The 52,332-nt window shown below is 40.6% G+C and overlaps 2 protein-coding genes across 3 annotated transcripts; one reads left to right on the top strand and one right to left on the bottom strand.

Annotated features, from left to right (window-relative positions):
• Positions 1 to 23,311: 23,311 nt before the first annotated feature.
• On the top strand, positions 23,312 to 28,074 carry Egr2 (early growth response 2). Of its 2 annotated transcripts, XM_048814498.1 has the most exons (3): positions 23,312 to 23,804; positions 24,095 to 24,203; positions 25,591 to 28,074. In XM_048814498.1, exons 2-3 carry the CDS (start codon positions 24,185 to 24,187, stop codon positions 26,844 to 26,846), a joined length of 1,275 nt encoding a protein of 424 aa, XP_048670455.1. In that variant the 5' UTR covers positions 23,312 to 23,804; positions 24,095 to 24,184; the 3' UTR covers positions 26,847 to 28,074. The 2 variants fall into 2 exon arrangements, with proteins under 2 accessions (XP_048670455.1, XP_015360187.1); XM_015504701.2 differs by having other exon boundaries at positions 23,313 to 24,203.
• Positions 28,075 to 30,682: 2,608 nt separating this feature from the next.
• Ado (2-aminoethanethiol dioxygenase) lies at positions 30,683 to 34,986 on the bottom strand. Its single transcript, XM_015504700.2, is given in 2 exon segments — positions 30,683 to 34,533; positions 34,535 to 34,986. Coding segments are annotated over 2 exon segments (810 nt in total). The 5' UTR covers positions 34,633 to 34,986; the 3' UTR covers positions 30,683 to 33,821.
• Positions 34,987 to 52,332: the final 17,346 nt, after the last annotated feature.

The raw sequence follows: 52,332 nt of genomic DNA, 5'->3' as shown, positions 1-52,332 counted from the left end.
GTTATTTTAAGTTTATCTTTGGGGGATATAGCCCCCTCTCCAATTCCCTCCTTTTGTTTTAATAAGTACATTTTAATAGTTTGATGAGCTCTTTCAACTATGTCTTGTTCTTGTGGATTGTATGGAATTCCTGTTATGTGAGTAATGCCAAATGATGAGCAAAATTGTTTAAAAGAGGTAGACGCATAACCAGGACCATTATCTGTTTTTAACTGTTTTGGAACGCCCACAGTGGCAAAATTTTGTAAGCAATGAGCTATAACATCTTTAGTTTTTTCTCCAGCATGAAGGGAGCCCATCAAAAATCCGGAAGAAGTATCAACTGTAACATGCAAATATTTTAATTTTCCAAATTCTGGCAAGTGTGTGACGTCCATCTGCCAAATATGGTTAGGTATCAGTCCTCTAACGCCAAGGTCGCGGGTTCGTTCCCCGTACGGGCCACCAAATGCCGCAGTCTGGCTGGGCACAAAATCACGAGCCACTCAAGCAGGAACAAACTTTATTTTTTGAAACTGCCGCCAATGTTCTGTCCGCCCCCGGGAAGATCGCCGATCCACCCACGCCACGTTCTCCTGGCACCACCAGAGGAAGTTCCTCCCCCGGAACTCCCTCCTACTGTACTTCCCCAACCAATGGGAACTCTCCAGGAGTCCCGTAGCAGGCTGAGGTGAACAGCAGGAGTCCAATATCCACATGAATGTAAATCTTAACATAATCATTTCATCTCAATGGCTAGCTGGCATCACCTTTCAACCAAAAATGCCGTGCATCATATACTTGGCTCTTAGCAAAAATGTATTATATTTTTGTACATATATGTATGCATGTGTTGTATAGACATACCTACACACATAATATACATAATTCATAAATGTAAATAAGGGTTTAAAAGATGCATAACCAACTATTAATGAAAGTTCCTGCTATAAGAGTAGAAAGAGAAGAGTAAGAATAGAAAATTAATTTTTTTCTTTCTATATACTTTTGTGGTTTGGATTTTTTTTAGCAAGTATTCATTTATTACTTATATGATTTTTAAATGTTTTATAGAAAACAGGAAATAAACCCCAAACAAATATTAGGAAAGACAAAAAACTCAAAGATGGAGAAGGCATAGTCACCCTTTTCTGAAAAAGAAAAAATCCCATGATAAGAAATAATGCATGGCATGGATAACTATGCCATGGCACAATACAGGGTGCTTGGGAGTCTGGAAGAGAGAGAAGTTGACTCTTCCTGGAGAGAGGAGCATTCAGGAGGTGGATCCAGTGGATGGCAGGGTCTGACCAGGGATGGCAAAAGGGAAATTTTGCAGAAAGGCTGTATCTTTTCTGGGTAGTTCATTTGGTCTGTATAGGGTTTGTATAGAGAAATAATAAAAAGTCTAGAAGGGTAAGTTAGACCCAGAGCTCAAGTAGCCTTTGATTCCTTTGTCAGTTAATAGGAGGCATCTCTAGTAGGCACCTTGTGAGACAATAAGACTGGAGGCAGAGAGACCATTTATTGCTCTATGTTAGATTCTTGTAGATCCTATTTAGAGTTAAAAGTACTTCCCCCCACCAACCTCCTCAAGTGTATTCAGCAGCTAAATGACACTAGAAAACCCTTATATTAGATTTGTGGAGATTTACATCCCTCTCCAGCATAGTATAGGCTCTGAGAAGTCCTGAAATAAACATGTGTTTAATTTTTATCAAACCAGCATCTCTTAAATTTCTTTGAACCTGGAATATTTGGTTTGCAGCTGATGATTTTCCCAATGGCAGTCTGAACTGCAGCAAGCACTTTGGTAATCTGTCACAAGTAGAGTCATAGAAGTGTGGATGAGGATGGCAGCAGAACAATGGAAAGGAATGCTGGGTGTAACCACTCTGGAGAAGGAAATGTTGGAGGGCTTGGCAAGTTGTTCAGACGTGGGGTCCAGGAAAAGACATGTCAAGGACTGGTCTGAGATCTTCCAGATCTTCCACACCTGCTGTAGTGTCCCACCCCCCTCTTTAATCAAGGAACACCTATAGGAGATATATATATATATATATATATATATATATATATATATATAGAGAGAGAGAGAGAGAGAGAGAGAGAGAGAGAGATTAGTTGTAAATGGACACAATACCTTTATGTGTTTTTTTATTTTTATGCTGAGGCTCGAACCCAGTGCCTAACACATGCAAGCAAGTGCTCTACCACTGAGCCCCAGCCCCAGCCCCTTCTTTTCTCCATATTTTAATTGGTGTATTAAATTATACATAATAGTGGGATTCATTGCTACATATTCATACATGCACACAATATGACAATACAATTTAGTCAATAACATTCTCCGGCTACTGTAGTCTCTCATACCAAAAGCCACAAGCATTAGATTTAGACCTCCGAAGGCTGCTTATGTGTATTAGGGCTTTCTCAGCATAAACAGTGGGTCTAGAAAAAAATAACACTTCATGGAAATATCTAATTTAACATGGGATGTCACATAATCAATAAAATGATCTACAAGTTGTTGAATAGGGGAAAATACTTGGAAGTAATACTTCTGATAAGGGATTAATATCCAGAATATATAAAGAACTCCTACAACTCAACAGCAGTAAAATAAACAAATGGGCAAAAGACTTGAATAGACATTTCTCCAAGGCAGAGAAATAAATTGCCTGTTAAGTACATGAACATGTGCTCAAGATCACTAATCATTTGGGAAGTGCAAATCAAAGACACCAGGAGTTATTGTCCATACTCATTAGGATGAGCATTATCAGAAAAATAAAGAAAATAATGCTGGGGAGCTGTAGAGAAATTAAAACAATTGTACCACTTTGGGTAGGAATGCTAAATGGTACGGCTGCTATGGAAAAGAGAATGGAAATTTCTTAAAAATTTAAACATAGAATTACAATATAAGCCAAGAATCACACTTCTGGGAATATACTCAAAAGAACTCAAAGTGGAGACCCAAAGAGAAAATTGTACATGCATGTTCATAGGAAGATTATTTGCAATGGTTGAAAGGCAGGAGCAATTCATGTGTCCATCAACAGATGAATGGATGGATACAGAATGTATATATATGAGAATATTATTAAGTCTTAAGAAGGAAGAAAATTCTTTAAAAAAATTTTAATTTGTTCTAGTCAATTATTCATGACAGTAGAATGCATTTTGACACATTGTATACAAGTGGAGCATAACTTCTCATTCCTCTGGCTGTGCATGGTGAGAGTCACACTAATAGTGAAATCATACATGTACATAGGTAATAATGTCTGTCTTATTCTATGGTCCTTCCCGTCCCCATAGCCCCACCCCTCCCCTAGAAGGAAGAAAATTCTGACCTATGCTATAACACAATATTTGAATGTGTCCTCTCCCTCAATTCCTATGTTGAAATCTTAACTCGCAGTGTGGTGATATTAGGAAATGGGGTCTCTGGCTGGTGCTGAGGTCATAAGTATGGAGCTCTGATGGATGAGATTAGTGCCTTATGAAAGTGACCCTACCTACAGAGCTCTCTTGCTCCTTTTCCTACATATGAAGACAGAGCTCAAAGATGGCCATTCATAAACCATTTATGAGGGGAAAAGGCCCCTCACCAGACACCAAATCTGCTGACACCCTGATCTCTGACTTCCAGTCACCAGTGGGAAATAAATTCTTGTTTCTAGGCCATCCAGTTTACAGCATTCTGTTAGAACAGCCCAAGTGGACTAAGACAATGGATGGAACTTGAAGACATTATGCTCAGTGTAATAAGCAAGTCACAAAAGAACTGTATCAATCTACTAACATGAAGTACCTAGATTACTCACATTCATAGAGGTGTAAAGTAGAACAGAGGTTGCCAGGGGTTGGGGGTGGGGATGGGGAGCTATTGTTTAATGCTTATACAGTTTCAGTTTTGCAAGATTGAAAGAGTTCTGGAGATGGCTGGTGGTAATGATTGTGCAACAATGTGAATGTACTTAATATCACTGACTTGTACATTTAAAAACTATTGCAATGGTGAAATTTATGTTATGTGTATTTTACCATAATTAGCAAACAAACAAATGGACACAACATTTTGGTTCCAGCATTCAGAAATATTCTAAATCTCTGTAGGTGATACAAAACATGGTTCACTGTAGAAAAACGGAAAATACAAAGGAATAGAAAGAAAACAATATCCCCCAACTCCTTCCAGTTATCTGGAAGTAGCAATTTGGTGCATTTCCTTTATTATTATTATGTTTTCTGAAGCATCCCTTGTTGAGTCCTCAGCTTCTTCTTTCTTGCTTGCCGTCACTCAGAATACCAGAAGCATGACAATCATTGCATAAGATAGCTACCTTGGAAGGTTCCGGTCCAATCTGTGGCATAGGTAGCAAGTTATGACAGTTACTGGATAAGAAACAACTGGAAATTGCGTCTCTCACAAGGTGGATGTGCTGAATGTTCACTGGTCATTGAAACTATCTTGTGAAGTCAAATACACAAACATAACAGGATTTAGAAGGCATTTGTCATATCAGAAATTAATTAGAATACTGAATTCCTAGGCACTGAAGAACTTCCCTTGTCTTCATGATCATTAAACTTTATTGTAATGAGTAGTTTGATGTTTTTGTTTCCCAGCAGAGTAGACTACGAGAACTGAATCAGCTTGTTCACTTCCGTATCCAGATTATATATCTGGAGCGTATTAAATGCTCACTAAATATTGTTAGAATAAATGAATTAATAGATGCTCATAATTTACATTCCATTTTATATGCAAGTAAAAGGGAAGCTGCATGTTTAAGAGCATGTTTCTGGACTACTTGCATTTGAATAAAAGGCTCTGCAATATTGAAAAAATTAACTTCCAAAAGTTTTTTTCTTAACTATACAACAGGTTTGAAAATAGTACCATTTCAAAGTTAGTATGCTTATTAATTGAGATAACTCATTATAAACCATTTACAATCAAGCCTGAAACAGTAATCACTCAATAAATGTCACGTCATATTTAGCTTTTTGTTTGATATTTTCATGAACATTTCCTGTATCATTAAATTTTTCTGGAAAACTTGCTTTTAGTGGGTATGTACTAATCCAAAATGGAAATGTATCTTTATTTATGGGTTTTTAAGTTGTTTCTAAAATTTCTCTATTTTAAAACATTGTTGGATAAGCATCCTTGTAATAAGAGTAGTTAGGAGCTCAGGTTTTAGTACTGCGCTGCCTGGGTTCATATACTGACGCTCCTCTTAATAGTAGTACTACCTTGGAAACTTTACATTCTGTGCCTGAGAATCCTGTTGGTGAGGTAAGGGCAAAGATAGCAATTCATAGAAATGTTGGGGAAACTGAATGAGTTAATATATGTAGGCTACTTATGCTTGGCACAATTGCTGAATAAATGTTTATATTAATACATATTATTATTTTAATTATAATTATATATTATTTGTTATATTTAACATTATTATATTATTACTGCTAATATTTTACTGACTTCTTTAGGCAACTGAAGATTTTATTCAATTTGTTGGGGAAACAGATGTCTTTAGGATAAATATTTATTATAACTTTGATAGGAACCTCTAAGTCACATAGATGGTTTGATGTTGGAAACACCTGGGCATCATTAAGTATTTCAACTTGTGTTAATCATGACTATTTGATAGATAAATGTATTCAAATTAATTTAACATCTTAAAAGCACTTTTGGATACTTGTTGCTTAAAATTTGAAAAGAGTACCCAAATATTGATTCCTAAATATAATCCATTATTGTTTATAACCTTTTATCTTATGTAATAATTATCTTGTGTTCCCATACAAAGACTATTTGACAAATGCATTCACCTGAATATCATTAATAAGAATGCTTTCTGAAGTCTATTTTATGCCTGGGATGTCTTTGTAAATAAATAATATACTGTATTAATGACAAAAACTTATAAATATGTAAGTGTTAAGAGTGCTTAGTTGGGAGTGGGGTTGTGGCTCAGTGGTAGAGTACTTGCCTCACATGTGTGAGACACTGGGTTCAATTCTCAGCACCACATATAAATAAAAGAATAAAATAAAGGTCCATCAACATTAAAAAATTTAAAAAAGAGTGCTTAGTTAAAAAAAGATTAAAGGAGGCCTGGGGATATAGCTTAGTTGGTAGAGTGCTTGCCTTGCATGCATAAGGCCCTGGTTCAATCCCCAGTAACACACACACAAAAAAAAAAAAAAAAAAAAAAGAAGAAGAAGAAGAAGAAGAAGGGGCAGTGGGGGAGAGAGACTGAAGTCCATTGGTTTAAGGTTAAAATTCAAATCCTTTAATATGGAGTGAGTCTTCTCTCAACTCCCCTTCCAGGCTCTCCTGCATTCACTCAGCCCACCAGCCACACCAAACAACTTGTAGTTTCTTGGTCATGCTGAAATGTCTGTTGCTATTAATCTGATACATGGCATTCCGATATTCTGAATTGTACTTCTTTTCTCCTTTACCTGATGAACTTCTAGTTACAACCTAAGAATCAATGGTAATGATAATCCCTTCCTGAAGACAGTGCTGTTAGGACTGAGAGTTAAACAGAGTATGACAAGTGAGAATTCGAGGTCAGTTCTTTCCTTTCCCTCAGGGTTAACCATGACAGTAATAATAACAGCAATAGTAATATGAGCTCACATCTAGATAATCATGTGGGCCACACACTGTGCTGTTACCTCTGTTGCACAAATCATCCTACTTAATTTTTTACTCTACATACAATTCTAATAAATGGGCAACATTATTGTCCATGTTTTGTAAATAAGAAAACAGGCATGGAGGGTCATTTACTAAGTGGTCGAATCAGGATTCACCATAAATGAGTTAAGGCTGTTTTGGAAACTTATATAATTGGAACCATGCATACACTCGTATGTGTCTGTCTTCTTGCACTGGACATTATGACTGTGAGGTTTATTTGCTTTGTTGCAATTGTCTTTTTATTGCTATTTATTAATTGCTTGCACTATAATTTATTTATTTAGTCTTCTTTTGATGGGATTTCGATTGCTTCTAGTTTTGTGGCTAGAGAAAAAGTCTGTTGTGTTCATCCTAGTCCAGATCTTCTTGTATTTATATATATGTATTCAAAAATATGTTATACACACACACACACACACACACACACACACACACACGGTGGGGGGGGGCGGAGGGTAGAGTGCTTGCCTTGCATGCACAAGGCCCTGTTCAATCCCCAGCACCACAAGAAAGGAAAGAGAGAGGTAGTCACATCTTCTACTTTAGAAAATAACCACCAAGTAGTATTCCAAAGTGGTTTTACAACTTTAACCTCAAACCTAGAGTAAATAATATTTTCACTAATAGCTAGTGTCTTCAGTCTCTAAAATTTTTAGATATTTTCATGAACATTTCCTGTATCATTAAATTCTTCTGAAAAATGGTAGTTTTTCTGGTGGCTGTATAGTGGTATCTTATTGTGATTTTAATTACTATCTCTCTAATGATTACTGATACTATTTTTAAAAATTTTTATTGGCTAGAAACACAATTATTTTGTGAAGTATCTGATCAAGTATTTGCCCATTTTGAATCATGTTTCCTGCTCTCTAAACATTTGATTTGTAGATGTTTTAAAAATATGTATTTTTGGATAGAAGTCTTTTGTTGGATATGACAAATGTCTTCTTCCCTTCTATGGCCTCATTTTTCATTCTCTAAATATATATTTTGACAAACCTATTATTTAAAAGTATCTTTTGTACTTTTCAATGGAGTCGAAATCATCATTGTTTTCTGGTGTGCTTTGTGGTTTTAGGTGCTGTATAGATTCTGCACCCACCCTGAGATCATAAAAACATTTGCTCACATTACCTTTGTTTTGCCTTTCAAGATCAAATTTGAATTGATTTTTGTATATGGTGCGAGGTAAGATTAAGCTTCTGGGGCTGGGAATATAGCTTAGTTGGTAGAGTGCTTGCCTTGCATGCACAAAGGACCTGGGTTCAATCCTCAGCACCACACACACACACACACACACACACACACACACAAAGATTCTATTTTGAAGTGTAGCTAGCTAATTGCTAAAGCACCACTGACTGACTATTGTCATTTTCCCATAATATTGCAATGGAACCTCTGTTGTAATTCAGGTGACTATACTACATGACTATACGGAAGTCCTAATCTGTTCCATTAGTCTATTTGCCTATCCTTGCACCAATATCATTGTTAAACATAATGCAGCTTTACAATAAGTCTTGGTGTCCGAAAGTATCAATTCCCCAAATAAATGATTCTGTAAATTATTTTTCTTGACATACATCTTTTAATTAAGACATGTGGATGGTAAATAGTACATTGAGAATGGCTAATTTTGTCTTCTATAGTAATAATTTATTTATGTGTAAAATTGTAAGTTATTTGATTTTCCATCAGCATTTTTCAGATTTATCTCCACAGTTGTCTGGTTTCTATTATTGCTGATTAACATAAGTTCAACTATAACTCACAGTTTTAGATAATTTGTTTCTGCATTTTTTTTTTCACTCTTAGGATGTTCTTGTTATCCTTGATGTTCTCTAGTTTTGTTACAGTGAGTTTACTTAACCTATTCGGTCACTTTGCAGGCACTTTTTGAAAAATAAACTTTTAATTTTAGAACACGTCTAGATTCACAAAATTATTGCAAAATAGTTCAGAGAGAATTCTATTTATCTCATATCCCGGTGTCTCTATTTTTAACATCTTATATTAGTAGGGTACATTTGTCCCAGATAATGAACTGATATGAATACATAATTATTAACTGAAGTCCAAACTTTAGCCAGATTTTTTCAATTTTTCCCCTACCGTCATTCATTCTCTTCTGAGATCCCATCTGGGACACCATATGCCAGTTAGTCATCAGGTCTCCTTAGGTTTCTCTTGATTGTGACAGAAATCAATCTCTTTGATTTGAGATGACCTCAACAATTTTGAAGACTACTGGTCAGGTGTTTTGTAGACTATACCTCAGTAAGGATTTTCTGATGTTTTTCTCATGACTAGAGCAAGCTAATGTGTTTCATGGAGGACAATCACCCATGTGAAGTTCCATTCTCATCACATCAGGGGTATATACTATCACTGTTGACATTAACCATGATCAAATGACTTGAGGTAATGTTTGCCAGGGTTCTGTACTATGAAATTACTCCTAGTTTTTTTCCTTCTCTGTCCATATGGTAACTCTTTAGAAGAAAGTCACTACGCATTGTCCACAGTTAATGCCACACAAGGGCAATGTGGCTATATTAATTATCTGAAGTTTCTTCACAGAAGATATGTCTATTCTCCCTTGCTTCTGCATCTAGTCAATCATTTATTTATATGAATTATAGATATTTTTATACTTCGACTTATAATCTAATACTATTTTATTTTCTTGTTCATATGTTCTAGCTTTGGCCCTCACGAGCTTTTTTAGTTGGCTTCTACATCCTTTTGACATACCTCCATATTACGTTTTAAAAAATATATATTTTCTTACTTTCTGGGACTACAAAATACTCCAGGATCATCTGTGTACTTCCGGCCCCAATCCTAGAAACAGCTAGTTCTTTTTTTTTAATATTTATTTTTTAGTTGTAGTTGGACACAATACCTTTAATTAATTTATTTATTTTTATGTGGTGCTGAGGATCAAACCCAGGATCTCGCATGTGTGAGGTGAGTGCTCTACCACTGAGCCACAACCCCAGCCCCATAGAATCAGATATTTCTTGAAGGAGCCCTGGTTCTTCCTGCTGGGAATGGTATTGAAAACCAAGATATGGATGCTGGGGGTGCTCTGCAGTGCACTTTTGGTTAAGGTTGTCTTGCTAAACTTTGAAAATATATCTTTATATAATGCTTCTCCATCATTCTCTCTACTCTTTTCTTCTGGAACTCACAAAAGTTAGTTGAATCTCAACTTATCCATCATGCCTCATAAATGAGGTTCCTTTTTGCTTTTGTTCTTTCTTTCCTCCTTTTCTACTTCCTCTTCTTCATCTTTTTGTCTTTGCTGTGTTCTGGTGAATTCCTCATTGTTATATTCCCATTAAATAATATTCTCTCTATCTCAAACCAAGATTATTATTTTATTATGTTTCAAAACTTATTTTAATGAGTATATTTTTCATTTCAAGATTTGCAATCAGTTGTCTTTTCACCCTTTCTGTTGTTATTTCACACACAGATGAGATCAATTAGTCAGCTGGTGGCTTTGTCAAGGTCCTAGTCTTAAGGCTGGGTCTATTTTTGTACATTCCTGTAAACCATAAGCTCACACTACAGGTCAGCAACTGTTTTGTTTTATTTTTTTTCTCCCTCATACTTATTATATAAAGTGGTAGTGAAGAACCTTCCTGTGATCATAAGTAATAAGCCAGTTCCTGTTTTTCATATTTAATCCTTTTTATTTCCAGGAGCTGAACTTCAGCAGGCACTGTACTGTATTGAAAACTCCAAAATATGGTCTATTATTATGCTTTCCTTTCAGTTGCATCAAATGATAAGGTTTTCATTTCATGGTAGTAATATAAGTTTTTCTCTTATTTTTTTATTTATTAAAATAATTAAAGAAAGGTGCAAAGAAAACATTAATACAAATAAAATTAAAATGACTGAAGTTTGAGAGACCTAGCACTGAGCCACACTGAGGTTCCATAGTTTGAGTGTTTTGGGCAGAACACAGGCAGGACTAGAAGCTCGATCTCCTCCAGGTCCTTACACTGGTTCCTTTCTGCAGAGTAACCTGCACAGATTGTCCTGTGCAACTAATGAATCATTGTCATTGTTTGGCAATGAGACACATAGGTTTGGGACCTCATGTTTCTAGGGGTGCTGATGCAGGGTGAACAGGAAAGCTACTGGTTTGAGGGACATGAAGATTAGAGACCTTCTCAGGGGTCCACTTGTGAGGACTGCCACAGCTCAGGCTGACTGGCCAAGGACATCCATCTCAAATGGTAAGGAGGTCATGACACTGATGCTTGGTATCAAGGACGGGGAATCCTGGACCCTTTCCTGGTACAACATCTGACTCTGAGGTTTGGGGATAAATGACTACTCCAGATGTGACTCACTGCACTTTGGAAATTCTCAGCTGCAGCCTGCACTTTAAGAAAAATTATTATTATCATCTCTGACTAATAACTAGCAAACCTAAAGTGAAAAAATAACTCTGTGGGAGATGAAGAGAAAGTTTTTTTTTTTTTGTTAAAGCTTCATATTGAGCTGCAAAGCACAATAAGGCAAATGCAGTTAATAAATCTTAAAATAATAACTAGGTAATTGTGTCAATTAACATTTAATTCTATCTGTGCCCATCACATTTTATCTAGAAGAGCATCATAGGTAACAGTTATTGCTGCAGACCTCTGAAAATTAATTAAAACCACTGAGACAGAACCAACAAAAGTCCACTCTTTCTTTTTTTAAATATTCATTTATTTTTAAATAATCAATTTTCATTCTGAAAATTTACTTCAAATGGAGATTTCTGAGAGCCAGGGGCAGAAACAGATATTATCCCTGTCATCAGATTTCTATTGCTATCTATATCTGCCGTGAGCTAATTGAGACAGAGTCCGCACAAGAGGCAGAGCAGAGTGGGATGCTATGTCCCTGCATCTCCCAGGTTCCTGATTTTTCTGGTCCTTCAGCTTAAAGCAAAGGGCTGCCTTGTTATGAAAATGAATCCCCACCCTGCTGCCCCAGCTCCCTGGAGTCAGCAGCTGCAGCTCCAATGTGTTCTCAGTTCTTATTCCATCCAGGAGCCTTGTGAAGGTGAAAGATAGGTGCAAACCAAAGTGATCAGGTTGTTTGTTCTTCCATGGCTCATTTCTGCAGGGCTGGGACCCTAGGGGAGCTGTCTGCACAGAATCTGCAGACTGAAGCTGGTCATTCAATGGGGGGAACAATTGTGGAGAGACAAGTGACCAGGACTCCAGGTGCCTGAGGAAATCCTTCAGGGGCCTGCCACATCATGGGGTCTCCTCTTTACTGCCAGCCTGTGAACTTTTCAAGACTGAACTTTTATTTTCTGTCCATTCATTAGGTCAAACCAAGCTGGCACAATTCAGGGCCACTTGCTCCCCTCACAGAGCCATGTAGTCACTGTTGGGTAAGATGTCTGTGGAGTGATGCTCCAAACAATCCGATGGAAAAATAAAGTTAAGCTGCTGCTAGATGCAGCCTCCTTCATTGAGGAGACTGTACAAATGCACATGATCTCTTTCCTTGATTGGATTCAGTAATCTTTGCCCAGAAAACTAAAGATGAGAAATACATACAGAATGTATGATTTTTGGATCTGCAACAACAGTAGCTAATCTCTTGGTCAGTCTTCAAGTAAGTCCCCAGGATTCATTAACTCTACCAACTGGTTGCCATAACACATTTGGAATACATTCTCTGTGTCTTTTATTAAGTGTCAATCAATCAATTGATGGACTGGTCAATGTATATTGATCATCTCCCATAGTCATCCCACTGTGTCAGGTAGAGAGGTGTACTGAGCAATGGAAGACATGACCTTCAGGTACTTTGCCTTGCTTTATCCACTACATCCACCACACACCTGTTTCCCTTCCACAGGCCTGTAGTGTCACTGGGAAGGTGTCAGATAATACCTTGAAAGATATCCATGTCTTCCATGCGATCTTATTTGTGCATTTGCCTCTGTTGCAGAATTCATGTTCTGAGAGACAGGGGAATCTAATTCATCTTTCATTCCCTATGACCTCTGAGAGATCCTAGTATCCTATAGGGCTCAAAGTACTTTCTCAATTATTTTGCCAGCACTAGCCCACCAATTCTAACAGATGACATTCGTATAACTGTCAGTGACAGTTTATACCTGACAATTTGGATACCTTTTGGCCATGACAATAAAAATTTGACTCCTTTCTTTGCAAGCCTGTTTTCTCTTTACATCATTTATCGATTTGTATGTGTGTGTTTTAAGTAAATACATTCTAATTAAGCAAGCTATTCTTGATCAACTTATTCTTGACTTTCTAAAAATTATATAAATTGTTGTTTCTTTTCTATAGCTCAAATTAAAACATATCATTGAAGTTAAAGTAAGCCCACAGGAGTGCCATTAGCATGTTCAAAGCCAAATGTTGATAATAATGGCATTTACTTACTGAAATTTAGCAGTATTCATTCAAAACCAACATGTAGCCCTAACTGCCTTAGATGGAATAATACAAGTTACTTTGAGGTTCTGCACTCTAATTGGGTAGAAAAACCAATGGCTTTGCTTCTTATTAACTATCTCCTTTCCATTATTTTCTGTCACTTTAAGCAGAATATCCATTTGAAAGAATTAACAGATGCCTGGGACTTACCTGAAGATTGAAAAAAGGATAAATCACCTTTACTGATAAATGTAAAAAGAGGTCACAGTGGTTGCAGACTCAGTTAAGTCTTGCTTCTAAGCATAACTCATGCATGTATTTAAAATTGATTTGCTTCATCCATTGCAAAGCTTGGGCATGAGCAAGACAACGAATGGGAATCAAATCAAAAAGATTTTATCAAAATCAATTCGTATCAGGATCACATAAATACTTCCTAGGGAAAAGCATAGCCTGACTCCTCTGCAGAAAGGGGGTGGTCTCTTCCAAGGGCCTAACATGTTTGCCTTTATCAGGACTTGAGATGCTGCCTTACTTAGAATATTCCAGTCCGAGCGTGGTGAGCAGCAGGAAGAGAGGAAAGAAATGTGATTGGAGGGATAGGACAAGGCCAGTTCGTGTAAAGACTTTTAGGTCACGGTAAGAAGTATTGAGGGAAAAGTAATGGATAATTACTTCCATCATCAAAATTAGTTCTTACAAGGGCATTTTCTTTGTTGTTATTGTTCTAATGGAGATTATGGAGACTAGGATTCTGATAGAGTCAGAGATGGTCCAGCACAGATACCAGCTAGTTCCTGTGACAGCAAACCAGCTCCTTCTATTTATGAATGACTCTTCTGCAACCCTCTGGGCAAGAATGAAAAAGGTAGTGGCATTACCCATTCGACAAACAAGTTATGGTATGGCCAGATTTTAGCTACAAACACAAATGATTTCAATCAAAAATAATATTGTGATCATCTTTGAGCACACCATGACATAAGGTAACTAAGGGTGGTAAAAACAAAACCATTAAAACCTTCTGTTGATGAAGCTGATGAATTTGTCTCCTCTCCCTGGTCAGGCTGGTCACCCCAGTTGAGACCCAACCACACTTAAGCCACCCCACACAGATGAGAATCTCTTCTGATTGCACCATAGACTGATAACTCAGAGGGTGGCAATCAGTGAGTCAGTGCCAACCTCATAGAAATGGGGCAAGTGAAGGTTACAGGGGATGGACTTGGGGCTAATGGGACCCCAAATAACCTTCAATGACCTAGAATTCTAGGATCTGGCTGGCTGGTAGCTTCAGCTGCTGTACTTAAGCTACCAGCTCTTACGGGGGGGGGCGGGGGGGGCGGGTGTGCTGGTGGTAACATGACACAGGATGTAGAACAGGGTCAGCACACACCTGGAGAAGAAAACACATGACCTAAATGATAACCGGCCACCAGCCATCCAAGTGGCTCAGGCGTTGCATAAGCATTCACATGCTCAGGCCTTCCCAACCAGCACTTGAGGCTCCCACTAACAGAAAGAGAGCTCAAGTTCAGCACCCAGAGACCTGGCCCACAATGTGCCTATGCCTCCTCTCCAGCTGTATGACCTTAGGTAAGTCATTTGGCCTCTCTGAGGCTCACTTGGCTTTTCTGGAGAGTGGGAAAGGTTGAGTGTGGCTTTGCCAACATCACAAGGTTATATTGCAAATCTCAAAGGAGGTAATGTGAACCAAAGGGACCTGGAAAGGGGAGAGTATCACCTAAAGGGTCCTGTTAGGCTTTACAACCACTGGGAAGCATAGGAATTTGGAAGTCCATCAGAGAGTTGGGGTGGATAGTGAAAGGATCAAAAGGCAGAAATCCTGGGGGACAGGCTCCAGGAACTGAGATTTTGTCCATATTAAACAGAAAAGGCTATGGGCCATCTTCCAGCCTATGACTAGCTCTTACTCAGAGCATTGTGACTAAGTTCTTTCAGGTTTCCTAAGGAGAAAACAAAATAAAATGCATAATAAAAGGGGGTGGATTCTACCTCTGAAGAATGCCTTGTGAGAGTATTAACAGCAGGATGAGTTGCTAAAGCAAGTCTGTCCTTCCTCTTTTCACGGCCTTTGGAGGGATTTGCACCTACCGGTGGTTTCAGTGTGATTCCCGCTGAAGACAGGGGAAGATACAACAGGCTGAGTGTGCCCTTTCTTGGTTCCTAGAATAAATTCACAAGAATTTCTGGCTTGTGAGCTCCATGAATATAGGGTTTCATTCACTGGTGTTTCCCAAGCCCTCAGCATGTTACTTGCATATAGCAGGTGCTTAGTAAACATTTGCTGACTGCTTAAGGAACACTGTGCGCCTGTCTGGGTGTTTGGAAGTTGATAAAAGCCCATCCTGCTATACTCATTTATTCTCTGGCTCACCTACTTTGCTTATCTGTTGCCTCTGCCTCAGCAACCTATAGGCTGAGCCTGTTATGGCAGTAGCTTCAAGACCCCAGGAGAATTGGACAGGTGTCTTATTTATTTCCATCAGGATTTGCATGGGTAGAGGGGGTCAAGTCTACTCAGGTTCAACTGGAGCCACACAGATTTGTCCTGACATTTACACATATTGGGCTTTCTAATATCATTTTCCATTTCTTTGGTAGTAGTTCACTTGATTTGCCATTATACAAGACTACTTTGTAACAAAATGCCTGAAACAGGAAAAGGCAGGAACTAAGTTCCCTGTTATGGCAACTTCCATCCTTAGGACTGCTGAGTAGCAGAAAAGGGGATAAAATGGCATTTTGAACATGCCTCCAGTGTCTTTTCTTCATGAAATCCAGAGAGACAAAAAGGGGGTGGTGGGGGGGAGATCCAAACTGTTCCAGTTTTCCTCTTTTTGAAGTTTTCATGGGCTGTTGCCTGAAGAATCATATTTTAAAAAAAACAAACTCTCTAATTTAAAAAGCCTGAAAGTTGCCAGGTCTCTGGGGAGACACTGATTGTGTGCTTTCAAGGCCATTGATTGAAATTGTTCTGTGACTCAGTGGTGAGCACACTGGAACCACAACAGTCTCTCAGGCACAGCAGCCCTTGAGCAGAAACATGCATTCTAGTTAATTGTTAGGATTCAAGAAGGAACGTGGCTATGTGTCTAGCCTGTTATTAGCATCAGGAGAAGCAGAGCTGCCAAGGATTAGTTCCAAAGGCCCCCGGCTTCTGGGTGATGCTGCCCCAATCCCTGGCTCCAGATGAAAAGGAGTATGCAAATTTGTACCACCTTCCAACATAAGCATGGGGAAAGCGACCACTCTGAAAGGGCTTCAGTACTGGTCAGCAAGCAAACAAGGTCAACTCAATTGTTGAAGCCTTGTTCTTGTCCTGGAATCAAAACCTTAGGCTCCTTCCCTACACCATCTATATTCACCCCTGCAACCCAACAACCCTCCTAGGAGACAACTAGATTTGCAGCATGTGTCCTGCTTTCCAGAATGTGTTCTTTAGCCCCCCCTTTTTTTGATCCCCCAGAATGCTCTGGCCAAGGGCAGTTAAGACAGGTAAGCCCAGCCCCCTCTTAAAGATGAAGAAAGAAGCTAAAGAAGTTAAGTGGCTTGTCTAGTTACACAGGCTAGGGAGGGTAGCAACTGGGAGCACAAGTGATGGAGTCAGACTGCTGGGGTTCCCATCATGACACTTCTACTTAATTAGTCAGGAACTTGGGTTTTGGTAGTTCTGTTTCCTCATTTTAAAGTAGAAAGAATAATGATATATGCTTTGTGGAATGATTAGTGGCTTTAGAGACAAGGCTTCATAATCAGCAAAGTGCTTAGTACACTTAAATGCTCAAAAAATTTATTATTAAAAGAGAGGCCAACATGAAGCCCAATTCTTACTCTAGTACTTTTTCCACTATCTAGTTTTGCACCCAGCACCAAATTCTTCCATTCTCCCTCCACTCCATCCTTTTCCCTTGCCCTCATCATCTCTCTCACTCAAAACAGTGAAGACTCAAACTCTCTTTCTAAATATTGTGGACTTTTTGGCTGGTGTGTAGTGAGTGTTCTGGCAGGCACAAAGAGATGTGATGTCTCTACATCTTTTCAGCATATGTTCAGAAGTATCATCAGATACAGGGAAAGAAAAGCCTGTCTCTCAAGGCTGCCACTGAAGGCTTGAGTGATGTGACTGTAGTAAGCACAGTTTGTTCCTCCCAGCAGCAACCATCAATGTCAAATGATACCATCAGCCATGGCAGAGGAGAAAGAGGAAGGTGGTGTCAGGGCTCCTTGACCTGTGTCCTTTGATTTCTCTAGGCTGCCTGCATCATCCAGTACTAGGTGGGAGAAAGAGGATGGCAAGAGGGAGGCAGCCTAAATGTGGCTCCCAGGCAGCCCTCTGCTCAGTGGTCCTCTCTGCAGGCTGCCATCCCAGCCGTACCACTGGCTCTGCTGAATGCAGAGGGGCCAGCTCAGAATAAAATGATTTAAATCACTGCCAAAGGGGCTATCTGAGAACCCCTTTCACAGAATGCAAAAATACCTGTGAAATACACCTTCCAGAAAGACTGTTGGACATAGCCGGAAGTAGGACGGGTAAAATTAATTGGGAATAATCTGCTGAAGGCTTGGCCTCTTCCGTTCTCACTGCTGGGCAGATGTATACTGGGTTCCTGTCCAGAACTCAGCTGGATGGAATATAAATGGAACACACTTCTGAGGTCAGAGAACTCATGGAGTTTAAAAAAGTGACAATATAGAAAATATGTGAGAAGAGCACACAAGACAGGTCTCCTCCATTGCCATACTGAGGCAAAGAATGCCCCTTAAGGGTGCATGGTCTCCAGATATTACAGGCACCCCCCTATGACCTATGCTTCTTACATTTCAAATTACTGTTCCACATTCCCAAACTTCCCTAGAAGAACAATACTATTGTTATGCATTTTTGAGCTTTCTAGGGCAAAATATGTAAATTAGGTTTATTTTAATGTGGAACTTGGCTTTCCAACTTTTCAATGACATTATCCACAAAGATATAGCTTGTTTTAAATTATATGCCAATAACCTCTGCCTTATGTGTTCTCTTTTCTCCTCACATCCCAAACCTGAAACTTCCTAGTAATGCTATGATAATTATACCTGCTGAAACTCATAATTTTTGAAAAAAAATGTCACAAATAATTCATATGTCAATATTTGAAGAAGAGCCATTCCTCTGCTTTTATATGCTGTGGGTTATGTATCACATGGTGTACCTGAAACATAAGTTTAATGACTGAGAGAGTAGAGTCCATATTCGGGTTCTACAACTTACTATGTAAAATTGGGCAAGCTATGTATTGTTTCTGAGTCTTAGCTCTCTGTCCATAAAACTGGGGGGAAAAAAGCTCTGTTTTTCAATTTAGTTATGAGGAATAAAACAATAACTTAGAACAACGTAAAGCAGGCTTTCACTCATAGTAACAATTTGATAGATAACAATTATTGAACACTTACTATGTACTGATAACCTGCTACACGTTTCATGTGCCATTATATTTAACCCTCAAAACAACTATGTAGTCATTTCTCTTTACAGATGAGAAATCTGAGGCACAGAGAAGGGAGTGGCAGAGTTAGGATTTGAACCAAGTACCACAGAATTTGAACCAAGGCCTCCAGAACTCATCATTTTAACTATAAGGAATGATAACTATTCTTATTGAGATTATTCAGTTGAAATAGAAAAATATTTGTGTTTTTGTGTAAGTGCTATATATAATTCCTCTGACAACAGATGTACTGGTTTGCTTCATCCTTTTTTCTATGTAAAAAAACAAAGCTTCTATAAGTCTGATTTTATTTGATAATATAAACTAGCAGGCTTATACATCTGTCATAAATCCATTGGTTCCCTCATTGTAGTGAACATCATTTTTCATACAATTATAGATAACAAACGTATAAGTTGAAAAGATTAAAAATATAAAGGCATAAACAGCTGATTTGTAATGGAGGTTTATCTTTGAGTTTTTATGATCAGAAAACAATCACTTATTAACCTGGACCTCAGGCTGACTTGTTTTAGACAATTATGACCAATGATGCATTGGCTCACCTTATATATTTTGCCAGTGATGGCACAGTGATCTGTATATTTGACATGTGTCTCTACTAGAAACACTGTACTTACACACTTTATTCATTTTAAATGGGACAAAATTCACTTTGTCATTTCTTTATTGAGAAACAGACAACTAAAGAATGTATTTCATTAAGACTGTCACTGAGACAAAATGCCGATGCCAATAAGGACTTCTGTATATATTCTCCTGGATGAAACCTTGTTGGCATATTCTTATTCATTTGCAGAAGCTGAGTAGCAAAAATAAAACCCTCAACTTTAATATTTTTGCCATTGTCACTAGCCAGAAAAAAAAAATAGCAGAGGAAAGGGAAACTTATAGAGACTAAAATCTCTCTAGAAGGACTCCTAAGAAGTCTCCCTGTACTGGCTACCTGTAGCCTCAACACACTAGGCATGGAAGGTGAGCTGAAGATTTCCAGCCACACTGGGCTTTCTCTATCCCACAAATGTACCGGGCTTTTTCCCACCTTGGAGACTTTCCACACCAGTGTTTTCTTTCTGGAATGCTCTATCCACAGATCTTCTACCGATCCTTGCACATCTTTCAGATTTCTGTTTTAAGAAGCCTTCCTCAGCTTCCTAGACTCAATTGGTCCTTTTGTCCTTTTCTTTTGTGGAGATCAAAAGTAGTCACTGTAATATTTGCGTGATGTAACATGCAAGCTTCATGGAGGCAGGAGTCAGACTTGGTTTTAAGCACCACTATATCTACAGGATTTGATGTAGTGCTAGAGATATGGTAGATGCTCAAGAAATATCTAAAGGAACCCTGACCATCTGCCACTTGGACCAGTGCTACCACTTCTTTTTTTTTTTTTTTAATTTTTTTTAATATTTATTTATTAGTTTTCGGCAGACACAACATCTTTGTTGGTATGTGGTGCTGAGGATCGAACCCGGGCCGCACGCATGCCAGGCGAGCGCGCTACCGCTTGAGCCACATCCCCAGCCCAGTGCTACCACTTCTACAAAATAAGATCCAAAGGGTTTTGTTGCTTCTTGTCCCCATTATTTATGTGAATGACACATAATTCAATTGCACACTAGTCTAGTGCAAAGCTATGTTTTTCCTAGCCTTCAAACTTTGATTGGCATAACCCAGGTTAGGTTTATAGCCCCTGAGATTATTAGGGTAGCACTGAGATGCTGAGTGTAGGGAATCATTTTACCAATTTTCTCAGCACATGGGGGAACCTGTAAGAAGGCTTGTCTGGATAGCAAAGTTGGCAAATGACCCGATTTTCACTGAAGTGCATATGTACTATGCCATTTGAGTTTGAAATCCACACTCTTTTGTATATCCACCATTAAGGGAAATTCTGACACTCCTTTTGCCCCGTATTCTGGAAGCAATATTAGAATGGAAATAAATGAAAATGACATTGCAATAGTCCATAATGATGCTCAAACACGTTTCTTAGTAAATCAAAATGCAAACGCTGAGTTATTTGTAACAGGCCTCATGACTGGTTGTGATCCTGTCATCACATTGTGAAAAAGTACTTTGAAACTGGAGGGAGGGAGAAATGTGAAATCCATTGGGGCGGGGGCACCAGGATCCCCAGGCTGCCTCCCCTGCTGATCTCCCATCTCATTCCCATCCCCAGGACCAAGCCTACTAAAGGGCTTCCCTGCTTCCTTCTTATTTTGCTTCCTGAGTCTGGAATCCAGACAGACCAAATTGGAATCTGGCAGCAATTTGCTACTCTTAATAACCCTGATACAACTATTTACTTGAGTAATTTTGACAACACTATTTTTTAAAAAGTAATTTTCTAATCAAAACAAAAATATTCAAATGCTTAAAAGAAGAAACTATAGTTCATCTTTGTATTCAATTCTCACATTTCCTTCCTTTCTCTCCTCCCCCTCTTCACCCTATATCTTGCTCAGTAATCACCTTTGGAGTTCTTATTTATCCCTCTATCTTGCTTCACCTCTTCTTGCCTCCAGGAAGGATACTGTGGGGTTGGCTTTTTTTTTTTTTTTTTTTTTTTTAATGACAGCACTTTTAATTCTGGTTTTGCACCAATCTGGTCATTTCATCCACAACATAGATCTGGAGAATCCTCAAACTCAAATTCTCCCTTTACATTGCAGGGACATGTCCATTACAACCTCTTCTCCTAAGAAAGTCCTGACCTCAGTTTCCTTTTCCTCAGAAATGTCAAAGAAAGGAGATGAAATTGTCGAAGGTGACCTGTTTCTTCCCTAGTGGGCTGAGCCAGGCTCCCAACCCTTAAAGAACTGTTCACTTTTGGCATTGGGTTTTCCTGGGTGCATGATGTAGCAACCAGTGCACTGTACCTGGATTCAGAAGACCCGGTGGCAAGTTTGAACTCGACCACTCACCAGCTGCATAAGTTTAGGCAAGTCACTTTAGCTCTCTGAAATAATCCACAGGATGGCTAGCTTGAAATGAGTGCTTCTTGATTTTGTTCCATTACCTGCGTTATCCATATCAAAGAGACCCTCTTTGAAAAAAAGAAAAAAGTTACAGGAAGTATCTACTGACCAGTTTTCAGCGGAGGATGAGGGAAGGCTTCCTACGATTCGCCCCAGGCACCCTTCCGGGAGACTGAACCACCTCCGGGCAGTTCTTGGTTGCCGGGCGGGGGGGTGGGGGGAGATCCCAACCCACCTCTGGCGCTCCTACCTGATTGTGAGTCCTTGGAAAGTTCAGAATTCCAGAGGCTCAGTTACTCCCATTTACTCTAATATGCTTTCAACACTCTTCGGTGAGGTCTCCTCCCCCCTCTTTAACCGCACTGGCCTCCTCCTCCACGAAAGGTGGCAGCGGCAGACCTCGCGGTTCCCCCTCGCTTGGCCACCCGCAACAGACGTGCTGCCCTCAGAGTCTAGTTCGCCTGGCATTTGGGCGTCCGGGAGCTCCCCCTCGGGGCGGCGCACTGCTGCAGCCCGNACAGCCCGGAGGGCCCTGGCCAGGCCCGGAGCGCTTCTGGTGCAGGAGCCGTGTGTCCAGCGAACTAGAACACGCCGCCGAAAAGTTTTTAAAAATTGCTTTAGGAACCAGAGAAGGTTACTTTGGGTCAGTTTTCTTTTAACTAGCAAAGAGAAACACGTGTGGGATGATGGCGGCTCGAGACGCGTTGGGGACACTGTTTGCTACATTCAGGGCCGTGCCGAGGACACCGAGGTGGTTCTTGGAGAGGCAGAGAGAGAATGTTTCTCCTAGTGTGCGTTCTGGAGTAAGGCTTGGGTGCGGACAGGGCTCACTCACCCTGGGAGTGTGTTCGCGGGGCTCAGGGGGGTTTGTGGTGACAGGGAGAGATGGTGAAGGTGAGGACAGTCTTTGTAGAAAATACACTCTGGAGAGCTTTGGCGTCTGCTCTGCCGCCCCGGGACCCTGTTGGCTAGCCGGGCACGCTGGCGCGCTCTGTCAACAGGGAGGTGTGTAGCATAAGGTGTATGAGTGGGTGTGTGAAGAGGACAGCGGAGGAGGGAGTGTGTGTAGCGGAAGTGGAGTGTGTGTGTGTGTGTGTGTGTGTATGTGACGGGGCAGGGTGAGTGTCCAAGCCTCCATCTGGACGCCCCCACGCAGCCGACCGCCCAGACGCGCTGGGAAGGGAGCCCGATCCGCTCAGCAGCTGAAGGGGGGTGGGGAGAGCGCGGGCAGAGGAAGAGGGTGTCTCCGGCTGAGGATTTCTCTCGAAGCTCCCTCAGTAATTCTGCTCTTCCTAGGGTGTACCCCCTCCCCTCAGCTCCACGGTGCCCAAAATACTTAAACAAACAAACAACCCAAACCTGTTCCGTTTTCGCTCCTGTATAAATAGAACAGACTTTCCAAAAAAGCAATACCGCATTCACTCTTATCACCAGCCACTTCTTTCCACCAAGTAATTCAGAAAAAAGCAGTCAGCTTCCGTGAATGCATGTAGCTTTTTTTTTTTCTTTCTTTCTTTTTTTCTTCGCTGCCTCCTTTTGCTTGCGGTTTTGAGCTGCCAAGAAAGTGAGTAGGGGTTTGACTGTAGTGTCTCGGCTATGCTCGGTTTCTTTCCGAAGTTTAATTTTCCGGAATGGCTCCCAAACAAGGGCTGGGGAGGCGGAGCCGCCAGCACCGGATCTTCGCCTTTTTTGGAAAGTCTCGGAGAACCGGAATTCCTCCCCTCCGGGGAGGCTGAGCTGCAGTCCCTACTCGCTCCTTCTCCCGCCGTGGCTGCAGCGGGGTCCACTGCGCGCCCTCATCCCTGCCGAGCCCTGCTCCCGGGACCCAGGCTCCGGCCGGGTCGTGCACCTCGGACCCCTGAGGGTTTCCGCGGGCTGCGAACCGGTAGTGGCGAGCCCAGCGGAGCCCGCGCGGCCGAGCCCGTATGCAAATCAGCCATGTGACGGCAAAAGCCGCCTGGCCCAGCCCTGTTCCTCAGTCCATATATGGGCAGCGACGTCACGGGCTTTGAAACCTGCCCATAAATACTTACAGCAACACTTTCCGCCTAACTGAGAGAGCAGCAATTGATTAATAGCTCGGCGAGGGGACACACTGACTGTTATAATAACACTACACCAGCAACTCCTGGCTTCCCAACTGCCGGAACACAGACAGGAGAGAGTCAGTGGCAAATAGCCATTTTTTCTTCTTTCTTTAAAAGCCAGCAACTTGTTTGCTAGTTTTATTTCTGTTGGTTTTTTTTGTTGTTGTTGTTATTGGTGGTGGTAGTTTCTAAGTGTGGAGGGCAAAAGGAGATACCAACTCAGGCTCAGTCCAATTCCTCTCCAAAACGGCTTCTGTGACAGTCCAGGTAGCGAGGGAGTTGGGTCTCCAGGTTGTGCGAGGAGCAAATGATGACCGCCAAGGCCGTAGACAAAATCCCAGTAACTCTCAGTGGTTTTGTGCATCAGCTGTCTGACAACATCTATCCGGTGGAAGACCTCGCCGCCACGTCGGTGACCATCTTCCCCAATGCCGAACTGGGAGGTCCCTTTGACCAGATGAACGGAGTGGTCGGAGGTAAGCCGCGTGTTCTCGCCGCAGGCTAGAACTCGCAGGGCTTGGAGGTAGTGGGTGGGGAGCTGTGGGTGTTTCTGGACTCGGAGGAGAGGATTGGGGATCTGGGTGGATGGCTTTGACTGCCCTGGCTTTGAAGACTGAAAGTGAATGCAGGAGGAGCCCAAGAAAACGGGATCAGGGCGTTGAGGATGGGAGCACTGGCAAATGTACCAGGTCGCCAGCTAACCCGCGTGCGTGTGCCGTGGCGCACCGGTCCCCTGGCGGACTCAGTGATGAGGATGCGAGAGACGCCTTTCAGGGCTTCGGGGCTTGCGCAGGCCCTTCGTCCCGCCGCATTCAGCCTTTCCCCTCCTGGGGTAGGGACAAAGTGATGATAAAGTTCGGGGCTCCCAGCAAGAATTGCGCATCTGAACGGTCGGGCTGCAAAGTGCAAAAGAAGAGCGTCTACAGCTCCCTCCCGGGCAGTGGACTCTCAGGTTGGAGCGCGCTCCTCGCGCAGCCCTCAAGGCGCACCCCACCCGTGCGCCGCCCGCGAAGTGGAGGGGGTTAGCAAGGCTGGCGCTCCGGTTGGGGTAGGCAGGGAGGAGGTGGTAGAGGAGGGCGGGCAACAGCGGCAAGCAGCCCCCGGACTGTGGAGGGAGGCCCGCGGGGGCACCGGCACCGCGGGTTTCCTTGGCGATGCTGTAGGAAGTCGTCTTCCTCGGCCCCCGCGCCTTCCACGGAGCCTGGCCACTGGTCTTGGGTTTTGGGCTGGGGCGGGGGACGCAAGAGTGTCCGGCAAGCCTGAGGATACCGGGAGGAGAGGGAAAACCTATAAGATCCTTCCTCCGTAGCCTCCCATTTCCTCCAGCAGCCCTCAGCGAAAGCGCAGCGGGAGAAGGAGGGAGAGAAGGCATTGGGGATAAGGAGCAACCAAATATTCTCCCTCCCATCCCCGCGCGGTTCTCAGGCTCCTCTCTCTCGCTGGCACCTTCTTGGCTTTAGCTGGGATTGGTCCGTTCTTGGCTGGTGTCTGTCCTAGTAACCCAGCCGTAGGACCCCTAGGCAAAGGAAAAGGAGAGAAGTTCCAGGCAGATGGGAAAATGTTAATGTTGTTGTTTGCTATTATTGGGTGTTTTTATTAGAGACTAGAGCTACAGATGGTTGGGAGGGGGGCGTTGGAAGGAACTCATCCTGCTTTCCTAGAGGTAGTTCTTGAGTCCCAGAGTAGAGTTAGTCTCTTCGTACTGTCTCTAGGTCTCAGTTTCCCCACCTGTTGGGCTTTGCCCCAACTCTACAGTGCTGAGATTCAGGCCCTTAGGAATGGACCCATGAGAGAGAGGGTGAGAAGGGGATTCTTGGCTGCATTCTCATTGTTCCACCTCCATTCTGCTTTTTCCTTTCTCAGATGGCATGATCAACATTGACATGACTGGAGAGAAGAGGTCCTTGGATCTCCCATATCCCAGCAGCTTTGCTCCTGTCTCTACGCCCAGAAACCAGACCTTCACTTACATGGGCAAGTTCTCCATTGACCCTCAGTACCCTGGTGCCAGCTGCTATCCAGAAGGCATCATCAATATTGTGAGTGCAGGCATCCTGCAAGGGGTCACCTCCCCAGCTTCAACCACAGCCTCATCCAGCGTCACATCTGCCTCCCCCAACCCACTGGCCACAGGACCCCTGGGTGTATGCACCATGTCCCAGACTCAGCCTGAGCTGGATCACCTCTACTCTCCACCACCGCCTCCTCCTCCTTATTCTGGCTGTGCAGGAGACCTCTACCAAGACCCTTCTGCGTTCCTATCTGCATCCACAACCTCCACTTCCTCCTCTCTGGCCTACCCACCACCTCCTTCCTACCCATCCCCCAAGCCAGCCACGGACCCAGGTCTCTTCCCCATGATTCCAGACTATCCTGGATTTTTTCCATCTCAGTGCCAGAGAGACCTACATGGTACAGCTGGCCCAGACCGCAAGCCCTTTCCCTGTCCTCTGGACTCCCTGCGGGTACCCCCTCCACTCACTCCACTCTCTACCATCCGTAACTTTACTTTGGCCGGCCCCAGTGCAGGGGTCACAGGACCAGGGGCCAGTGGAGGTAATGAGGGACCCCGGCTGCCTGGTAGTGGTTCAGCAGCAGCAGCTGCTGCTGCCGCCTATAACCCACACCACCTGCCACTGCGGCCCATTCTGAGGCCTCGCAAGTACCCCAACAGACCTAGCAAGACACCCGTGCATGAGAGACCCTACCCATGCCCAGCAGAAGGCTGTGACCGACGATTCTCCCGCTCTGATGAGCTGACACGGCATATCCGTATCCATACTGGACATAAGCCCTTCCAGTGTCGGATTTGTATGCGCAACTTCAGCCGGAGTGATCACCTCACCACACACATCCGCACCCACACGGGTGAGAAGCCCTTCGCCTGTGACTACTGTGGCCGCAAGTTTGCCAGGAGTGATGAAAGGAAGCGCCACACCAAGATCCATCTGAGACAGAAGGAGCGGAAAAGCAGTGCCCCCTCCTCCTCCGTGGCAGCCCCCTCCTCAGCTTCCTGCCCTGGGGGCTCACAGGCTGGGGGCAGCCTGTGCAGCAGCAACAACAGCAGTATTGGTGGAGGGCCACTTGCCCCTTGCTCCTCACGAACCCGGACACCTTAAGATGAGACTCAGGCTGACACAGGAGTTGCTCAAGGCCCAAGAGGCTCTTTGTCCATTTGAACTGCACGATAAACACTACCACTCTTCCCTGCTTCTCCCTCTCCTCTTTGAGCAGAGGGCCTTGGTGGAATCCTGCCCTGCCCCTCTTTTCTCTTAGAAGCAAGTCTTTCCTAAAATTTACCTTATTTTAGTCTCTCTTAGGTGAGTTGACTATCACCCCAAGGCAATGGGGAAACTCAGAAGAGGGTTGGGCGAGGGTCCCTAGCCTAGAGGGCTGAGATCTGACCCTGCCATAAAGGGTTGTTTGACTAGGTTTTGTTCCCCCTTCCCTTTATTTTGATCCATTACAGGTTTTTGACCTTGGATGTCAGAGTTGATATGAGACCTTTTTCTACAGTAGGTTGGGAGATGCTGATCCCTTCAAGTGGGGACAGCAAAAAGACAAGCAAAACTGATGTGCACTTTATGGCTTGGGACTGATTTGGGGGACACTGTACAGTGAGTAAAGCATGGCCTTCATGCCACGTTCTGTGGCCCTAGAACAGTGAATCAAAGCTTATTTAGTTGTCTCAACCCTTTAAGCAATATGTATTATAAACTCAGAGAACAGAAGTGCAATGTGATGGGAGGGACATAGCAATATCTGCTCCTTTTTGAGTTGAGAAACGAAAAGACTATATTTTCAGTGTATATCCACTCAGATTTTGTGTATTTTTGATGTGCACTGTTCTCCAAGTTCTGAACCTTCGGGAAAAAAATGTAAAAAGCATTTATGATCTCTTGAAATGAGTCAGAGGTTAATTTATTTAAAGGGGGATGTACATATATTCTCTGAAACTAGGATGCATGCAATTGTGTTGGAAGTGTCCTTGGTGCCTTGTGTGATGTAGACAATGTTACAGGGTCTGCATGTAAATGGGTTGCCTTACTATGGAAAATAAAATCACTCCCTGGGTTAAGTATGGCTGTATATTTCTGCCTATTAATATTTGGAATTTTTTTTAGAAAGTATATTTTTGTATGCTCTGTTTTGTGACTTAAAAGTGTTATGTTTGTAGTCAGATTTCAGATAAGAATGTACATAATGTTACTGGAGCCCATTCGTTTGGTTATTAGCTCTTAATAGTTGTGGAAAAATAAATCACCTATTCTAACACCAAACCACTAACTGAAGTTTAGATAATGGATGGTTTATGACTATAGTGTAAATAAATACTTTTCAACAATATTTTTGCTGCAGGAATCATTTATGAAATATTTACTGGGTGGGAATTAAACATTCAGTATCTGTGAAACTACTAAAACACAGCACAAAGCACCTGCGGGTTAATGTGTTTAGATTAAGACGAGACCTGCAAGTTTTCTTTGCTTGCCTATGATGGACACCAGTCCTCTCACTCCAAAGCAATCTCCATTCATAATCAAACACTAGTGTTGTGGGGATTTCCCCCATGCATTAGTGTAAAAGTGGGGAGGCGTTGTTTTGACTCATTGTTCCGTCCTCTTTAACAGCCTATAGCTTCTTTCTGCTCCTGAGTGGGCTCCGGAAAATAAATACTTACAAACAAGTGCCCACTCGGAGACTACACATTTGCAATTGCTTTCAGAACTCTGACCAGGCCCTGGAACTCAGACTCGATGTGGCTTTGTGGAAAGTGTGGTGGCGTGGTCAAGCTGGAAATGACTTTCAGGTTCCAGGATTAGTCTCATGACCACAGAAAACTTTTTGAAAGCACTATCGCCTCTTCAGATCAAAAATGCTGTCAGACACTGCTGATGACAGCACTAATGGGTTGCCAAAGGAATTACCCCAGGACTCATTTCTCTCCAGTCTTCATTTCCCAGTTGTTTGCCTTTATTTGGAAGGATCATTCATCTGCCATAGGTTTAGCAGGTTTAAAAGTGACCATCAAAATATCTGGCTTGTTAGATGAGACAGGTAACATTAGCCTTAAAAATTTTCAAAGAATGTCAATCTAAATTAAGTTAGCAAATATAGTTTTCTATGATACTCGATGATTTTTCACAAAATAATATATGACAGGGTTCATTTTACTGGAGGCCTTTTGTAGTGATTTTAAAACACATTCTCTAAAAAATTGTTATTCTATCCACCTTTCATACAAAGCAAACAGATTGAGAAGTCATCATCTTTACTCTAAAATGTGGGTCTCAAAATCATTTAAGTTCACCCATGCTTGGTACACAAATGTAGTATGTTGGGAGTATCCACTGTTCTGCTGCGTTTGACAATCCCTTCATCTGCTTGTCCTTTGCTACCATTAGATTCTCTGAGACTTGGTTGAAAATTGATGGCCTATATTTCAGAGTAGCAGACGGCCACAGCCACTCCTGGAAACCACCTTTTGCCCTCAATAGCACTTGAATGTGAAATTCAATTTATGAAGGTAATTAACCCTTTCCTTCTGTATCTTCTTTTTCTATCCCTATTTCAAGGAAGTAAAATCTCTTCCTAGTACTACTAAATAGGGATTTCAAAATATGAGTGTCAGATTTTTTTCTAGTGACTGGTGATTTCCCATTCAATGTATATTTCCCAGCTAACTAGTATATTACCATCCTTATTTATCCAATTTTGATAATATAAAAACTGCCACATTTTGATAATCATTTAAAAAAAAATATTTCCTATTAAGATTTCATTATATTAAAACATGGTACAACCAAGGTTTGTACAATAGCTAATCATCTTGCCAAATTTTAATTGCAAACCATCTTCTATCAAGATAACTATTGTTTACAAAGCAATAGATTAAACATTTAAAGACTGAAGACATTTTGATGGTAGCTAAATTGGTCACATAATCACTTTCACCTTGACTTGGGCTTTGTGAGGTAGTCGTAACACACATACCATAAGAACACCACAACTCAGTGCATACTCATCTTCTGGCTTTTATTCCTAGATTTCAACATGTTAGGCCAATATCTTTACTTAGGTTTGTTTGGCCCACTGCTTAAAACATTCAGGGCACTTTTCGAAGTCATTTATTAACTTTGCTCAAGAAATTAGACATGAAAAGATAAGTCAGCTCCTTCTAATCTTTCATATAAGCTTTCTGGAATATTTTTGATGTTTCAGCTGTTTCTATTGGTTTTTATTAAAAAACCAATATCTTCTAGAGAGAAACTCCTTAAGATTTGTAATGCTTTTGAGATGTTTCACTTCATGTCATGAATAGATCCATTTAACCTAAATAAGGTTCTCAAGTGTTCATGAGCCAGGTTATTTAATTTCAACAGCCTAACAGTTACTAAGATTAAGGCAAATGGTTTCATATATTATTTAAAAAACTGCTATAGTAATATTTAATGGTTAAATAAGTTAGCATTTTTTTCTGGAGGGGGGGAAATGGTCACCATCAACACAAGTACCTAAAATGTTGCCAATCTAAACTGCAGCTATACAAATTCCACAGGGGGAAAAATGGAGAGAAGAAAATACTAAAGTCCTAAGATTCTTTCCTTTTAGGATGAAAGTAATTGGTTTTTGTTGTTTGTTTTTTGGTACTGGCTTATTTTCTTTGGGTAAAATACAAAAGAAGCTCTTTTCTGTTATAGCAAAATAGTATGAAATATACTATTTTGCTATAACAGCCATTGTTTCAGTTGTATTTTCAGCCATACTGTTTCAAAGATTATTCTCAAGGAAATTAACTAATTTTTTAAGTTTCTACTATTAATTGGACTTTTGAAATCTGTAGGCCACCAGTTTTTAGTACAACATAATCTTATAGACAGTGAATCTTTAATTGTAATCAAAACATTGATCTAATGTTTTCCTTGTCTATTTTGCAATAATCAAGATTTGCCTCTAAAAATTTAAAACATGCCTTTATTTTCTATAAATACACTGATTTTAATCCGGAAATAAAAATATGCTTGGATTTGAAGATTCCACATCATTAGCAAATGATTTCCAGTGCTCAATGTCAATATGTAACCTTACGTTCTGAATTTACACCTACAGTTATAGGAGTAGCACTGCTCTCAGGCAACAGCAATGGGTAGAGGTCTGAATTACAGATATATTGCTTCTTCCTTGGATAGAGCTAGAGCACAGGATTCAGAATCATAGAGGAGTGATAATAGTGTTCTCCTGAGATGCCAAGACTAAGGCAACTACAAAGAGACAAAGCAAATAAAAAGTGTGCATTCTGAGCAGTTAAGGGATACTGTTGATAAGCTCAGAAAACTCCTGTTGATAAAACATACTACTATCATTTTCATTAATGAACAGCAGCAAGTGTAAATTCAACCCATCAAATTATAGTAAAAAAAAAAATCTCAAAATCCTAGGTAGGTACATAATATTCTGCATTCATATAACCGGTCACTGCCATAATTAGGGAATTTTAAATCTTCAGAAGTATTTAGAACTCTCTCATCCATAAGAAGTAATTATTGCATTTATTATTCAACAGAAAAAAAGTTAATTAATATTATTTGCTCACTAGTTTTTCCTAGGGGGAAGATCATTTTTATACCACAGTTGCTACTAAAACAATCTATGTTGCAGAATTATATGGAAATACAGTAGCAGCACACCAAGTCAGTCTTGACTAACAGTTTATGCATAGAGGTGCAAGAATTTTTCTGCACATTTACTTTGTAATGAGCATATTCTGTCTGTAGTGGCTCATTAAAATGTTACATTTTTTCACCATTAATTTACTCAGAATTTATTAGTGAACCAGAAGTTTCTCTATTCTCATTAAACTAGACCAGAAAGAGATCATATTGCCATTTTGGCCTGGAATGATTTATTCCTTTGAAAAGCACCTTAAACTTTTTTCGTACAAATTGCTTATAATTGAGAATGTTAACACTTTTTTTGGTAATTAAGTCTTTCATAATTCTTTATTACTGTTCTATTTCCAGGATGTGTTTCTGTAGGTTAATGAACTCCAAATTGCATTGTAACACATACATTACTATCAACATCCTTGTATATTAATCAACTTTTGCTACAATGTAATTCACAAGAGTATGTGACTGATAATCACACAATTATGAATACATTTTATTTAGTGAAGTTTTCTAAGAAAATCATCATACCTAGAATTTATTTCAAATTGAAAGTCCTGAAGAGGGGCTTCAGATTGCCCTCAAGGCATTTTAACCCACATTATCAGGAGATCTACAATAAGGTAATTTTAGCAGCCCTGGAGGAAATGCTTGGTATTACACCTGTATCAGGTTTTACAACAGGTTTTCAGTGGCTGCATCTTTTTTGTTTAAGGAAAAAAAAATCACTCATTAAGAATTTGCTTTTTTTCATACTATTTTAAAAATTGGGAACAAATACTTCTTTACTCTGGGTCTCTGTAATCTAGTATGCATCAAGAGGGAAAGGCACATATTGTTCCCCAATAGGGGCAACACACATTTTTCACCAATACCAGTAAATCCCTTTATTACAGATATTAGAACTCTACTGCCACATGGCCAAGTCAATCAAGAGGACTTAGACGACAGCTGGGCAAATTTTAATGTGTTTATTTCTATAGTTTGTTTTTATGAAAAGTTATGTGAAAAAAGGAATCCTATAAATAGTAAAAAGAGGCAAATAGTGCTCTATGGCCTTAAGTAAATGGTGTTAATACATTTGTACATAAGGTAAAGTTGCTCTGGCTACAAAAAGGACAAAAATAAAACTAGAGATCGCACAACTGTTCGTATCAAGAATTGGGAGCAGAAAATATTTCATCCCAAGTTTTGGTGCTCTAAATGGCTAGTAATATAGTTATTTATTATTTCTCCAGGCTAGATCATCTATGCCTTCCACCTCTTGTTTCTGCTTCTTCCTACAGAAATTGACATCAGATGAAACAAATTCACAGCACTCTATTATTTGAGGATGAGGGCTGAGACAACACTGCCAGCAAGGCAGCTAGAACCACAGCCCTCTGAAACAGTAGAGTTCTTGGGAGAATGTGAAACAATATTTATCTACTTTTACAAGAAGATATTGGAAATAAACAGGGGTATGGATTTCAACATTGACTAGAGGTTTTACATTCAGTTTTTTGGAAGCATAACTGATTCAGGTTCTCTGAATCTTCTGGTTAGAAAACACAGGATTACACTATCAACTCATTGAGACAAGAAAAACGTCACTTGAGGATAACATGGTCCTTGCATTTAAGGTGAATCTGCAACAAGAAATCTGCTCAACTCACAGAGATCTGGAGATTGTTGGCGGGGAAGGGAGATGAGCCCTAAGTGACCAGCTCTCTGAGATATGCAGGTGAATTTCTTAGTAGATGCTGCCCCAGTAAACCAGATGTGGCTACTGGGCAAGCGGAAGAAAGAGAATAAATCTTGTCCTTGACATGCATAGTTGTTTTGACAGTGATATCCAAATTCTGAAAAGACGATTTAGTTTTTACACGGAATTAATTAGGCAAGACAACTTACTTTCAAAGTAGCTCAACTCTTAGAACTTGGTTTGTACCAATGACTTGAACTACAAACAATTCAAACCACTGGGTCATGCTCAATCAATAAGTTAAAACTATAAGGATCAAAAGGTCATAAGGGCAGCAGTGAAAACCAAATCCTATTTACCAAAGGAGTGGGATTAAGAAAATCATTTAGTGTATTCTGTACAGAATGGTTTACCGAGGAAGCATATTTTCATTATGGCTCTAGGATGGAAGCGCTTCAGAGTCCCCAGCCCACTCCCACAGATCAAAGCCCCAGTGGCAATGACAGTACCAGGAAACCTAGCCTCCCGCCCACCCCGCCCCCATAACCGTGCCGGGTGGCTGTGGTCCAGTCGCCCCTGCTTCCCAAGCTGCAGAGGAACCTGCTGTTGCTCACTCCAGTACATCCAACACCCGGCATAGGGGGCAGAGAGAGAGAGAGCGAGCCCTTGTGGTGGGTCACAGCCAGCCAGGCTGATAAGGGTACGGCACGTCTTCTGCCCAACTCTCCGTGGCGCCTTTTGCTTCAAGGGAAGACCTTGGGACCTGGATAGGGCTCTCCCTCGCACCAGAAGTCATCAGCCTGCGGGGTTTCCAGGAGCCACACCTCTCGGGGCAGGTCACTGGCAGAGCCAGAGGCCTCCTTGGGCCTGACAGGTTCCAGCACCCGGTAATAGTGGCAGTCACGGCCATCGTCCGGGTCGTAGGGTGGGGCCAGGATGTCCAGAAAGGCAGCGGGTCCGTCCACCGCGTCGATCTGGTGCAGGTTGTCCCGGTGAGGGGTGAGGACGCAAGGGCCGCTGGCTTCGGTGTACTCAGCCCGAGAGCGCAATACTCCGGGCCGCACAGCCTCCCGTTCTCGGGCCTGCAGCGGCGGCTCGAACTGCTGCTCTGGCGGCAGGGCCCGTGGTCGCTGCCCGCTGCCCGCCTCCAACTTGTCCATGCAGCTGATGCGCACGGTGCCGTAGAGGACCTTGAGCATACCGTGCATGCCAGGGTGGTCGTGGAGCGGGATGGACGTGCCGCTCTTGAGCAGGAACACGCCAAGGCTGAAGCCGTCAGTCTCGTATATATGCATGTAGGTGACCGGCGGTAGGTTGGGCGACAGCGGTTGCAGCGTGGCCTTACGCCGGGCGATGTTGAGGTCCTCGGCACGGACCTGGGTCAGCAGGCTCTTCAGCTTGCTCAGGTTTTCAAGGAAGCCAGGAGGCATCGGCGCCTCGGGCCAGACCCGAGCCAAGGTCGGAAGCGCTGCGGCCACCCCCGCTGCCCCGGAAGGTGAGGCACGCCTGGCGGGCGATCCGTTGGTTCAGGGAAGCCATGTTGTCTCGGGGCATGGTCGGCTGTTCTTCCGTGTGCCGGGGCCGGCTCCCTCCTTTCCTCCGACCTTTGCGGTCCGCGGCGGCCGCCACGGTGGCTAGCAGCCCTAGGCGAGGCGGGAGGCCCCGCAACTATCGGCCCGTCGGGCGCGCGGCGCGCCGGCCGCCGCCAACCTCAGCAGTCACGCGCCCGCAACGGCCCAGCGCGCTCGCCTCGCACTCCCTCCCAGCGCGCACGCGCAGGGCGGACAGCCAGCACTCACGCTCGGGAGCAGGTACTGGCCGCGCGACGGGGCCAGGCTTTGCTTTACGCCGGGCGCTCCATTCACGCGGCCCTCACCTACAAAGGCGCCCGGTTGCTCCGAGAGTCCTGCAGAGCATGCCGGGATTTGTAGTCCGCTGTTCCGTCTACTCTCTGTATTTGTTTTGTCGACTGGAAAAGGGCAGGACTATTACACCTGGAGGGAATAAAGCGACTTTTCATGGTTTTAAGGTGTTTTCCTGTTTGAAAAAAGTTGATTGGGATGCAAAAGAAGTAGACCCTTAACTACAACTCCCGGCATCCGCAGCAGGCTGGGTGACTCACTTCCGGCAGCTGGCCAGGGCAGTAGTGGAGGCTCTTGGCCACTGGAAGGAACACGGCAAGAGGGTCGTTAACCTTCTGGCGTCGCTCGGGCCTGGTCAGCTATCCAAAGTCGCCTTGCTTTGCTCTGGCTCCCGAAAAGGAGGCTGTTGAGTCAACCTTAGCTCCTCAGAATCGCCTAGGCGGCACTGTGCATCCATCACGGGCATTGCGGGTCAGCGCATTTGTAAATTTTCTAAGTTTCTTAGGAGGTCAGGGGGTCGAGTCTGTCCCTGGTGACCACCACAGTTACTCAGCACAGCCGGGCCCAGCTGTTGTTTGCATCAAAGCCTGATGACGCTGCTCTTCTGGTTACAGAGCACGATAGTTTCTTGCTGAGAAAATTTGAGAGGTCATTTGTCCGCAGCCATGAATTTTGTATACCACTGGTTATCACACCTTGGTTTGCCTGAGAAGCACCTGTTTAGGGAAAGAGGCTTTTTATAAATGCAGATGCCCTGCTGTCACCGAGAGATGGATTCACTAGGTGATTTTGAGGCATCCTAGGAGAAACAGTGGTATGAAAGAGTCAGGCAGGCGCTTGCGAAGTTAATTTCATGGAGGAATTCCCTGTGACCCTTTGACAGAAGTAAATGATGACTGGAAAAATAAAGCACTGGGTACCATAACTTTAAACTTAATCCTGAGTTTATTGCCCTCTTGGGCTTCCAAAGCTAAACATGGGTTTCTTGTACATTTGGCAATTGGAGTGGCTCAGTAAATTCTTTCCAGTTAAAATAGGCATTCTTTTTTAGTGGGTTACATAACCTGCCTAAAGAATACTCACAATATTCCAGGCACTGTGTTAAGTGCATTATGTAATGAATGTTATATTATTTAATCACCACAGAAACTCTTATTAAAGAGTAGGCACTATTATTATTCCCAGCTTGAAGATGAGTAAGTTGCACAAGCATAGTGTTCAGTAAGTAGTTGCCAAAGCACAAGTAGCAGAACAAAAATAAAGATAGTTTTATGAAAAACAAACAAATAAACAAACAAAAAACCCCAGCTTGAGTTGGTGTAAAAAGCACCAATTGGGAGTCAGGATATTGTCCCCCCCACCCCCCCAGCTTACTGTGGCACTTAAAAGCTGTGTGTTTTTAGGCACCCAGGTCTTCAATTCATTCATTTGTGGAAAGTTGGTTTTTAGGGTAACAGTAGTTCTGAACCTTAGTCATTCATCAGAGCTCCTATAGAGCTCAAAAGAAAAAATAATGAAAACAGAAAAAAAGAAGAATTTGGAGGTCATACCCCAGAGATTCTAATTCAGAAGAACTGGAAGGAAGGCCAGAATTTTTAAAATGCTTCCCTATGTGATTCTTGCTTATCAACTCAGTTTGGGAACTACTGCTGGATCCGTAGATAGTAAAGCAACTCTTACTATTAGGTAATTCTGATTAAGAGTGTGATTATTTACTTTATAAAAGGATTTTTAAGATTGATTATTTTCCAGGGATTATCATGCCATTATTATATTATTTAAAGAATACTATCAAAATTTCACATGTAGGAAAGTCCCATGAAATCTTTAAAGTGAGAAATATTTAAGAGAAGTATTAACTTTGATTTCTATTTCTATTTCTTGATTTTATTTGTACTAAGGTATAATTAATGGGAGGTATAGACTCCATACTACAGACTTCAGAAACATGCAGATCTATTTGATTTTCAAATCTCTTGCTTTGTAGTAACTGTCTTTATTACTTAAATGAAACTCAGTGTTTTTATCTACAAATTGGGATAATATTATACATCTGTGCATCATTGATGGCACCATCTAGAACACAGTAGCTGCTACATTACAATAGCTATTATTATAGTTATATAAAATGGCTAAAAGTGGTACATAGAGACCACTGGATTTCCTTTTGGTCCTTGCTCTCCATCTTTTGGCCTAAGAGTTTAAAATTTCTAAGGACTACCTGTATAAGAAACACCTGACTGTGTTGTCCAAAGTGCAGATTCCCAAATCGTGTTGAAATTTTCCACATCTGAATCTTTTGTACATTGGAGTTTTTAAGAAACACTGAATGACCACAGAGCATGTGGTACTTTCTTAGACCACAGAGAGACCACCTCCATAATTCCTTTGATGCTGCCCTTCAGAGCTGCACTAATGAATGATATTGACCCTAAGGGCTTTTGTCTCTAAGAAGCACTTTGCTTGGCTTTCTGCCCCACTGCCAGCAGCATAAGATGAATAGGTTTCTATTATAATTAATGTTCTTTCTTTATGCTCTTTATTCAGTGTTTCTTAGTGTTTCTGTGAGCAGAATGAAAACCAAAAGAAGTTAAGAAAAGGGGACAGACAATAAAAGAGAAGTAATTTTGAAAGAGTGCTAGAGAAATACATGGTAAAAAAAAGGTTTGGGGTAGATGGGATCTATCATCTAATAAATGATGAATATCCACTAGGTGCCAGGCATTGCTCTAGGCTTTGGGGATTCAGCAAGGAACAAAGAAGACAAAGTTTGAATTCCCAAGGAATTTACCTGCAAATTGTATGCTCATATTTGGATGTAGGGGGAGATGTACTGTGGCTTTAATGTGTCCCCCAAAAGTTCATGTACTGGAAATATAATTCCAAAGACATAAATTCATGGTATTTGGGGGTGGGGACTTTGGAAGTAGTTAGGATTAGATTAGGTCATGATTAGGTAGGGTCCCCATGATCTTATTAGTGGCTTTATGAGAAGAGGAATAGAGACCTGAGTTTACATGTTTCCCCTTTCCCACCATGTGATTCCTTTAGCCATGTTATGATGCAGCAAGAAGGTTCTTGCCAGATTTAGCATGATACTTTTGGACTTCCCGGTCTTCAGAACTGTAAGGAATAAAATTATGTTCTTCATAAATTACCCAGTCTTGGGTATTGTGTTACAGTAGCATAAAATGTTGCTCACTGGTTAAATGCCCCTGGGTTTAATCCCTGGTACTAAAAAAAATAAATGAAATAAAATGGACTAAGACAGGTTGTTACACAGTACAAATAAATGAGCAACATAATTTCAGACAGATATAACTTAAAGACAATAAAGCAGAGTAATAAGATGGTGTGCTACCTGTATGTGGTATGTTATTTTAAATTTAATTATCGGGAGTTACCAGAAGGTAACATTTAAGCAGCTTCTGAATATCAAGGAGTTAGTCACGGAAAAATTTGAGGTCAGATCATACCAGGATCAAGACAAGAAATAACCCCAAGATTGTTAAATAATATATTAGATAATGTGGTTGTGACCAGTTAGGAAGAAACTTGGTTCCTACCAGTAGAAGGGAAAAATGAAATTCCCTGAAATTAAACTAGATAGTGACGTTCAGGGTTCCTGGAGGGAAATGAAGTTGGAGATACAGGCAATGGCCAGATTATGTATGCCTTACAGGCCATGGGAGGGAGTCACAGGGATTTGTTGGCTCTGGTAGGAGATTGGATTTTTATTATTAGTACAGTGAGAAACCTTTGAAGAGCTTTTTGTAGGGGAGTGACTTGATCTGTTTTACATTTTTAAGAGATGGGTGGTGGGACAAGTCTAACAGTAGAGAAACCTAATTGAGAGCAGTAATCCAGAGGAAAGTCAAAAGAACTAATATATAGATTTGGAATCTGTTTGGTAGGTACAACTGACAGGGATTGCTAATGAACTTTTGCTTCAGCTGTCTAATTCAAAATATATTCTCTCCACATTTTGTCTTTAATGAGTCGACAGCTCTGTAGCGATAGGTAAGACTGACAAAGTTTAAATCCTACCTCCTGCCCACATCTATTAAATTTAGGAATGGGGGAAGCACACAGAAGCATGAATAAAGGTGAGATTCTTTTTTTCTTCTTTACAGTTGCTTAATCAGGAAAGGAGATTTGGAAGACCCCCAGCCTATATCTGTTTAACTCCACCTGCTCATTTATAGTATCACTTCATTCTTTAGGAGCTAGGCTTATTCTTTTGTCTTTCATCCTTTTCCTCCTACTCCTGTACTTTGTGAGAACTAATTTTCCTTAATTCACAAGATAAATTACCTCCTCAATCTTACACACATCTTTCTTTAGACTCCATTTTGATAATCTCTTTTGGACACACTGGGATCCAATTGAATAAGTACAAAGGTGTTGACATTCTTAGATGCTTAGGGTTCCTAGCCTGAAGTTTTGTTTTGTCCTTATTCATGAAGTGGGTTTGAAAGTTTTTTTTTTCCTAGTAATCCTTACTCTTATATTTGCCTTTTCCATGATTATAGAACATGGCAAATACATTGATAAAAACTTGTTTGTTTTTAGAATAATTTACATATACTTAGTTGTATTTGAAATATTTTGGGCTCATGACTTTTCTTTCAGATTTTAAAAAATGTTAGCGTGTATTTCTCAGCTTATATCATGGATGAATATCAAATTGGAAGAAAAATAAATAACTGCAAAGTCAGAAAAACTGGTGACCTGACTTTATGAGTAGCTGTGTTAATTAAGCAAATCACTGACTTCACTAGATGCTAGTTTCTTTATGGTTGTGTAGATGATCTGTAAGGTTTCTTCCAGCATCTCATTAACCCAACAGGGAGGACAGAAATAGTTATAAGGATGATTCAGACAAAACTAAACATGTCTATTTTCTTTCATCTTAATCTTCTTACCCAGTCCATCTCCAGTAAGATCCTATAAGGTATCTCTGCAACTCTAGTTTAGCCCTGTGTAGTTGTCAGAATTCACATCACTGTGGTGTATGGGCTATTTAGTTTAAATATGCTAAACTTGGAAATTTCTAGTGTTAGGGTCAGACTTTAAGTGTAGACATTGTAGCTAAATGCCTAATACATTGTAGAGGTTGTATTGTGTGACATACACCATAGTCATCATTTTCTAACAGTAATTCTGTAGACCAGTGTTTTAGGGTTGGGATGGAGTTAGACTTAAGCTGATTCTTGTTTTTGTTTTGTTTTTCTCAAATCCTCTTCCTTGCCAGGGTCATATTTATTTCAGGCAATGAAAGACAAGGGAGAAAGGAAATAAAAGTTAAGAGAATTTGCAGAGGGAGCTTGAGTGGGAAGAGAGAGAGAGAGAGAGACATACATACATACATACATGTGTGTGTGTGTGTGTGTGTGTGTGTGTGTTATTCTTGAGTTTTCATGAGGAGAAGCTTTTGTTATGCCCATCTTGAAGCATTGCCAAAAGCCAGGTTACGATTTTTAGAGTAGATTTAAGACTATAACACCCCCTCCACCAATTTGATATTGGAGAGGTTTTCCTTTTGTCCTTTAAGCAATGTGATTATTATGATACCCAAAATAGTCATGAACTGTAAATTAAATTCTAACACACTTTACCTCTCTTAATTAACTCCCCCCACCCTAATTTCATGCTTGTTTTTCTTTCTCTTTTTTTCCCTCCCAAGAAGACATCAGCTATCTCCACCTCCTCCGCTTTCCCATCTGTCCTTTTCCTCCTGGCTGAAAGAGAGATTTTTACTTTATATTTACTTTAATTAATCGATTTTAAACACAAGTGGTGAAACAGTTGATGTTCAGCTTTAAGAGGCAGTGAAAGGGAAAATCTTTCATAAGTTGCCAGAAAAGAACTGTGTGTTCGTTGTTGGCGCCTGCCTGAAAAATGACTGCAAAAGGGGCAGGCTAGGATTCCAGAGTTCTGGGGTGTTGCAGGGAACCAACATCATATTCCTGGTTTGAGGGAAGTGAACGGAGATTGGAAAAAACTCCTGAGAATGAAATTATACTTTCTTGGGAGATGCCTTTCCCAAACAATATTTAGTAAATACTGCTTTATGGATAAGGGAAAAAAAACCCTTTAAAAAATCTGCTGCCTTGAGAATTCACCTTAAAATACATCTTTTATTAACTTGAAATAGATATATCATTACACATGAAATGCCACTAATCAAAGCCGTTTTTTTTTAAAAAAAACAAACAAAATCAATCATTAACCTCATCCACATAGATGCTCTGTTATATCATTTTAGAGAATGTGTGAGAAGTAACAGTACAATTTGAAAGGGGAATAGCAGGAATGAACAGGGAAGAATAACGACCCGAGAGGACACCAGTGCTACTCCTGGTCCTAGCAACCAGCTATGTGACTCTGGGCAAGTCATTTCACTTCTTGGAAACTCAGTTCCCTTATTTATAAAGTGAATAGTTTGATCTGAATGATTTACCATTTTCTTTCCAGCTTCTTAAAAAAAAGTATGAATTTAAAAAATTGTAATTATGTGAAATTAAGTAATATAATTTCATATAGTGAACTACTGCAGGGCATCATAAAGAGACTTTTAAATGTATTTTTTAAAACAACACATGAAAAGAACACTCAGTAACATACATACAATGATATTTGATTTCTCTTTTGTGTCTGTGTTTTTCCTTTTTATTTAAAGTAGATTATATTGACTTTTCCTGAATGTAGATCATTGAGTAAAATGAGCAGGAGTTCTTGTTTAAAATGTTTGCCATTATTCTTAGTGTTCATAGTGTAATTTTTAAAGGAAAAACTTTTCTTTCTTAGCATAAATTATCATGTGGTAAGAGTGCCATGTATTGCTATTGGGAAAAGCAAAACATGTCTTGAGTTAAGTACACATTTTAACAGGACATGCTGAGGTAATTGACAACCAACATCACTGTGCCTAGAAATTCCTCTAAGGCAGCAGAGCTTTCATTTAATTAGATAATTAGCCCTGGTCAGCCTATAATGAATGCACAGGCAATTAGCAATGAATTTGGACTGCTAACGCCTATTTTTCCTCTTTTGTGTTCCTTTGCTGTCATTAACAACTCTAACTACTGAACAATTTATATCTTCACACTAACAATCAACTTTATTGTCATCAAACTCTTTGCTAGCGATAAAGCAATGAGACCTGATGTTGGTTGCAAAACATTAAGTGATTATGTTAAGTAATGCCATTTATTTGCCTAGCCATCCTGCTGCTATATTATGTCAAACAAATAGAGCTTTTAGAAGCAGTGCACACTCCATGATTTTGATGATTGCTTTATTTGTCAAACCCAAGCAACTAGCAAGGGATGTAACTCAATTTGTAGTTCTTTCTCAGTAGCTTTCAGCGGACTTGAATAAAAGAAAACAGTTCTACAAGTTTACCAAAATCAAGACCCTCAGAAAAAGAGTCTTTCTTTGTGGCTTGAAGATTCTTATGTTTGGAAAGCTTTAGAGTTTCAATAAGTGAAAATCATAATGTTTCCTGTGTGGGTACAGTTTTCAGTCTTATGGGTGACAGGAGAATCCACAATTGCTCTTCCTCACATGATTCCACTACAAGTCTTTCCCATCCATCTAGTGTTTCCTAGGAGAATGGCAGAAGAGAAAGGGAAGAAGAGAGAGAGTGATAAAGGTAAAATAGAGAGCTTTCAGAAGTGGAAATACAGAGGAGTTGTCAAAGAAGTATGGGTTACATTCCTAAGACTTCATAAGTACTGAAGTCATGAAGGTATTTATATTGCCTTGGTTCTATGTGTGTGTGAACTGAAACACTTCATTGAATTGCAGTCAGAAATGGATTTTGAAAAGTGGACATTTTAAGTTTCTATAGGCATTTTATATGCTGACAAAGATATGTCACAGGCAGTAGTATTAGAAACCAATCTGATGCCATTAGAATTTATAAAGTCCTTCAAACACAGACTGTTCTTATACAAACTGTTCTACTTATTAATAAACTAGTAGGATTTGGAAGGTTAAACATTCCTTAGAATGTTAGAAAATTAGTCAATTAAAAGCAGTTCAGGAGTTAATTAAAGAAATGTATTGCTTACTATTTAGGCAAAATTTAAAATGTATAAACAGAATTTTTCTTCTGATTGGAAGATGAACATTGGCTTATAATTTCTTATCTTGAGACTTCCCATCTGGCTGGTCTTGGAAATATTTTTCTTTACTTTTTTTCCACCAGCAATGCAATAACTAGCAATTAGAGTTTCAGAAATGCCAATTTTAATCATAACTTCCATTTCCAAAATAGAAAAGCTTACATGAACTATAAAAAGCTTCTTCATTTTATTCAATTGACTGTTTTGAAAAATAAATAATTCAGAATCAAGATTAAGGTAACCAAGAAAAGTTAATAGTGCTAACCCTAATTATGGTCATTTTTACTCTGAAGGTGAGAATAGCAATTTCACTGGGATTAATGTTTATACCAAACACATATTAGCTTTATAGCAGTTGGGCAGGGTTTCTCAACTGTGCCACTATTGCCATTTTGAGTTGGCTAATTTTTTTGTTGGGGTGTGTATGTCCTCTGCATTGTAAGATGTTTAGCAATACTTCTATCTACTAGGTAACAGCAGCACCAACTCCCCCTGGAAATATTTATTTAAGCAAAAAATATCTCCTTCTGTTGTAAGGTCCCAAGACTGGGGAGGAAAATCTCCCTGATTGAAAAATCAATGATATAAAATAAGACATTGGCAATTTCTTCTTTTAAAAGCATTACAACATAAAAAAATGAAGTGTGTTGAATTTGGAAGTCTAGATAGTCTTCAGAAAGTCTTACAGAGGTAATACAATCAGAACCTGGTGAACTCCAATTTGGAGTGGTTTGGGAAGTACTGGAAAAGTGTTCCTGCTCTCAAATTCTGATTGGCCTTCCCAAATGGAAGTAAAAGTTTCCACTCTTTGAAAATCTTTCCTTCTATTAAAATGCAGATATTCCTGAGAGGACCATTCTTTTATGCTAAAATCAAACCTTAGTTTTCAATTAAAAAACTAAGGTATTATCAACATATCTAACTTTCTAATTATGATAAAGACATTCAGGAACAGGACCCAGGAATGTGCAGTGGGAAGAGGAATTTGGGGTGAATGGGAAGCACATCCTGTTCTTTGGAGAAAAAAGGTTACAAAGATGCTGGGTATGGATGTGTGTGCCTATAATCCGGCTACCTGGGAGGCTGAAGCCAGAGGATCCCTTGAGCACAGAGATTGGAGGCTAGCCTAGGTGACAGAGCAAGACCTTGTCTCAGAAAAACAAAAATTAGTGAAGAGGCAACCAAGATAATCTTTAAAGGTAAATAAATAAACAAACTATGGTCTATCCAGACCATGGAAATATTTTCAGCTCTCAAAAAAAAAAAAAAAAAGCTATCAAGAAACAAAAGATTTGAAGGGAATATACTGCATAGTACAAAGTGGAAAAAATCCAGTCTGAAAAGACTGCATGCATACTATATGTATCCAACTCTAATGATATTCTGGAAAAAACAGAACTATGAAGACAGTAAAAAGATCAATGGCTGCCATGGGTTAGGGAGTGAGAGAAATGAGTAAATGGAGCACAGAGAATTCTTGGGGAAGTGGTTACATACACTATATGTTTGTCCAAATCTATAGAATGCACAGCACCAAGAGTGAACCCTAGTGTAAAGTGTGATAATAATGTGTCAGTGTAGGCTCATAAGTCATAAAAAAGTACCATTCTAGTTGGGGGCTACTGATAGTGGGGGAGGCTATGCTTGTGTGAGGAAGAAGTACAGGAAATCTCTGTGCCTTCCTCTCAGTTTTGCTGTGAACCTAAATCTGCTTAAAAAAAGTTTGGTTTTGTTTGTTTCTGCTTTTGTTTTTAAAGCTGACAAAGACTATATAGACAGTATAGTAGTTGTTTTTAAGTGTACTTTCACTCACATTGGGTATCCAGAATTACTTTTGAGAAGTTAGGGTAAATGAAGCCTAAAAGCCTAGAGAAGTATTGATTGACTAGATCACCTGATATGTAACCTTATCATCCATGCTACCAGATTAGGTCTGAAAGTTGAGGGGCCTACTTCTCAGTTGTTGTCTAACAATTAGTGACTGGAAATTTTAGATCTAGACATGGCTGCCTGGCCCTTCCAGGACCACACAATAGATACCATGAGGAATATCCTTCCTTGTGGATTCCACAACCTCTGATATAAGTAGATGTTCAGGCTGATGATTAAAGCAAAACAAAACCTCCTAATGATTGAATTAATGTCCATTAAAAGGAACTTCCTAAAATGTAGGAGGAGGAACATGGAGATCTAATGGCTGGCATGCTAAAGCTGGCTCCTGGTTATTTCATAAATAGTAGCTTCCTACCCTGAACTTCCATATAGTCTATAAGATTCCAGTTTCTATGCTTATTTTTTAATCTGTTTGATTTTTCTTATGGATTTATTGTGTCATAGTACTTAGGCCATGACCAAACTCTAAGTATAGGTTCTATTTATTTTTCTTTTTACCATCTAGTGTCACCTGCTTCTTCATTTCCTGATTTCTTCCTAAAATGAGGGCCAGAATATACCACAGATCCTGCTTGGTTTTAGACAACATTTTCTTTCCAAGAGCCTGTACAGAGCCTGATTTTTGTAAACATTTCACCATTTAATATGTGAAGTTAAGTACTCCTTAACAAGTTACTAATCTTGTACTTTCTAACAGTTAATCCAGCCTATTTTCAAAAGTTCAACTTAATATCAAAGTAAAATAAAATATTATTTTTTGTTGTTTTATTGTCCTTACTTTCAGGTTATGTAGTTTAACATTTTGTATTAACCTTTTTTCCTTTTTTAGGTTCCTTATCTTAAACTGCACTAAATAGTTCCTCTTTCATAATTCTGGTTTACACATATTATGTAAGCAATTGTCATAATATTATATCTGAATGATACATTTCACAGTTTTCTCTTTTCCCATAATTTTCCTAACCTATAACTCTGTTTTTATCTTTTTTAACTTAGATTTTCATATAAGCTTTCATATAAAGATAGTATTTATTATTAATAATAGTAACATAATACACCAAAATTGATGGCCATGAGTTTTCAACTTTTGGTGATTTGTTTTAGCCTTTTTTTTTTTCATATTAAAATAAAGGGATCTATGCGAATGATCCCAGTTCTGCTTTCAAATACTGAGTTTCTTTGTTCTCCTGCTTCTTACTGGGGCTTGAAGAATATGAACACCACAGTGTAAAGTAGCAGAAACCCCAGAGCTCAGGCAGTGTGGGAACCCAAGATGGCACCACCTGGGCCATTTCCTTACCACTGAGGACAGGGTGGAAGGGGGGATGAGAGACCCTTGAATACCAAGAAAGAAAGAAAACTTGACAAAGAGATACTTTCATGTGTGCTTTGCTGAAGCGATGAGAAGAATAGATTTTGAATTTTTTTTCTTTTCTCTGTCTAATAGAAAGAAAGAAAGAAAGAAAAACAAGAGGGGAGGGACCAGGGATATAGCTCAGTGGCAGAGTGCTTGCCTAGCATAGATGAGGACTTGGGCTGGAAAACCAGCATTGTTAAAAAAAAAAAAAAAAAAAAAAAGGAAAATAATTCTTATTTTAGATTCCTGAGCATCAGGTATGAGGCATTAAAATGGACTGTCAAAGAAATAAGCCAGTATGAGAGTTCTGGATTGCTGATGGCACTTCACCTCCCCTAGTAAAGAGCACATCTTGGAAGTACATCTGACCCTGTCTGCAGACACCAACTGTACAAAAAAAGCACTCTTGCCCCTGTATGTCACTGACTAAGGGATGAGTTTTACTGGATACAGGGAAAGGGTCCTGGGAGGAGACTGCCTCTGCCTCACATCTTCCGCTGGTATTTTTGCTTTTCAGGTGCCACAGGGAAGCCACACCCTCCTTTGGGTCCCTCTCAAATGGTCTGGGAAGGCTCTTCCCAGAATGGCCAGCAGTAGATGGGAGAACTAAGTATAGTCATGACAATTTTGAATTCTAAGAGACTTTGCAATTAGAGGGGATTATCCAATTAATCCTTATTCTGCCCTTAAAGGAGAATTAGATGAAGTGCCAAAAATTATCATCATGGAAATGTACACCTTAATCCCCATAAGACTAGGAAACTCAGGTTTCAGTTACCACACATCATCAGAGCTGGGTGTGGCTTGGGAAGACACCACCCTGCAGTGGCATTTGGGACAAATATTTATCACCTCTTGTCTCTTTAATGAGTTTAAATCTTTTCTCCCTTTCAACACATTTCAGTTGTTCCCTAAACTCCAATTCTCACATAAGGACCCCCTGTTTTTCAGGAAAGAAACCTAGAGTGTATAATTGACTAAGTCATTCCTGAGCTCTTATTGAACATTTTATGGAAGTATTGTACTAAATTCTGTGGGGGGAAAATAGGAGACACATCCCTGCTGATGAGGAAATGATGATCTACCTTGAGACAGGATATATAGGGGCTAGACTGAAAAAAGAGCATGTGATGTATTCATATTTAAAAAGATCTGAGTCCATAGAAACATCCAAGTCCACTAGGCAAGATGTGTGAGAGAAAGCTTACTGAGAATGTGCAGCTTGATCCAAGAATATACACAAGAACTAGGAGCAAAGTTATGTAAAAGAGACAGTTGAGAAGTAAAGGCTCATTGCCAAGCATGGTGGTGCACACCTGTAATCCAGCAGCCCGGAGGCTGAGGCAGGAGGAATGCCAGTTCAAAGCCAGCCTCAGCAATTTAGCAAGGCCCTAAGCAACTTAGCAAGGCCCTATCTCTAAATAAAATATTTTTTTTAGAAAGCTGGGGATGTGGCTCAATGGTTAAGCATCCCTGGGTTCAATCCTTGGTACCCCCCCACACACCAAAAAAAGTAAAGGCTCACCTGTGTTCCCACCAGGTGACAAGAGGACTCCCCTAGTCTCTGGCTGTAACTGTGTTTGTATACTCACAGAAGCACTGCATCTGATTTACTTCCTGGAGTTCTCTGCAATCTTCTGGGGGTGCCACCAGAACTTTCCCACATGAGTGTTCCTCAGCAGTGTGTGATCTCTCCCACCCCAGGTGTGTGTTCTCCTGCTCCTGGAAGCCCACAGCCATGCACTGTAGCTGAAAGCCAGGGACATGAAGCAAATCCCTAGAGTTTTATATGTACAAAATGGACTTTAGCTAATAGTGCAGTTTTCTCACTCTGAAGTTAAAATAGAATTTTCTACCTAAATGAATAGGACTAGTGGAATTTTTCATTTAGCTGCATCCCATTCAGACTGTACGACTTATTGTAAAGCATGTAGGAAGCCTACTGGATATGACTGTTTTCATCTCGGCCCTTTGGTGTCCACCTTGTAATTATTTAATTCACACAGCATACTTCATGCTGCGTATTTATTTGTCTGCAAAGAAAAATATCTGCTATTTTTTTCTGGTTGCAGAATTTTCATATTTTAGCAGGTAACTGTTTTAGCATGCTAAAATTGAATTGGTCAGGCAAGAAATGATATCGGTGGGGTGATAGATTTATATTGCTCCACTCTTCAGTGCTTCAGGATATAGGATTTGGAGCTCTGTTTAGATCTCTGTGGGTTATCCAAGAGAAAAAAACTTTATACCATGAGAGTAGGTGAGAAAGACGCTCACAGTGGATAAGTGCTTAGGAGACTTTTAAAAAGTCACTTTTGAAATTAAGAGGCAGTCTTTGTGTATAGCTCCTGGGGATCAGAAGAAAGATAAGGTAATATGATATTGGTTACAAGTGGTAGATAACAGTTTTATTTTATGACATGATAGCATTATCTAATAATAGTATGTGCCTAGGGAGAAAATGAATGTTTTAAATTGCTTAGAGAATCTCAAGGACATCACATTCACATGTTTTAGTTACATATTTTTATTGGGGAATGAAGTTCTGTCCACAAGAAAATCTGCTTAAAAAATCAATTTAAAACAAGAAAATCTGTTAGCTTTGAACTGAGAATTTCCCATCATTGATTTGTTTATTCATTCTTTCAACAAAATATGGATTAAACACTCATCCCATGTATTAGGTATGTGATACCTATGGGTGAGGGGTAGGGTACTGACATAGGATTCCTGTTTGCAAGGAATTTACATTCTCAAAGAAAGGGGACAGACAGTAGATAGAAACAAAGGAGCAGGGTAACTACAAGAAATACTGAGTTTAGGGATGAAAGTAAGAGAGACATGATAGTAATTGGGTGGCTCCTTTAGTATGGATCATCAGAGGGATCCTTTCTGTGAATGTAGCATTTGAGCTGAACCTGAAAAACAAGGAGGTAACTCTGCCAGGATCTGGACAGGATATTCCTGATGGAGGCTCTAAGGCAGGAATAAGCTTGGTAGCTTGAATAAACTAGTTTTAGGCATACTTTTTTTTAGTGTTTGCTCAACACAGTCTTAACCTTTTCTTAGTAATTTATACCTCCTATCTGTCTTCTCCTGATGTTAGTTTTCTGCCATTTACCATCTCAGGAGATCACTCTCAAGAACCTTCCATCCCTTCTTGTTGCTATAGCCTAGGAAGAACCAAAGATGGCCCAAATAGACAAATTTGGTGTTAAACTCAACTTATACCCTCCAAATACAGGGATACGGCAGTGAAGAGGAAGCCATGGGCTCTTGGAGCATTAATGTATGTAGACCTGACTCTTTCCCCCTTGCCTGAATTTTAAAGTTCGGTGCCCAGGTATGGATCCAGATACTTGGAGCTAACATCTTCTGCCTCCTGCTTTCTCCATCTCTCATGCCAATTCCTTTAATGCAGAATTTTGCTTTCTCAGTCTTTAAGCTCAACAGCCTGGCTCTGGGTCTGTCTCCCAGTTGATTAATACTTAAGATCTGTAGACCTACGCCAGTTGCTCCCTTTCATCATCACACCATACACTTGAGCTATAAGTGGTGATGGCATTCAGTAGACGCAAATACTCTTCAGCTTTTTCTCCTCTGTCTACATGGAGATGACTTCAGGAGTCTCTTCTCTCTCTCTCTCTCTCTCTCTCTCTCTCTCTCTCTCTCTCTTTATATTGGGAATTGAACTCAGGGGCACTTAACCACTGAGCCACATCCTCAGCCCTTTTTAAAGTTTTATTTAAAGACAGTGTCTTACTGAGTTGCTTAGAACATCACTAAATTGCTGAGGCTGACTTTAAATTCACGAGCCTCCTGCTTCAGCTTCCCAAGCTGCTGGGATTACAGGTGTGCACCACCATACCCAGCTCTTTTTTTTTTTTTTTTTAACCATGGAACATGAACACATTTATTCCAAAATTTACTGGTATTTTCCAGGGAGATCTTTAATGGATGAAATTTACTCAAAATTTTGTTTAAGGTCTTTGTTAAGTCGTAAACATCTAGACATTGCCTGCAGAAAAGATTTCCACAATATATCAAAAAAGCAAGCACACATTTTAGATTCACATGACAAGATGATCTGGTTGTAACTCTGGTACCCCTGAATCAGCTTCTGATGGTGCTTCCAGCATATTAGGCCATGGATAAAAGAGCAAATCAATCAAGTAGGTGTGTACATGTGAGTTAGTGAAGAGAAATGATCTTTCATTGTTAAAATAGTATCTGGTCACTATTTCACAACTGAAAATTCCCCTCCTTTCCACACCTACTAGCCAAACTTCTCTTCCATTTGACATATAGAATAAAATAGTTGAACTCTCTGGGGGCCTTGGGGCTCCCCCAGGGCCACAGGGTGGGAGGTGTCTTTTCAGATCTCTAGGCTGGGGAAACCCCACTCTGAGCAAAGAGCCAAATTTAGAGTCAGCAGCTCATTAAGGAGATTGAGAATCTAAGGAGCCACAAATAAATGTCTACAGGAAGGGCACTAGTAAAGGAAAACAATATCTGAATCTGGCGCTCTGACCAAGTTTACAGTTATCTCAGTATCTTAGAAAGAGGCCTATCTATTAGCAGATGAGGCAGTGTGGAAGCCGGGAAAGGATGCTAGTTCCCATTTGTGGAAGGGGTTTCATGGATAACAATCATTGGAAGATGGAAGATGATAAGGCCCCCCCCCCCTTTTTTTAATGACCCAAAGAGATACTGTATGAAGTAGGAGAGAAAAGTCAATCTCAAACTTCCTGGTCACACTGCTCAGGAGTAAAAACCAACCCTAATTGTGGAGTGAGGCTCTTGGAAGACATCTGGTTTCTTTTCTGACTCTTGCAGGAATGTCTCTCAGGGGTTTCTGGACCGATGATCCCCTCCCTCACTTCTAGCCCTGATGATGCTGAAGCGTTCACTGTTGGCGATTTGCAGGAGAGGTAGCCATCCTTGGGCTGGACCATGCAATTGGTAAGAAAGTTCTTCAGGTCCAGATGAAACTGGCTTCCTTTACTCGGGAGCAGGAGTTATTCCTTTTGGCATTTGACATGTTTTCTCTCCCTTTCTCATGATTTACTCAGAGAATTTGAAGACCCCCCAACCATCTGTAACTTCTGAGTTTTCTGTTCTCCAGCCTAAGCCTGTCAGATACTCTAGCTCTCCCCCTGTTTATGTCTTGCAGGTTCCTGGCACCCTTTTCCGGGTTGACTTAGTTTGTGGAGGTACTTCATGAAACCCAGGGCTGGGAATGACACGATAGTTGTGGTTGAATGTGTCGCCCGAAGTTCACATGCTGGAAAGAATCTTCAAGGCAACATGTTGACAGGTGTTAAGAGGTCAAGGACACGCTGCTTTCACATGGGTCAGTGCATTTATTGTGGAAATGGGTTAGTTACTGAGGGAGTGGGTTCCTGATAGAAAGATGAGTTCTACTTCCCTTTCTACCCCTGTCCTTTCTTACCATCTCACCTCTAGAAGGCCTTTACAAGATGATGGTACCTAGATATTGGACTTCCTAGCCTTCAGAACTATGAGAAACAAATTTATTTTCTTCATAAATTATCTAGCCTATAGTATTCTGTTATAGCAATGAAAAAATAGACTTAAGATGATAAACCTGTGGATGGAGTCACTGAAGCTCCTACACCAAAATGTGGAGGACAATGACATGTGTCTATTTGTTGATGCCTTTTTCCTGGCTGTTCCAGCACCCTGCTGTATTTTCATGTGTTGTCTACAAGGATCTCCCCAGATATTTCATCAGATGTTTTGCTGGAATGAAGGCACACTGACTCTGTGGTGTTTCCATGGTCTCTTTGCTCATTAAAGGTGAATTTGCTGTGACTTTGTGGATTTTAATGGTCCCTTTCCAAACCCCAATTCTTCCTAGTGAGCCTCACTTTAGTTTTTTTCTTTTTCTTTTTTAAAGAGAGAGAGAGAGAGAGAGAGAGAATTTTAATATTTTTATTTTTTAGTTTTCGGCGGACACAACATCTTTTTTTTTTTTTTTTTTTTTTTT

The sequence above is a fragment of the Marmota marmota genome, unplaced genomic scaffold (assembly GCF_001458135.2).
Source record: "Marmota marmota marmota unplaced genomic scaffold, marMar, whole genome shotgun sequence".
NCBI lineage: Eukaryota > Metazoa > Chordata > Mammalia > Rodentia > Sciuridae > Marmota > Marmota marmota.
The sequence above is the reverse complement of the archived record's forward strand: the minus strand, read 5'-3'. Positions and strand labels throughout refer to the sequence as shown.

Bases quoted from the DNA above. Each gene is read 5' to 3' on its own strand.
- Egr2 (XM_015504701.2), top strand. From the start codon at position 24,035: ATGATGACCGCCAAGGCCGTAGACAAAATCCCAGTAACTCTCAGTGGT. The intron at 24,204-25,590 runs GTAAGCCGCGTG...TTCCTTTCTCAG, and splicing joins GATGAACGGAGTGGTCGGAG to ATGGCATGATCAACATTGAC.